Source organism: Zootoca vivipara, chromosome 7 (assembly GCF_965207765.1).
Source record: "Zootoca vivipara chromosome 7, rZooViv2.hap1.1, whole genome shotgun sequence".
NCBI lineage: Eukaryota > Metazoa > Chordata > Lepidosauria > Squamata > Lacertidae > Zootoca > Zootoca vivipara.
This window is the reverse complement of record NC_142590.1, coordinates 77360466-77432554: the sequence shown is the minus strand read 5'-3', so window position 1 is coordinate 77432554 and position 72089 is coordinate 77360466. Positions and strand designations below refer to the sequence as shown.

General features: G+C 46.1%; 1 long non-coding RNA gene across 1 annotated transcript; it reads right to left on the bottom strand.

Annotated features, from left to right (window-relative positions):
• Positions 1 to 46213: 46213 nt before the first annotated feature.
• On the bottom strand, positions 46214 to 61147 carry LOC148685147 (uncharacterized). Its single transcript, XR_015950915.1, has 4 exons — positions 61075 to 61147; positions 58345 to 58462; positions 46779 to 46850; positions 46214 to 46667 (listed from the first exon to the last, which is right to left on the bottom strand). It is a non-coding gene; the product is annotated as an uncharacterized LOC148685147 (long non-coding RNA).
• Between the last annotated feature and the right edge of the window lie 10942 nt (positions 61148 to 72089).

The following is a 72089-nucleotide window of genomic DNA, read 5'->3' as shown; positions in this document are numbered from 1 at the left end:
ATAATAGAAGAAGAAGAGGAAGAGGAAGAGGAAGAGGAAGAGGAAGAGGAAGAGGAAGAGGAAGAAGAAGAAGAAGAAGAAGAAGAAGAAGAAGAAGAAGAAGAAGAAGAAGAAGAAGAAGAAGAAGAAGACATCCCTACCGTATTTTCATCAAAGAAATGTTAAAGGGGAAGTCTTTAGCAACATCAGGAGGTGATAATGTTTTCCTCCACAGTGTAGGGCAGGCATCCCCAAACTGCGGCCCTCCAGATGTTTTGGCCTACAACTCCCATGATCCCTAGCTAACAGGACCAGTGGTCAGGGAAGATGGGAATTGTAGACCAAAACATCTGGAGGGCCGAAGTTTGGGGATGCCTGGTGTAGGGTATATTTTTCTGAAAACTGTGGGTCTGATTGCTAGTTACAGGTAGGTAGCCATGTTGGTCTGACATAGTCGAAACAAAATAGAAAAATTGCTTCCAGCAGCACCTTAGAGATCAACTAAGTTTGTCATTGGTATGAGCTTTCGTGTGCATGCACACGATTGCTGTTAAAACCACAGAAGACACATGGGCTTGTTTCTTTCTGGTCAGTTGGCAACACTGCACCTCTTCATTTTTGGGCTGGAAGCTCAAAGCAATTGGCATAACCAATCCAAACAATCTACTAGAGTCACAAGTTAAAATCTGCAAATCCGCCTCCCCTTTTAAGTAGCCAGTTTGTCAGTATAGAAAATCTCTGAAGCAGTGGCCTAGAAAAGGGGGGGGGGGTGTTGGGTGCAGACCACCTCGGGTGTCATCACTGAGGGGGGTGACAAAATGGCAAAAATATGTGTTTTTAAAATAAAATAAAAATTGGGCTCAAGACACTTTAAAAAAACCAAAAATCTCCCGCACCCACCGCACCCACCCTTTCTACGCCACTGGTAGCTAGGTGAGGCAGGGGGCACTGGGTGCCACACTATGGAGCCTGCAGTGTGCCTGAGCCACACATCTCTCCTGAGTGGGAGGCGGGTGGACTGCCTGCAAGCTCCGCTCTGCTTTTTCGAGGTGGGCTTGTGTCTGCCCACCGCCTCAGCTGCCCTACAGCTGAGAGGGAGGCTACGGAGAGGCTCCACGCAGCGTGCCCTGCCTTGGCTCGCCCCGCCCCACCCCCATGGGCAACTTGCCCCGCCCCTCGCTGCAGGACGTGCGTGCCGCGCCGGCCACCCGAGTGGCTGGCTACGTCGCTGCTCTGAGGTGCAATAAAGCGGCAAAGAACGGAGCACCAGTGCAAGAGGGGCCACGCCGATCTGTCCTGGCCCTCAGCTGATGCAAAAGAAGCAAAAAGGTGTTTGCTCCATGCCTTTACAACATGCACATTTATATAGGTTGAAGCTATTTAATCAATTTCCCCCCCAAGCCTGCTAGGTTTTACTTCAATCAGCAGGGCTGCCAGGTTCTCCCTCTACCTTTACAACCATTGCTGAATTGGCAGGTAATAGAGCTTTGTTGTCCATCCCCTCCCACCCTTGCAGTCCACCTGCTCCTCTGCCTGCAGGTAGAGAGCAGGTGTGCCTCTCAGCAGGTGGAGAAATGGACAAAGCAGGACGGGGAGGGAGCTGGAATAACACAAGAGGAAGCAGCCACAGCTGCCACAGCCCCTGCCTTGCATGCTAATTCCTCAATGGACATGAATCCAAGAGAAACGCCAGGTTGTATCTCAGGGGACGGGACTATTCCTTAGCCATCATGGTGCCCCACGCAGGGCAAGAAGAGAAAAGACTAACCCCCAGCAGGCTCTGCAGTGGTTTCCTGTGGAATACGAGATTATTGCTAATATTTAATTATTGCTTTCAAGCTTTTGCAGCTGCAGAATGCCGCTTGGAGCTGTTTCTCGTGGCCAGGTCATGTGAATGTCTTATCCATGTGATCGTCTTGTGAGCTGCAGATGGTTTCTGGAGAGCTGCCGCTCCTGTCTTCATGTGAGCGAGTTGTGCGGATGAGTCACTCGCACAAATGCTTTTGATGTGGATGCGGTCAGAAGAATCCATCGGGAGATCATCCCTTAGTTACAAGTTGCTATTTCGGAGCAGGCCCTAGGGGCCGATCCGGATGATAGCTCCACCAGCTCAGACTGAAACACAACCAACAGCATGGGATGGTTCCTATCAGCTGCTTGGCCAATGGACATTCTTGGCCGACAGCATCCTGCACTCCTGGATTGCAGGCACTGAATATGCCGAAAAGGCACATTCAAACCCGAAACTAGAACTGTGCTACGAGATACTGTTGCTTTCCTGTTATATTATCTCTAAGAGCCAATCCAGACTTTCCACAAGTATGTCCTCCAAGCAAGGCAACATTTCAGAATGCAGGCATGTTTGAATGCTGCCCCACGCCAACAGCTCACTGCATGTGGAAATCAAGCACCTCAAGGAGAAGGATGTCAACTTGTTGCTAATAACAACAAGAATAAAAACTTTTCTCCAGCATTGATTACGGCAACCCTACAGGTGCACAGTGAGCAAAAAGGTAGCAACCCTAGTCAAGACAGTTTCCACTCTCACGTTAGCTGTTCACAAACAAGAATACTATGAAGAGTTATGCTGGATCAGACCTCTCTATCTTAGCATCCTGATTCCAATAGAGCCGATCCAAACACTTCCTGGGACGACCCCCCCCCCCAGCCCCCCCGACAGACTATGAAGGTTGCAAACCTCGGCTGTTGTACTCAGGGGTCTGTTATGGTATCTGAAGACTCCAGTCTCCATTAATGCACGTTTAAAGCATTAGTGCACGTTTAAAGCATTAGTGCACGTTTAAAGCACATGACTTTCTCCAAAGGATGTTGGGAATTGGAGTTTCACTACCACAGAGCTACAGCTCCCAGCACTTAAACTACAGTTCCCAGGATTCTTTGGGGGAACTCATGTACCGTTAATGTGTTTTATATGTATGGGGTCAATCCACCCTGTGAGAGGCATAGGGAATCTGTGGCTTTCCAAAAGTCGCTGGACTCCCAGCTCACATCATTTTTGACCATTCTTCATGCTGGCAGGGATTGATGGGAGCTGGAGCCCAGAAACATCTCTAGAGGACCACAGCTTGAGCCATCCCTGGATTTAGCTGTTGCGGCTATGGAAGACCATCTCCCACAAATTTGTCAGCTCCTCTGTTTCACTTCTCCCAGGAGCATCACTGCCCACCCTAAGCTGCTTTCCTGTTATATCATCTCTAAGAGCCAATCCAATTCCCTCACAGCAAGAAGTGAGGTTACAGGGAACCAGGCAGAGGGCCTTCTTGGTAGTGGTGCCTGCCCTGTGGAACACCCTCCCATCAGATGTCAAGGAAACAAAGAACTATCTGACTTTTAGAAGACATCTGAAGGTAGCCCTGTTTATGGAAGTTTTTAATGTTTGATGTTTTATTGATATTATGATTACTAGCTGGCCCGGCCATGTGTTGCTGTGGCTCAGTCTGTTAAATGGAGCCTCAGAGTCCCCCTGTTTTACATCCCGGCCCCTCCCACCACCCCCGGCCTCATTCCTGTGATTGGCCCCACCCTGTCCCAACCCATGACCTATCTCGCCCCCTCCTCCCCCCATCCCCCACCCAGGCGAGCCCCCACCTCCACTCGGCCCCAGTCTGGAATGCCGAGCAGAGATGCTGTGGAGAGAGAAGCTTTCCTAGGTGCAGTACCAGTGTAGCCATCGCTAGAGGGCGCTGTTTTGCAACCTCTCCTGTGCTCCCAGCATGCACTTTCATTTGAGTTGTGAGTTCTGGAACACATGGTTTTTTGGGTTTTACGTGGCCCAGGTGTGACATCTGTCTACGCAAATGATATAGGGTCACACTCATATTCGCTTGGGACGTTGTGTCAAAATTTGAACGCAATCGGTCAAGCAGTTTTGGAGAAAAGTGGAGACACACCCACATGGTTCACAAATTTATATATATAGATATTATTATTATTATTATTATTATTATTATTATTATTATTATTCTGTTGGGAGCATCCCAGAGTGAATGGGGAAACCTAGCCAATTGGGTGGGGTATAAATAATAAATTATTATTATTATTATTATTATTATTATTATTATTATTATTATTATTATTATAGGCCTTGATTACAGGGTGGGCTCCCCATCCAGATACACCAGCCAGACATTTCAATAGGCAGAAGCAAAGTGCAGGTCTGCGCCACGCGAAGGAACCTGCTTCAACTCTCTTCCACTGTGCACAGACGAAATGGATTTCTGCAGTACATAAGAAGCATTGAGTGAAATGCTCTCCCCTCCTTTCCTTTCCTTTCCTTTGGCCACTCGCCTCCCCCCCCCCCCACATGAGCTTTTGATAAAGCAGCTCTGTCAAACAAGGGCTGAATAAATCATGATGTGTTACCAAGAAACATTACAGCTTTTAAAACAACCACCATGGCATTCTACCCCACAGACCGATGAGCCGGGGGATGCCAGATCCCTGACGCTCCGCAGCCACGCTGGAGCCAGCGCACATCTGGAGTGCAGTAAACGTACCCAGAAGCAAGAAAGCAGCTCTCTCAGGGTCAGGAGTACAGAGAGCGGCTGCTGACACCAGGCGCCACCCCAAAACCCACATGCATTTCCTTATGTAAACACATGTGGGCCAAGAGGCATCCACAGTCACCTTTCTCCAAAGCAAGCCCCATAAAACCGCCAGCAAAGTGAGGAACAATGTCACTATTATTGTTTTAGAGGAATTCCTCCAAAAGCAAAAGGTTGGGGGGGAGAGAGAGAGAGAGAAGGGGGGGAAGCAATTCTGGGCTGCCTGCAAGAGGGTGTCTTTTTGGGAAAGGGAAAGCAGACAGGCACACACATGGAGAGAAAGAGGGAGAGAGAGAATGAATGAATGAACGGAGTGCAAGGGAAAAGGCAGCACTTTCTCGCTCTTTTGCCATGGTCTTGAGCAGTTTTAACCTCTTCTGCTTAGTACATTTCTAAATCTGGGCAAGGAAAGTGTGGCTTTGCCTGCTCCTCACTCACACAAGGCAGTGCAGCTATCAGGGTAGCAAATTCTCATCCCCCTCCTCTTAACAGAGCACCTAATACATTCCTTCTTTTTTCCCTCATCTTATTTATTTATATAAAAATTGTATACTACTTTTTATCATAAAAGAATACATCAAAGCGGTCTAAAGCTATAGGAACATAAGGCCGTATGCCAAAACCATTAAAACGTCAAAAATATATTAAGGTAAAGGGACCCATGACCATTAGGTCCAGTCGTGACCAACTCTGGGGTTGCGGCGCTCATCTTGCTCTATTGGCCGAAGGAGCCAGCATACAGCTTCCGGGTCATGTGGCCAGCATGACAAAGCCGCTTCTGGCGAACCAGAGCAGCACACAGAAACATTGTTTACCTTCCCGCTGTAGCGGTACCTTATTTATCTATTTGCACTTTGACGTGCTTTTGAACTGCTAGGTTGGCAGGAGCTGGGACCGAGCGACGGGAGCTCACCCCGTCGCAGGGATTCGAACTGCCGACCTTCTGATCAGCAAGCCATAGGCTCTGTGGTTTAGCACGACGAAGCACCTAAAAGTTTCCTCAACATCTTCGTATAAAGCAGCACTTAAAATTACATGAGCTTGACACACTGTATTTTAGAAGAAAAGCCAGTCTCTGTCTGCGGGATCCCATGCTAATAGACAAAATGCTGTTGCAAAGGCCCTTATCTGCAAGCAGAAAGAGACTGCAGGGGGCCAGCACTTACCGTGAGTTCAGTTTCCTTGGAATGAAGTTCAGTGGAGACTACGGTTTACACACACACACACACACACACACCAAGGCGTATGTCCTACATTACAGAGAGCAGTCCTCTATTTGAATGGCTGCCTGGTCCAGGCCTGGTTTAAAGATAAAGAGCAGTTAAGGATGGAGAGCAGAGTTGCCCATCGAGACTTAGCCACTGAGCAGACACCTGGGCGGTTTCTGTCACTACGGTGAGATGTATGGTATTTCTATTCAAATTACACCAATTTTACATATATGCATTTTTGTGTAAATCTGCGGCCTCATTTGTGATCTATGCACAGCAAAGCTGCCCATCGGATTCTATACTGCAAAGATGTGTTATCCTGCTTCAGATGCCAAATCGTTGCCAGCAGGGTATAGAGCCAGTGGCGGAGAGCAGGCGGCGGCAGGACTGGCACATCCCGGGGGCAGGACGCACTGCCCGCAGGGGCGTGGTGCCCAGAGGGGGGGGCAGCCACGATGGCACCCCACCGGGATCACGCTGCTGGGGGCGGTGCGCTCCCCCCCACTCCTCTTCCTCTGCCAGTGTATAGAGCAAAGGGGAAAAGTCAGCCCCCCAACAAAAAATCTGAAAAGGTCCTACTTAACTGCAGGTATAGGCAGCTAGAGGCTTCACATCCCCTCAGCAAAGCTCCTCATTCGACAACCACCCCAACATACCCAAGAAAAGCCCTTTCCTAACACCCACACACACCAGGGGGAGGGAACCTTATGAAGACTGACCCAGTAGGCCCGCCTGTCAATCACCTGACATCACAGTGACATCGGTTGCAAGGTGCTTTGAAGTCCCAAAGTCCGGACTTCACCTTTTAAAGGAAAGCTTGAAAGCTTTTCCTTCCTATGCTTTAAGGAGTGATTCCACGAATCAGGAAGGGGTTTGCATTAGAATCCCCTGCTAAAATGGAGCAGGAAAAGCTCCTTCCTTTTAGCAGGGGATTCCTATGCAAGCCCCTTCCTGAGACTGGCACACACAAGCTCTGGCGCCCCCATGTGTTGTCCTCCCTGGTTTTTTTGCCCTTTAAGTCCTAGTGGGCAAGAGCCACCATTGTGGTGAACACATCACTTGGAAGCAGGTAAACACGGAGATAAAACTACTCAGGAATAATCCTTCAAATGATTCATTCCATCTTTATAGGATAGTTTGTGACATTCATTTCTATATTGATGGTCGTTCACCTGTTACACCTGTTGCAATAGCCCCTCTGTTTCCAACCTCCGGATTAATTATGTGTCTCGTTGTTTATTAAGGTTCCTATCTTTACCAGCACATTTGTGTTTATACATATATTTATAAGTGCTGAGATATAAAGATGTAAGGTGATGGTTTGTGCATAAGCTTAATCAATAATAATAATAATAATAATAATAATGATAATAATAATACAGTGGTGCCTCGCAAGATGATTTTAATTCATTCCACAAGTCAATTCGTTTTGTGAAAAATTTGTCTTGCGAATCGCGGTTTCCCATAGGAATGCATTGAAATTTCTCTTTTTTTGCCCATAGGAACGCATTAATTAAATCTCAATGCATTCCTATGGGAAGCCGCGATTCGCAAGACGAATTTTTCACAAAATGAATTTGTCTTGCGAGTCACCATCAGATCGCAAGACACATTCGTCTTGCGAAAAATTCATCTTGCAGGGCATTCGTCTTGCGAGGTACCACTGGAATAACAACAATAATAATGTCTTAAAATGTCAATGTGGGGGACTAGCAGCAAGGAGGGGGGAGGGGGTTTAATCCTGTGCTCCCCAACTGTGATGCTGATGAAAATCTCTCTCTCTCTCTCTCTCTCTCTCTCTCTCTCTCTCTCTCTCTCTCTCTCTCACACACACACACACACACACACACACACACACACACACTAGCTAAGACGAGGCTGAGCTATTCTAGGAGTCACTGGATCCTGAGCTGGTCTCTACACCTTAAACTGAGTCAGACTGAGCAGGTCCATCTAGCTGGATATCATATGCTGACTAGCAGAGGCTATCCAGAAAGACGTATCAGCAAGCTGGGGGAGAATATAGGCCTATGAGTGTTTGGACCACTCTCTGTGCCAGCCTGGTGCTGGTGGAGGGAAAAGTCCCAATTATCCTGTCCCACAATCTGCTGCAATGAGTTAGGGCAGTTGGATTTGTGTCCTTAGCTTTGCCATAGATGGTTTATTTACACATATATGCAATCTGATCATAGGCAAATACAGCTAAGCTCTAGCAGATGCCCCAAATTCACTGTTGCCCAGCTTTCAGACCCTTTCCGAGTGTGTCTCAGCTAACAAGGTGTGTGGCCTCTTTCTCAGGTACCTGGCTCATCCCCCTCCCCAGCAACTGAGACTCACCTTAAGACAGTAGTCTGGAAAAAACCCTCCTTTCTGCAGCTGGGGAAACTCTCCATCTGCCCCGGTGATGCAATCTGCAGAGCCCTTTTATTTCATTAAAGTGTCATCCCTCCTTCTCGCACGTGTTTCCTGTTTAAACATCTCTCATCCAATATCACTAAGGTTGGAACGTCCTGTTCAGCTGCAGTTCTGTGCAGGGTGTTAAATACATGCAGGTGATGGGCCTCAGCTAATCTCTCCCTCCCTGTCTCCTTCTCCCCCTTAACTGTGGGATAGCTCAGTCGGTAGAGCAGGAGACTCTTAACTGTCAGGGTCATGGGTTCAAGCCTCACGTTGGGCAAAAGCTTCCAGCATTGCAGGGGGTTGGACTAGATGACCCTTGGTGTCCCTTCCAACAAGAATATCCACTTAAATTTTGCTGGTGGCCTCATTGGTTGTAGATGAGAAATCAGCTAGGTCCAGAGCAAGAAGAGTAGATAAAGAGCATTAGAATCCACATCTCAAGAGTTCTCCTGATAACTCCACAAAATAAATAATTATTCCCATTGATCGGGTGGGGGATCAAAGGTTGAGACAGTGTGATTTGCCTAGGGCAGCTGAGTGAGTCCTTCCACTGATCTAAGAACCAATTCATATACATTAATCAAGAGGGCAGTAATATGGCAATTAAGCTGGCCTCTTGTGACAGGGAAGCTATGTCAGCCATTTCAAATAACTACCCAGTCACATGATAGGTATAAAAAAAATGGTTTGGTTAGTCAGCCCTGATGTTTGTGTAATTAATAATGACATTTATATCTGGCCATTCTTCCAAGGAATTCAAGGTGGAGTACAAAGGAGTGGCATCTGGGCAGTCTACCGTCTAAGCACTGGGCTTAGGCACTAGACCCATTTTGCTTTTAGAATATTTGCTGCATCATACAGTGATGAAGCACTGTGACATCCAAGGTCCCTTCCAGCACGTTGGTTCTATATGCCATCAGATGATTTGAGCACAAGTTTGCTCCAGAGCTTCCCCCGCAAAAACCTGCTCCTTAAAGCTGAGTGAGAGCAAACAGCTATTCAGGTTTTCCTCAGACTGCCATTTGCTCCAATTCTGCTTTAAAGAGCAGGTTTTAACAATCTAGAAGAAATACTTTAAGGTGTCAGATTTTTGGCCTCTGACTTGAATTCAGAAGGAAAATACTTCAGTTATCAGAAGTTCTTAGACATTGCCACTCTTACTAAACACACACACACACACACACAGAGAGAGAGAGGGGGGGGAACCTTCCTCTTCCTCTGCCCTTTCCTAACTCAGTCAAAATATTCTAAATTCTACAATACCCCAAATACTGCAATAAAAAAGAATGTGCAACATCAGCCATTTTATACAGTTGTGCTTTGTTTGAACTACAGTACGTGCTTTAAGCCTCCAGGGTCCTGAATTCAGACATGCATTTGATGCAGACTATTACAAGTGCAGGCCCTACTTGCTAGTTTCCCACAGGCATTGGGCTGGACATTGTGAGAGTAGGATGCTGGACTGCATGGGCCACTGGCCTGATCCAGGAAAGTCTATTCCTATATCCTGTGTAAGCAGGCTTATTTACACACATATCTATGGGGTTCCTACGGCGATTTACAAGCATACTATTTCAATGTAGAATATTCGAGAGTCCCTACGGAACAGGACCACGTTACAATGGAAAATAAACAGCCCTTTCCATCCCTTTGTACAACCCATTTGTGAGGACACGTTGACCTGCTCCCAGCTGCGTGCCTTTTAATGGTCCCTTGAGTTTTGCAATACGCTTAGGCAGGCCAGTAAGATTTCCCATCCAACGACTTTATCCCACGCTAGATAAGATAAAGCCGCATTAGAAGAAAGAGTTTTGGTGCCCCTGACTCACTGGAGAAGCTTTCCTAAAGTCTTGAGCAGAGAGAGCTTTGTTTAAAGTGCACTTAACCATTTGATTGGCTTGTCCACAAAACATAGTTTTCCATCTTCTCATCTGGGACTCGGACAAGGTCACTGCAATCAGGTGTGAAGGATGAAGTGGCAATTCAAATGCACCGACCTGTGTGTAATGTTTATCTTCAGCTTCCGAGGTTAAATTCAGACCCTTCTGGAATCAGTGATGATGAAACCAACACAATGGAGGTAGATTTCACACTCTGCTCCCCATGCGGTCCAGCACAACCTGGGGTGCCGGGACTCCCCACAACAACATTAAGAAGCATGTTGCAATCCGAGACTGTCTCTTAGACAATCTCAAACTGGTAACCTTTCCTCCAAAGAGCTCAGTTTGGTATATAAAGGTGTTATCTATGTTTGCTTTATTTATCATTATTATGGCTATATACCTCATACAAATTTATTCTCATAGCATGACTGTAAGCAGGGGTGTAGACAGTGGGGGCGGTCTGACCCGGGTGCCATCCCTGAGGGGGGTGACAAAAAGGCACATCGCGGGGCCCCACTGGCCCCATGCGCGGTGGCTCAAGCCAACGCCACGTGTGGCGGCTAGCACTGGTGCCGGTGCCGCAGCGTGTGGTGGCTCACCCTGCTACCTGCCGCCACAGCACGCGGCGGATTGTCCCACTGCCACTGCAGTGCGCGGCGGATTGCCCTGCCCCCCCGCAGCTCGCCTCACCCTCACCCCCATGCATGGCATAGCCGCCGCTCCAGGTGCCCATGCAGCTCACTCTGTCACTGACGCTATGTTGCCTTGACATGTGTCCTATGGGGTGCCCTTTATGCTTGGCAGGAACACCAGGGTGAATCCCAATCCAGCAGTACCCCAAGCCGTCGATGTGGGGGGCGGCCAAAAACTTTCTGCACCGGGTACCACCTGGCCGTGCTACGCCTCTGCCTGTAAGTTAAGATAGGCTGAGAATAAGTGACTACTCTTGCACACTGAGGTTGCACAGTAAGTGTCATGCCCGACCACTATTTTGTCTTCCTGGAGCAGGAGAGTGCATTGTTCTGCCTGCCACACCACACTGGCTCATTACCAGTGTGTTCCTACATGTTTACACTCGTAAGCAAGCCCCATAAAGTTCAGTTGGACTGAATCTTGGGTAAGTATGAATAAGATTGTAGCCCAACAGCATTTGGAGAGCATCGTGTTGAGGTGGTGGTGGTGGTGGGGAGGTTGCTCCATGGTAAAGCAGGTACTCAGTGCCTGAAACCCCACCCAGACCAACTCAGTTGTCATGCCGCGAGGGGAATGCAATTAACCACAAAGACAGCTTGTTCAGAATAGGTCAGACTATTTAACCACCTGGCCCAGTATTGTCCACTCTGAATGGAGGTGGCTCTTAGAGAACTTCTCCATCTGATCTTTTTAGATGGAGGTGCCAGGGACTGAGATCCGCAAGCAAAGCAGATGTTCTGCCAGTGAGCAATGGTCCCTCCTTGACAGATTTTATTGGAGGGCTCCCTGTTTGGGGAAATCTGTAGAAGAATCACATTCTGACTTCCTGCTTAAATAACTAAAGAGGAGGTGGAAAACCTGTGGCCTTCCAGATGTTATTGCACTACAACTCCCATAATCCCAGTTTTCATTGAGGAGGGAAATTTGTATGTCTTCTTTCCAAACAGGGGAAGATGCCTTAAAGAAGGTTTCTAGCACAATCTTTCCCCATCTCTGCTAGTTTACTAAGGGTTAGACATGTTTAACCATAAAGAAGGCTGATCGTCGAAGAATGGATGCTTTTGAATTATGGTGCTGGAGGAGACTCTTGAGAGTCCCATGGACTGCAAGAAGATCATACCTATCCATTCTGAAGGAAATCAGCCCTGAGTGCTCACTGGAAGGAAGCTGAAGCTGAGGCTCCAATACTTTGGCCATCTCATGAGAAGAGAAGACTCCCTGGAAAAGACCCGGATGTTGGGAAAGATTGAGGGCACTAGGAGAAGGGGACGACAGAGGACAAGATAGTTGGGCAGTGTTCTCAAAGCTACCAACATGAGTCTGACCAAACTGCAGGAGGCAGTGGAAGACAGGAGTGCCTGGCGTGCTCTGGTCCATGGGGTCATGAAGAGTCGGACACGACTAAACTACCGAACAACAACAAAGACATGTTTTTGTATGCAAAAACTCTTCCAATAACTTGAGCTTCTCCTACAGTCTAAACTTGCATAGCCTGGGCAAAAGTTTACCACCTCAGAGAGAATTAGGCCTAAGATAACTTCCTGCGTTTCATTCCTGAGAATTTGGAAATGTTCTTATCGGAGAACAAGGACAACCTACTGTAACTATTTGGTGGTGGTTTTTTAAAAAAGAAATGCAAAAAGTTTTAAGCTCTCAACGCAGACTGTTCTCTCCCTTCTTTTTTCTCATTTTTTGTGGCAGGGTGCAAATGAATAACAACAACAACAACAACAACAACAACAACAACAACAACAACAACAACAACAGATTCTAAAGTATAAAGGAAAAACCTGCAACTTTAAACATTACAGTTCAGCATACTGTTTCTCTCTACCACAAGACTGCCCTTGACTCAACTAAGCATGCTATTTCCTAAGCCCAGATCTCCTCAGGAACCTTCTTCAAGGCAAGCATATTTCGGCAAGCATCTGCAAGCATCTATGTGTGGAGGAATGCGGTTGCGTATGGTCCTTATAAACGAGCATTTAAAAGAATTCCTCCGGATCAGTGGAATGGGAAGAATCTAATCTCTGAAAATGCTTTGCTTTCTTCCTGTGCCTTTAACATGCAGCTAATGCTTGCTCACAGACCCTTAGTTCATGGCCACAGCCGATTGTGAAATTGCCCCCTTTCTTTCCACAAAGCCTTCCTCTGTTGAAAAGACGAAACGGTAGGGGAGCAAGAGATGCGAAGATCATTTGGCTGCTCCTTTCACTGTGCAGGTGTTTGTATGTAGGACACTAAAGGTGTTGTTGCTGTTTTCTTCACTCTAATTTCAGCAGCAGCCTGTGCAGTGTGGTGGCACTGTGGAGCAACTCTCCAACACCAAAGTCACAGTTGACGTGAACAAGTCTGGGCCGGACAAGGTAGAGGTGAGGTCGGAACTGTGAGGGCACATGAGTGTAAGTGCCAATTGGCTCCCTGTTTCATTGCCCTGCCCAAAGGAGCTGCATTGATACTGGTGTTGGGAGGGGATCTCTGCCTCAGTTTTTCTTCTTTGGTGATCACTCATAGATGACTAAGATTGTCTTCCATAAACATGGCTTTAACGGTGGGTCCGTAAATGAGTGTGGAGGCCTGTTCTGGATCCACACCTCCTTCCACAGTGAGGACATAGCTTTCTGGGTGGGAGTTGATCACGGTGAGGGTTTGCCTTCCTCTTAGCACCTTTTGTCCTGAGTTTGAGCATCTTCAAAGCCCACGACACCTTATTAAAGGCTGTTCTCCAATTGGAGTGCTCGCAGGCCAGCGCTTCCCAGTTGTCGGTGTTTATACTAATTTTTTTTAGATTTGCCTTGAGAGAGTCTTTAAACCTCTTTTGTTGACCACCAGCATTACACTTTCCATTTTTAAGTTCGTAATAGAGTAGTTACTTTGGAAGACGATAACCAGTCAGTACATGGGCTGCTACCGTCTAATTTCACAAGGCCTCAATCTCCAAAACAGCAGTATGTTCCTTTCCCAGCAACCCTGCAGGTGGAGAGGAAGAAGGAGAGAGAGAAAAGCTATCAGAAAGAGGGAAAGAAACAATTGTCTTGCCCTGTCCACTGCTAGCTCATGTCTGCCCCTCTGGCCTGACCTCAACCAGCCTTTGGGTATGATGGTTTAACTGTCTTTGGTCTTCCCACCCGATGCCTTAAGACTGCAGCCTGAGAACTAGGATGGAATGGGGTTGTGAATTGAGTCGTGCAAAAGTGGCAGGGATGTTCCTACTCACATGTGTAAAGACACACATCACAATCTGTGTGAAATAACCTTTAGTGCACATAGAAACCTATACCAAGTCAAACCAGGGTGGCCACATGCGAAAGACATCCCCCAAAGCTAGAAGCTGATAATTTCTCTATAGGCACTACCACCAAGAAACCCACAAGTTTATGACAAATTGTTTCATGGAGAAGGACTGGGAAATGGTATTGTCATCTACACACAGAGACTCTTTGTCTAAGTCCTAGTCTGCAGAAGGGTCTCTTAACACTTTCACCAAAGTGCTTCCCCTATACCAATCAACAAACTTCTGACTGGTTCCTTCCCCTCTCTGTGGCCACCCATTGGCCTTATTTGCAAGATATTATTTTCTAAGCAACTGATGGAACATTCATTAGTGGCGCATCATAACTTGGTGTGTGTGTCATGGGGGAGAGAGATCGACTATTGTTTTCTGTTTGGATGAATTCCTGCACACCCTTACGTTGGCCAAAAGCGGCTTTCAAAGAGTGGGAGAGAGATTGCTGTGTAAAAAGAGAGAGCCCCTCCCTCTGAATTAGTTGTATCTGGCCTGGTGATCCCCTTTTGATTGAAGAGTTAATAACAGCCAGGTGCAACCAATAAAAGGCTTCTTGCCAGAGCTCTGGAGGCAGCATGAGAACGCAGCTTGGTTGAATATTCCAAGGGGGGAGGGTGTGCCCACAGACTTCCTCTGCTCTTTAGCCCAGTAATTTTTAAGCTGTGTTCTTGGGAATCCTGGTGTTCCTCGAGGAGACAATCAGTGGACAGGTTTCCCTGAAAAGACAGCACAATGCTGGCTCTTTCATTTATGGATCGCTCCTGTTACTTTTTCACTGGGGTGGGCAGTTCTGCATATGCCTATGGTTGGTGTTCAGGAGAAGCTTCAAAGGTGCTTTCAGTGCCCTGAGAGTGAAACCCACCTAAGCCTTAAACAAATATCGCTCCCAAGCCCCCAGTTTTCTAAAAGCTGCTGCTGCAACATTCACTTGTTGGCTTGCTGTTGACAAGTATTGCTGCCAGGATAACTCTGTACGAGGCAAAAGAAGTTAGGCGGTCCCTCGTAGCCAAGAGCCTTGAAAGATGCATGTCTCATTCTCCCACTCAGTTTTTCCAGCAGTAAGAAGATGCTTGCATCATCACCTGTTTTCTGGACTCATCCATTAAAATATATTTAAAACAGGACTAGGGAAATGTAAAGTTGGAAGCAACTAGCGATGGACAAACCTCTCAATTTCACATTTTCCCAATCTTAAGTTCCGTTTTCTACATTCTCACATCAGATTGCAATTTCCTTTAAAACAAAAAGTCCTCCTGAAAATTCATCAACACCTTAGTGCAAATTTCTCCAAATTTCTTTGGGTGCAGTTTTGCTTAAATATACCCATATTTGCAAAGTATTTTCTTTACAGTGGTACCTCGGTTTATGAACACAATTGGTTCCGGAAGTCTGTTCATAAACTGAAGCGAACTTTCCCATTGAAAGTAATGGAAGGTGGATTAATCTGTTCCAGACGGGTCCGCGGAGTACTCAACCTGAAGCGTACTTAACCCGAAGCATGGGTGTAATGGGTTCCAGAAGTCTGTTCATAAACTGAAGCGTTCATAAACTGAAGCGAACTTTCCCATTGAAAGTAATGGAAAGTGAATTCGTTCCAGATGGGTCCGCGGCGTTCATAAACCGAAAATTCGTAAACCGAGGTGTTCATAAACCGAGGTTCCACTGTATTTGTAATGCTTTTCTGTGTGCTATTTTGCCTAATTTATGTGTTTTTTGCTGTGGAACTGCATTGCAAAATTCGGAAAAGTGCAAATTTTGGAAGGATGGCTGCATTTCAGTTCATGTATCTGTTTTGGACAGTGCACATTAGGCATATTTGTCTTTAAATGTGAACCAAATCAAAGGTCTTCCCCAACCCTAGAAGACTGTCCAAAGGTAGCAGTCAGTCAGTTATAGCCCACAAGGATTAAGAAAGCAAAGGGTCTGAGGGAGAAGGCTATCAAGATGATTCATGGATCCAGAGAATACATCTGGAGCATGTTTTTAAAGTTTTAAAAGATTGGTTCTCTTCAGCTTGCTCCACTCCACACTCTCTTATGACTCTTCCCACCTTCTTTGATTTGGCAATCATTGAGATAACTTCAGATATCCATCTGCAATAATCTCTGGTTTCTCCATACCTCTCCCAGTCGTTCCATTTTCTTTTACATTGGATGTATTCATTTATTAAAGTTATATGCTGTCTCTCCACCCACCATAGACCCCTTCTCCACCCAAAAAAGAAAGAGCGGAAAGAAATATTTCCCCATCTTCAAAATGATATTTGATTTGCACACATATGCAGTGCTTGGTTGTGCCGCATTTCAAACATGATCATATTTTGCTTTTGAAATTCTAATATGAAGGTTTGCTGTTGTTTTAAATGCATTCTTGCTGAGGAAACTTATAAGGTGAAGGATCCAAGATCATTATTTTTTGCATGTAAAGGGCTGCTGTGGCTTTTAAACATTAGGTACTTGGTGATAGCATTTCTCTCAATCTTTTCTCCTGCCTGCCCAACAAATTTAGTTTTCTTCCAGTGCCATTGGAGAGAGAGAGAGATGGAATCTTGTGCGTTAAGCCCTATAATGAATTCCCCAGTCCTCTGCAATAATTGCACATTCATTCCTCATCTCTAGCAAATGCCATTTGAAGGTGTTAAAGAAATTGCTCCCGTAAAATAAGAACTCTTTTTGGGATGGGATATCTTAGCCGTTGCAAATCAAGTGGCAGAGAAGCCCAAAGGAAACACCATGCGATGTCATAATCAGAAACAACACACTGTAGATCCTTCCCTTCAATAGCGTTGGATGGAAAGGAGATCACCTGCTCCTGGACTGCATTTGGCTTGGCTTGATGTAGGTTGTGCAGGCCTGTCCTGGAGAGATTCCAGGAGTAGTAGCTCTTGTTTATTAGATTGCAAACTATTTCACACTTCCTTATTAAGAGGAGGCTGGCCCATTGGGGCAAATAGGGCACTACTCCACCCTGGATGGTTAAGTCCAGTCAAAGGCGACTCTGGGGTTGCGGCGCTCATCTCGCTTTCAGGCCGAGGGAGCTGGCGTTTGTCCACAGACAGCTTTCCAGGTCATGTGGCCAGCATGACTAAACCGCTTCTGGTGAAACAGAACACTGTGACAGAAGCCAGAGTGCACAAAAATGCCTTTTACCTTCCCACCGCAGTGGTACCTATTTATCTACTTGCACTGGTGTGCTTTCGAACTGCTAGGTTGGCAGAAGCTGGGGCAGAGCAACGGGAGCTCACTCCGTTGCGGGGATTTGAACCGCCAACCTTCCGATTGGCAAGCCCAAGAGGCTCAGTGGTTTAGACCACAGCACCACCCGTGTCCCTGCTCCCCACCAACTGCAGTCTGCCCTCAGCCAGCTACCACCTGCTTCTTACATACAACTAGGACAGGGAGTGGTGTTGGCTGTCTGCTTCCTCCTCCTTAGTCTCGGTGTTGCCCTTGTATAACTCAGCAGGAAGGTGAATGGCAGTACAATTCAACATCGGCTTCCTTGTGCCAGGCTAAGGAGGGTGGATTGGGTGGCGGGTTCCCTCTGCCAGCTCTCCTGGCTAACTGATAAACTCCTGCAAGTCCTGCTCCTGCTTTGGGGTGTTAAAAAATAAATCTGTGTTTGACTGATCTACATATGGAAGTCATCCCTTGACAATTACATAGCTGCCAAGTTTTCCCTTTTCTCGCGAGGAAGCCTATTCAGCATGAGGGAAAATCCCTTAAAAAAAGGGATAACTTGGCAGCTATGCAATTATGATAACTGAGGGTTGCACCTACTGAGAAGACGCCCATGGAGATTAATGGCACTAAGTTACTCATTTCAATGGTCCCGTTCTGCGTAGGACAAGCACAGCAAATGACCCTAAGAGAGGAACATAGCAATATCCCATAATATCTATGGATATCAGTGGATTCTAATCACCCGTTATTAACTTTCTCTGGGTTTTACTTAGAAATATCAGGACACTTTATTCTGGTCTGTTTATTGAGCATTCATTCTGATTTGTTTGCAGGGACGTTATATGGTGTCTCAGCAAGTAATTGTTATCCAACATTTTCCAATGCATTTCCCATCACATCCTTACTGCAAAAAGTTCATTTTTTTTGGCTTGGGGGTGGGATGAAACATGAGTTTGTTGTGTGGGAGCACCAAATCCATTTTCACTGCACAACCACAGATCGATGGTATGTGTAATTTGAGATTGTGCCTTCTTGCTACATTTTAGCCTTGCAACTTTCAGTTGTAATAACTGGCTTACAGGTGTTCTCTTGCAAAGGCTATCTAACTGACCTGATGTCTAACAGATTTGCATGTTTTTTCTGGCAAATGCCCCTCATCCTTGGCTTAATTTAGCATGCCAGCTCTCTTACAATCTCATCTTACAATCCCATTATCGAGAAAGGAAAATTGTGGGGTGGAGTGGGGAGAGGGAATTAAAACAAGTAGGAGGACAGATCTACCACTATGTTAGCAACTGATTGCCCAGTGGGGTAGACTGGAATTTTGTTCCGGCTCTATTTATGGATTTTGGCTGTAAAAAAAAAGGTGTCTCCCTCCTCCTTTAGGCCCCAAATGTAAATGTCAGCAAACTCACAATTACTTATCTGAGAACTTTACATAAACAAACAGAACCAATTAGCATTTGCCTCTGCAGATATTTGATTTGCACACATATGCAGCCCTGGTAATCAAGCCGGCCAATTAGATCTGCAATTAGTCTTCCAATTGCATTAAAAGTTTATGTGCAGAAGCATAAATCCAATGGACAGAGTCCTCCTTCCCCCTCATTTTATTGCTCTTGCACTTGCAGAACTATTGATGGGATAACAGGCCAGGAAATACTTCCTCCATGCAGACCACTGGCTAAATGGTCTCTCTCCTGGGAGCAGCTGGCAAACCCTTCCAGGCAGTCGGGCTTGTGGTCTTGTGTGTTTCGACAGAGCAGAGCCCCTTCCAGCCTCCTTATATGGGTCTCTTTTTGCTTGCAAGGTCTTTTTATTGGTCACAAGGGGGGGGGGCTCTTTTCCATTCATCTACACAAAATAAATGGGGCTCAAAAGGCTAAATTGCAACACTGTGAGCAATTTCTACAAATTATGCAGGAAAGACAGATACATTTCCCCCGAGATTGTGTAATTAGAAAAGCTGAGGGCAGAGGGGTAGAGAAGATTGCATTCCACCAAAGGCATGTTTGGGCTTTTCGGTCCTGAGTTTTGCCCTAAAGTGCACACACAACATTCAGATGCTTTTAAGAGACCATTGGGGGGGGGGTTGATTACATAACTCTTATTCTAGTGATTATATAATTCATGGTGCCAAACTTTTCACTTGCAGGCTACTAAGCAATGCTTAATGCAGTGGCAATGAGTCTGAATTTACAGAGGCCAGGCCATTATTTGAAGGACCGTCCACCGTGTCAAGGTATCCTCTAGATCAGGCATCCCCAAACTGCGGCCCTCCAGATGTTTTGGCCTACAACTCCCATAATCCCATAGCTAACATGACCAGTGGTTGGGGAAGATGGGAATTGTAGTCCAAAACATCTGGAGGGCCCAAGTTTGGGGATGCCTGCTCTAGATGAAGGGCTGTCTGGGCCAGGTGCTATTTAAAGATCAAGAAGCATAACAAGCGAGAGCAAGAGGGTTGAAATTTCCCATCCCTAGTGAGCACCTGGACAACAGATTGAACATGTACATAGCCCACCTGGTTGTGGTCTTTCCCATTATGATGAGATGCACAGCATTTCTATGTAAGCTACAGCCATCATTTCTAAATCTGCATCAATACATATACATTAGCATAAGCAAATTTTATGCAAACCAATACCCTCTTTTTTGGGGGTGTGTGTGATGCAGTTCATCTTTTTTGGTGATATAGAATTGGTCACTCAACCGTTTGCACAAACTTTTACAGCTCTCCGCGTATAGCTCTGTGACAATGTTGATAATACTTTCTTGGCTCCTTCAAGGAAATAGTGTAGGTTTCTGTGCAGAAAAGGGTTTCCATATTTGATGGAAAGGTTTTTATAAGTGCTTTGCTCCATTAGAACGCGACTTGTGCAGTCTGAACCTACTTCACTGTCCTGCTTCAATTTGCAGTTGGCCCAGGTTTTTTTGAACTAATTATTATTAGGTCTTAAATGGTGCCAGCCTTGGGCACAGTCCATCACAAATCAAGGCTCATTCTGTACATTCGTTTGCCCCGCCACTTTCCCCCGGGGAAACTCACAGCTTCGTGCCGAATTGGAGCAAGCGGCAATTGGATTCTCCACGGATTGCTGGTTGTTCCGATTTAGTACTAAAGAGCCTCTAGCACCAGCCTGCCCTTAATCAGCCCCCCCATTTGCCTATCCCCTTACAACCTGTTCAGGGGGTACTCTTGCCTGCCAGCTTCCTCCTCTTGAGATTGAGTGTTGCAATGTAGAAGCCAGCAGGGATGATGATTATGATGATGATTTTTTTATAAGCCACCCATCTGACAGGGTTGCCCCAGCCAATCTGGCATGGCTAGGGAGAAGGATGGAGGAGGGGGCCCAGACTCAGTTGGCTCTGCATGACATTCTCTCTGGCTCCCCCTAGTTATGGTCTCCCTGTCTTCCATCCTACCAGTTCCAATGAGCACCAGCCACCACTGGCTGTACAGTATTTGTATTCTGCCTAATGATGCTTACTTTTTGAAGAAGGCAAGTCACCCTCTGAGATGTTAAAGAGCAAGTGGTTTATTGTCAGATCAGCTCTCATGGGCAAGAGGCTGATGAAGAGCATGGTAGTTCATTCATGAGTGTGTCCTTTAGGGCGGTGACTTCAGACGTGACAAATTTCCTACGCAGAAAACATTTCCATGTAGGAAGTAACTATGACCTGGACATAGAGCATAATAGGCAATGATCATGCATCCATGTAATATAAGATATGCTATGTTCAGGATCTTTACTTGGCTGCCGAGTTCTACCATGTGTATACAGTCATACCTCGGAAGCCGAACGCCTTGCAAGAAGAACGTTTTGGCTCCCGAACGCCGTAAACCTGGAAGTGATTGTTCCGGTTTGCGAACATTATTTGGAACCCAAACGTCTGAAAGGGCTTCCACAGCTTCCGATTGGCTGCAGGAGCTTCCTGCAGGCAATTGGAAGCTGCGCCTTGGTCCCCAAATGTTTTGGAAGTCGAACAGACTTCCGGAACGGATTCCGTTTGACTTCTAAGGTACCACTGTACTAAGTCTACTTCCCATGTCGAAATGTTGCCTTAACCGAAGCAGACAAAGTCCCCCCTTCACATGCATGCAGAGCAGCCACAATATGCTCCCATGAACACAACTGCATGGTTGGCAAACAAGCCTTTACATCACAAGGGAATTTTCCACTCCCTAAAACTAAGAGCCTGCCATTAAGGAAGCAGGTGATTCATTGCATTGTTTTTCCGGGGGGGGGGGCTTCAGTGAGCTTCATTCTCCTTACCACCAAACCAGACCCATTGTTCATTGTGAGATTGCTATTAAACACGCCTCACTTTGAAATTGCAAATATCCGCTGCGGTGAAAGGGGTGTGTGTGTGTGTGTGTGTGTGTGTGTGTGTGTGTGTGTCAGGCTCGAGACCACAGTGTTTGGGAAGAGGGTGGAATTCAGTGCTTTCTTCCCACACCACAATCACCAAACATGCAGACCACTGCTATGGGCAACTTCCACTGGTGAGAGTGGACAATTCCCCAGGTGAAAATGACCCCCTGTCTATAAAGCAAGATAACACAGGGTAGTCCAGAGCATAAAGGTGTGCGCCTGTATTTCACATCCAGCCTGGATTTGCCCCAGCAACTGTAATTGCTTTCTCCAACCCCTTTCCATTTTTTTTCCAGGGTGAAAAAAAAACCGCTTTCAGGGGGAATGGATGGAAAAAGGAGATAGTGTGAGGCTGCCATGGCCTGTTCTCCACCTGTTGTTATTTTGGTCTGGCCCAATCAACCTGCTAGCCAGGCTGGAGCCAGTGACCATCTGGAAAAACTGCAGTGTTTATAAAACTGACATGGAGCGTCACCCCAGGGCCCTGACCTCCCACTCAAATCTGGAAATGATTAAAATGGCCCTGGCTGTCTTCGCTGCTGAGAGCTCCATGCTGAGAACAGCCCACCACGGACATTTGGAGTTCTCATTAGCAAAAAGGGGGGGAAAGAAAAGAAAAGGGAAAAAAAGCTGGAAATGTAACCAGTTCCCATGTATATGCCTTCCCTCCCGCTGCTGCTGCCGCCGCCGCCACTACCTCCTCCACCCTGCCCACCGCGGTCTGTCGTCCCAAAGCGGAACATGAGCCCCTAACAAACTGGGGCACAAGGAGACAGATCCTGAGCCCACAGCTGCCCTGTTGGAAATCTAATCAGGCGGCTGTGCGAAAAGCAGCTTGCCCATACATCGGCAGCCGCCAGATAAATGAGAAATATAAGGGGGGGGGGGTTGCCTTGCACCAGGGAGCTGCTTTCAAGTCACATAAAACTGTTGCGAGAGCTAAATTACTGTTTTAGGAAGTCAAGCTGCGCACGGGATGCGGGGCGCGTAGAAAACACTTGTTGCAATGTGCCCTTACATTTACAGCTTGTGTGTGTGTGTGTGTGTGTGTGTGTGAGAGAGAGAGAGAGAGAGAGAGAGAGAGAGAGAGAGAGAGAGAGAGAGAGAGAGAGAGAGAGAGAGAGAGAGAAATAGGTATGTATTTCAGTCTGGAGTGGGGAATCTGTGCCCACCCCCCAAAAAGATGCATCACTCTTGAACATTGGCTGTACTGGCTGCAGTTGATGATGAGAGTCGGAGGGCCACAGAATCCAGAGGGCCACTCCAGAATCCCCACTCCAGACTGAAATATAAATATCTATAATCACATTTCCATCTGTGGTCCTCCAGATATTGTTGGTGTCCAACTCCCATCATCAGCCCCGGTCAGTATGGCCGTGGGGATGCATATTGACTGGTCTCTCTATGTGGAGAAGGGTTTATTATTTATACCCTGCGCTTGTCAACTAAGGCCCTTCTCTTTGCCCCCGCTCCCGGAGAGGTTCGGAGGGTGGCAACACGAGAAGGGGCCTTTTCTGTGGTGGCTCCCCATCTGTGGAATGCTCTCCCAAGAGAAGCTCGCCTGGCACCATCATTACACATCTTTAGACACCAGGCAAAAACATTCCTCTTTACCCAGGCCTATGGCTATTATAATCTATGGCCTATAAAAGTGTAAGGGAGAGGACTGTGACTATTATGATTATTTTACTATTAGGCTGTCTGTCAATGTGCTTTTTACTATATTTTTATTCTGGGTTTTTTTTATCACTGTTGTTTTGTAATGTGTTTCTAATGCTGTACACCGCCCTGAGATCTTTTGATAAATGGCAGTATATAAATTTAAATAGTAGTAGCAGTAATAATAATAAGTATTATTATTATTATTATTATTATTAATAATAATAATATCCCACCCTTCCTCCAAAACAACATACACTGTTCTCCCACCCCCATTTTTCCTCAGAACAACCCTGTGAGGTAGGTTAAGTTGAGAGATACTGACTGACTCAAGGTCGCTGAGTAAGCTTTGAGGCTGAGCACAGATTTGAATCTGGGCCTCCTCACAAGCAGCCCGACAGTCTGCACACTGCACCACGTTGACACCAGCTGGTGGTAGGATGGTCAGTGGCCCCTCTCTGTAGTGCTTAATTGGAACCACACTTCACCAGGGTTTAGTCCCTAAGCCTCTTTCCCTTACAGGACCCAGCTGTGCAATGCACGGAACAGTAAACAAGAACTAGGGAGGGCCTCTGCCCCCCTGGCAGAAGAGATGCTTTGCGTGCAAAAGGTCCCCAGGATCAAACCCTGGCAACTCCAGGTACAGATGTGTATACAGTGCACATTGAAATACTACTGCTTTTGTTTTGTCATAGGAGCATGGGAAGCTGCCCTATGCAGAGTGAAACCCTCGGTCCATCTTGCTCAGTACTGTCTACCTTGAGTAGTAACAGCTCTCCAGGATTTCTGGCGGGGAGTCTCCCCCCCAGCCCTATCTGGAAATGCTGGGGATTGAACCTGGGACCTTCTGCATGCAATGCAGGTGTTCTGTCACTAAGCTGTGGCCCTGAATGCATCGCTCCTGAATCTTCCAACATTCAACTTCATTGGAAGCTCTTGGGTTCTAGTATTATGAGAATGGAAATAAAACTTCTCTCTACCTTCTGCTCACCATACGTAATTTTATAAATTTCCATCTCACCTTTTTTTTCTAAACCAAAAGATGCCAAATGTGGAGCCAGTGTGGTGTAGTGGTTAAGAGCGGTAGACTCGTAATCTGGGGAACCGGGTTCGCGTCTCCACTCCTCCGCATGCAGCTGCTGGGTGACTTTGGGCTAGTCACACTTCTTTGAAGTCTCTCAGCCCCACCCACCTCACAGAGTGTTTGTTGTGGGGGAGGAAGGGAAAGGAGAATGTGAGCCGCTTTGAGACTCCTTCGGGTAGTGATAAAGTGGGGTATCAAATCCAAACTACTCCTCCTCCTCTTCTTCTTCTTCTTCTTCTTCTTCTTCTTCTTCTTCTTCTTCTTCTTCTTCTTCTTCTTCTTCTTCTTCTTCTTCAAATCTTGAATCCTTTCTTTATAAGGGAACTGCTTCACCCTCTTAATCCTTTGGCTCCTCTACTCTTAATCCTTTTCTATGTCCTATTTGAGGTGAGGCAACCAGAATGGCACAGATTATTCCAAGCGTCGCCATGTCATAGATTTCTATAATGGCCTTATGATATTGGCAGTTTTATTTTCAGGCCTTTCCCTAGTGATCCCTAGCATAACATTCACCTTTTTAAATAGTTGCCACACTGGCTTAACATTTCCACTGAGCTATCCACTGACTTCAATGTCCTGTTCCTGGTCAGTCACTACCATTTCAGATCTCATGAACACATTTGTGAAATTATATATATTCCCCCCCTAGTGTGCATCACTTTTCACTTACAGTCGTACCTTGGATCCCGCATGCCCTGGAACTCGGACGTTTTGGCTCCCGAACACCACAAACCCAGAAATGAGTGTTCCGGTTTGCAAACATTCTTTTGGAACCCAAATGTCTGACAGGGCTTCCGCGGTTTCTGATTGGCTGCAGGAGCTTTGACTCTGGAAGTTGAACGGACTTCCAGAACCGAAATTCTGTTCGACTTCCAAGGTACGACTGTTTACATTCAGTTGCACTTGCCATTTAAAAGCCCATTCACCCAGTTTGGAGAGAGTCTTTCAGAGCTCCCCAGCTTTTACTGCTCTGAACAATTCAATGTTATCAGCAAACCTGAACATTTCATTGCTCATTCCCAACTCCAAGTAATTTATGAGCAAGTTTAAAAGCACAGGTCCCAGTACTGATCTTGGGGGACCCTGTTTGTCTCCATTGTTAGACCTGGCCACCGATTCCCACTCTTTGCTCCTGTTCTTTAACCAGCTACTAATCCATAAGAAAACTTGTCCTCTTATTCCACAACTGCTAAGTTTACTCAGGAGTCTTTGATGAGGAACTTTATCAGAAGCTTCTCGGAAGTCTAAGTACATTATATTGACTGGTTCACCCCATCCAAATACTAATATTACAGCTTGCTTTTTTCTGAACTCTTTCTGGCATAGCTGCCAAGTTATCCCTTTTTTTAAGGGATTTTCCCTTATGCTGAATAGGCTTCCTCGTGAGAAAAGGGAAAACTTGGCAGCTATGCTTTCTGGTTCTACAATACCTTTTTCGAGATGTTGTGATCAGAAATTTGCACAGCATTCCAAGTTCAGTCCCACCACAGATTTCTAAGACAGCATTATGATATGGCAATTCTACCTTGAATAATACTTTCCACTAGTTTTCCAAAAACAGATATTAACTTAACCAGTCTGTAATTTCCCAAATCATCCCCTGGACCTCTTTCTTAAAAACTAGCGCAGCAGTGGCCCCTTTCCAGTCCTCAGGTATGGAGACGGATCTTAGAAGGCAAGCTATATATTTTTGTTAGGAGGTCAGCAGTTTCACATTTCAGTTCTTTAAGAAAACTTGGGTGAAAGTCATTTGGGACAGGGCAGGATACCATCCCATCTCTTTTCAAGTGGACCTAAAAGCATCCTGCTTTGATGTAGCTAAGAAAGGGGTGCCCCTGACCATCAGGTCCAGTCGTGTCTGACTCTGGGGTTGCGGCACTCATCTCACTAACTGTGGCCTAATCGGAAATGAAATTATCGCCTGGTTAGAGGTAGTGACTGTTGCAAAATCACCTAGCAAGCTGGGTGTCTAAATAGCAAATTTGAACCCGGGTTTCCTGGTTCAAGGTTGACACTTTCTGTACTCCACCACACTGGCTCTCTTCATACCATTGGTCCCAACCAACCACAGCTTCTTCTCAATGACTTTCCTATTCCTTTGTTTAGCGTACAGAGTCCTGCCGCATCCTGAAGGATCTCACTGGGAGACACACACATACACACACACACACACAAGCAGCATCCCGGCCTGCAGAAGGAAAATGCTGCCAGAACACAAATGCAAGCCACATTGGTGTTTGGCCTGACCAAGCCAGGGGTGAACATTTGGCCATTTGGCCAATTTCTAGGCCTGTTTAGCCTGCTGGGCAGCATTTTAATTAAGGATGTGTAGCTAATGAATTATCCGTGACTCGAAGCTGCCTGAGGAAAACATGAAATCAACCTGCTTTGAGTTTACAAGCTGTCTGACTCAAGACCTGCCAGAAAACAGATCCTTAGTGCATAGTCCTCGGTGGAGGGAAATAACATTTCCTTTGAGAGGACTTGGGTAGGCAGGCCTACTGAAGCTTACGGCACAATGGCAACAAGGCTTGAGAGTCTTATCTTGGGGGGGTCCTGACAGAGGACAGTTCCAAGTGCGCCCTAGAACGTAAGACGGTAAGAAGAGCCTGCTGGATCAGGCCAGTGACCCATCAAGTCCTGCATCGTGGGGTTGGACTTAAGCACAAGAGCACTCTCCCCTGCTGGGGTTTCCATCAACTGGTATTCAGCCATGGAGGCAGAATATAGCCATAATGGCTAGTAGCCGTTGACAGCCTTCTCCTTCATGATTTGGTCCTAGCCATCCAAGGTTGTGGCGGCTATCACTGCCTCATGAGGAAGGAAGTTCCATAGTTTAATGACAATAGTGTCTTATACGACCTAAAGACTATATGTGCTTCCCCTTGTTTATTTGTTTGTTTTGTAACACAATACATTTTTTAAAATAAAAACTAATAAAAACAAGAACAATGTGCGGCACAAACCTATAGCAGAGCTGCAATTCCCAGAGTGGTTTCACAATCATCACTCTTCCCAGGGAATTCCGAGAACTGTAGTTCTCCGAGGAGGATAGGGACCTCCTAACAACTCTCGGCACCTGCAACAAACCACGGTTCCCAGGATGCTTTGGGGGAAACCATGCTTGTTTAAAGTGGTATGGCAATGCTTTCATTGTACAGTGCAGATGGGGCCCATGTTATTTCTCTTCTTAATGACTTGGCTGTGATTTGGTTATAAAATATTTGCTGCTTTCAGAGGCCCTGGGAACTAGAAAGTGAAATAAGAGTCTTCTAAAACTATCGATAAACATTCAGCCTGGTCTATGCAGACAGCAGAATGCAATGATAGAATACCAAGGTGGCGGAACGGACTTGCGTCACTGAAAGCTGCCAGCCAGTGGAGAATAACATTTTTGCATGCTCCCCCACTTAAAAACCCACAGATAATCACCAGTAGAGACTAGGCAATTGACGATGCTAGAATATTTCATTCTGGAATGTAAGTCCCCGCCCCCATTTAGGGACTCAGAAAGTACATTTCTAAGCACAATCCAAAGTGTTGGTGCTGACCTTTAAAGCCCTTAACGGCCTCGGTCCAGTATACTTGAAGAAGCATCTCCACCCCCATCATTCTGCCCGGACACTGAGGTCCAGCGCCGAGGGCCTTCTGGCGGTTCCCTCACTGCGAGAAGCAAAGGTACAGGGAACCAGGCAGAGGGCCTTCTCGGTAGTGGCACCCGCCCTGTGGAACACCCTCCCATTAGAGGTCAGAGAGATAAACAACTACCTGACATTTAGAAAATACCTAAAGGCAGGTTTTTAATCTGTGATAGTTGATGTATTTTAATGTTTGTTGGAAGCCGCCCAGAGTGGCAGGGGAAGCCCAGCCAGATGGGCGGGGGTATAAATAAATAAATAAATAAATAAATAAATAAATATTATTATTCCTTATACAAGTGGGGAGAGTGTTGTTACAATCATATCCCGCTTGGGGGGCTCCCAGTGGCCATTGTATGAGCCGAATGCAAGACTAGAGGAGTCTTTGTTCTGATCCAGCCGAGTTATCCTTTACCCTGCCCTTCGACACCTGAGACCTGTGTTTTGTGGACCCGCCCAATCTCTGTGACTGCAATCAGTTTTCTCTGTTTTTCATTCTGTATTTTAAATCATTGCAACCTGACCTAGCACCTGCTGGTAATCACCACTGCCATTGTCATCATCTGCCATTCTTTAAAATTTACATACAGTATAAGAATCGCATGTCTCTTTGCAGAAATGTGCCAATACTAGAACGCACTTAACATTTGTTCAAATGTTGTAAGTTGCCTCTGTGCAACAAATGACTGGCAAGTCTAATAAATAATGATAATAGCTCAGTATTGATGATGAAGAGGAGGCAGTGGCTCTCCAAGGTTCCAGGCAGGGGACATCCCTAGTCCGACTTGGAGATGCCAGGGTCTGAAGCTGGGACTTCTTGGATGCCAAGCTTGTGCTCTGCCATGGAGCCACAGACATTCCCCCAAATCCGCTGTTTGCTGATAACTGGCTTTTCTGCAGCCTTGGTTCGGAAACAACCGATTTAGCTTGCAAAGCAAGGATTGCAGCCCTGGAGCCAAGAAAGAATTGGCAGCGAACAGAAGTGAGACTTTCAGATCCGCTCTTTGCACCGTTATCCCCTCTTGCCTGCATCTGCACACCACTGCGCAGGAAAGGCTCCAGCTCGGGCTGGAAATTGGCAGGTATCGTTTGGCTCGTGGGGAGCAGCCGAGTGATTTCCAGACAGCTTTTGGCCCAGCATAATTTGCTTCATCAGTTCCATGTCCCAACAAGGACTCGCTTACGCAGATGAAGCACCTGTACTGGCTCTCAGGCCCTGCGCAAGGAGTGCACGTACCTTAGAAGCCAAGAAGAGGAACCTGGGGACTTGCAAAAGAGCTGAGCATGTACATTTTCTCCAATCCCAGCTCTGCCCCAAATGCACTGCATCCCAGAGAAAAGATAGAAAATCAATTACCATTTGGGCTTGCTGACACCTATGAACCACTTTAGGAAATGGAGAAGAAATAGAAGTGCTCAGGGTGGATGGGAATGCTTTCGTTTTGCTATTTGTTTTCCTTATTAAAACCTTTTATTCACTTTGTTTTCAGTGCGTCAGAATGGCACATGTGCTCCAATGGAATTCCAACCGGTTTTGTTGTCTTCATTTATTCTCATTCCCAATTAATTTCAGTGGGAGACCCAACAGTTATTCTCCTGCTTTTAGAGTGGCTTCAAACACAGCAAGGGGTGTCCCAAGCTGCATTTGCACAGTGTTGTTTGTGTCAGAGAGGAGGCAGGCCCAATGCTCATGACCCTTTTGATTTCCTTGCCCCTACAACCCCCGATAAAAAACCAACTGCTCACGAAGTTGTCATCTGCACATGTGCAATGGCTCTCCGAAATGCACGCACCATCTTAAAGTACAAAGTGAATGTGGCTAAAGTTTCTTAGTTAGATTGAAGCTGGTTTGAGGGGAAACACAACAAACAGAATTATTTCTCAAGAAACTCTACAGGATAGATATGGATTTTGGCTCATGGCATGTGCACTTGGCTGCAGACACCACTGGTGGGAGTGAACAGGGGCTGAAGCAAATGGGGGTGTGTACACAGCCCAAGTTTTGATTCTTTCTCCCCACACAACCGGCATCCATCCAAATTGAGAAAAAGCATGCCCTAGCTGTGTTTCACACAGTAATGTGAGCACAGCCTTGGTTTTAATATAGGCACCATAACATGCTGTGCATGCTCCATTCGGGGATGATTTGGTGAAGGGCAATTGATGCCTAAATAAATGACATAAATACAGTGGTACCTCGACTTACGAATTTAATCCGTTCCGAAGGCACCTTCATAAGTTGAAAAATTCGTAAGTCGAAAAACGCCATTGGAAACGGGATTTCCCATAGGAATGCACTGAAAATGGAAAAATTCGTAAGTTGAAACAACACTATCTAAAAATTCATAAGTCGAAAAATCCCTATCTAAAACCACCGCAGGTTTTTTCCGGATGTCGAGACATTCGTAAGCACGCGGCCATTACCCCCATTCATAAGTCGAAAAATTCGGTTGTCGAGTCGTTCGTAAGTCGAGGTACCACTGTAGACTGTGGAAAGCAGCTGAAAGACGACTTCTGTTTTTTAATTAGAGAATATACATCTACATAGTGCATCCTATAGCCTTGTTGGAATAGAGGTCCAATCCTGTGTGACACTTCGTGTCCTTGACTTCCACAGAAGCCACCAGCTGGCAGTAGAGATTCAGCAGCTCACTGAGTTCTTCCCCCCTTTCTGCGGGAATGCAACAGATGAGATGTTTTCTCCCTCCAGCTAAAGATTGCACAAAGTTGATAGCTTGCTTTTATAAGCAGGCTGGGTTCCTTTAAGCATTCAGAAAAGAACTACGGCCATCCAGCTTTGTGGACCCCTGGAGAATATTGGTGTGTGTTGGGCAAGGAGCAGGGAGAGAAATGTCCTCCTTCTTCGAAGCCACTGATGACGTCAAGTGTGGTTTGTTTCACAACCGTCAGCCCTTTGGACGTGCATTCATGGTAACACAACCTCACGCATGTAAAGCATTTGCAAGTATTTCCTTGTATTTCCTATGAGCTGTGCTTCTCTGCATTTTCTCAGCATGGGAACATCTGGGCAAAAAGCAAGCGCTCAGTAAATAAGAAGGTGAACCACAGCTGCGCCTTCTTATTTCCGTCATGTCTGTTCCAATTTGCGTTGAGTGAAATAAGTCTGCAAGAGCCTACGCGCGGATCCCTGCGGTGTATACTGCACTGAGTATAACTGATCGACATGCAGATATTAGTTAGGCTGAGCCGCTGAGGGTTGTCCAGCTTGTGAGTCAGAGGTGCATTTTACTCAGGCACTGGCAAGACCTGCAGAACTTACACAATCACGAAATTGTAGAGTTGGAGGATCACCTCATACAGCCCCCTGCAATGTATATGAACTAGAAGCTGCCTTATCTTAGGGTGCCTACTGTCTTGCGCACTGCCTAGGGAAGCCAGGCAATGAACCTGGGATTTTTTGCATGCAGAAGCTCTGCCACTGAACTTTGGTCCACCAAAATCAATACATTGGTACCTTGGTCCTCAAACTTAATCCGTTCTGGAAGTCCATTCCAAAACCAAAGCGTTCCAAAACTAAGGCACACTATCCCATAGAAAGTAATGCAAAATGGATTAATCCGTTCCAGACTTTTAAAAACAACCTCTAAAACAGCAATTTAACATGAATTTTACTATCTAATGAGACCATTGATCCATAAAATGAAAGCAATCATCAATGTTCTGTACTATAAAATAAATAAGACAGTTTTGTAGATGATAAGAATTAAAATTAATTTTTTTTCTTACCTACCATTGTTTGGATGGGGGGCTTTTATCCATTTCAGCAGTCACACAATCAATCAATCAATCATAAAACGAAAAACAAGCCACAGTCACAAAAATGAAAAAGTCACACACACAAAAAAACCCTCAAAAAACCCCAGCAGAAACAAAAGCCCCAAATATCACCTCAGAGCACTGCAATCAGAAACAGAAGGCTTTAATTATTGGGGGGGGGGCCTTAAATTTGCGGCTCAAGATTACAAACGGGAGGGGGAAAGCCTTAATTACGATGGGGAGGAATCAAATTTACTGTGCAACAGTGAAAACGGAAGCTCAAGAGCATGTTTGGCTTCTGGAGCAAAGTTCGAAAACCAGAACACGTACTTCCAGCTTTGTAGTGTTTGGGTTCCGAGTTGTTCGGGAACTAAGATGTTCAAAAACTGAGGTACCACTGTATGGCAATTCACCAGCCATGAATTCCGCCACTGAATGGACAGTCACAGTGCCAAGCAGACAATGAAAGAGGCAAAATGCATCACTGTTAGGCCACAATGCATGGCTAGAGGCTATGTTTGGTCTTTTGAGTTGTGAGTTTTGCAAGATCTGTGCTGTATCGTGAGCAGATACCCAGCTGCCAGATCTGTGCTGCTGTCGCTGCTTCCAGTGGCTCTAGTACAGCAATGGATCTACTGTAATATGAAACAAATGAAGCGTAAGTTTCAGGACCCCTAATCCTAGAGGGGGCCCAGAAGCAACTTTAGCCCACCTTGCTTTTAAAAAGTGGGTCTAGCAGACGCAATTGGGAGTTGCACGACTCGAAATTGATTATTATTTTGTTGTATGTATTTCAGCAATCCCAACGTTTGAGTGATCTGCAGAAAAGAACTCTGTGAACTGAAAGCAGAAACGCTGTAGGGACTCTTGTAACCCAAGAAAATCATTAATAAAAACAATTATGACAGAATGATCTCGATACGAATCCAAGGCAGACCTTTTAACATCACAGTAATCCAAGTTTATGCACCAACTACCGGAGCTGAAGAAAGTGAAATTGACCAATTCTATGAAGACCTACAACACCTTCTAGAAATGACACCAAAGAAGGATGTTCTTCTCATTACAGGGGATTGGAATGCTAAAGTAGGGAATCAAGAGATAAAAGGAACAACTGGCAAGTTTGGCCTTGGAGTTCAAAATGAAGCAGGGCAAAGGCTAATAGAGTTCTGTCAAGAGAACAAGCTGGTCATCACAAACACTCTCTTCCAACAACACAAGAGACGACTCTACACATGGATATCACCAAATGGGCAGCATCGAAATCAGATTGATTATATTCTCTGCAGCCAAAGATGGAGAAGCTCTATACAATCAGCAAAAACAAGACCTGGAGCTGACTGTAACTCAGATCATCAGCTTCTTATAGCAAAATTCCAGCTTAAACTGAAGAAAGTAGGAAAAACCACTGGGCCAGTAAGATACAATCTGAATCAAATCCCTTATGAATACACAGTGGAAGTGAGGAACAGGTTTAAGGATTTAGATTTGGTGGACAGAGTGCCTGAAGAACTATGGATGGAGGCTCGTAACATTATACAGGAGGCAGCAACAAAAACCATCCCAAGGAAAAGGAAATGCAAGAAAGCAAAATGGCTGTCCAACGAGGCCTTACAAATAGCGGAGGAGAGGAGGCAAGCAAAATGCAAGGGAGATAGGGAAAGATACAGGAAACTGAATGCAGATTTCCAAAAAACAGCAAGGAGAGACAAGAGGGTCTTCTTAAATGAGCAATGCAAAGAAATAGAGGAAAACAATAGAATGGGGAAAACCAGAGATCTGTTCAAGAAAATTGGAGATATGAAAGGAACATTTCATACAAAGATTACCATAATCAAGGACAAAAGTGGTAAGGACCTAACAGAAGCAGAAGACATCAAGAAGAGGTGGCAAGAATACACAGAGGAATTATACCAGAAAGACATGGAGGTTTCGTACACCCCAGGTAGTGTGGTTGCTGACCTTGAGCCAGACATCTTGGAGAGTGAAGTCAAATGGGCCTTAGAAAGCACTGCTAATAACAAGGCCAGTGGAAGTGATGATATTCCAGCTGAACTATTTAAAATTTTAAAAGATGATGCTGTTAAGGTGCTACACCCAATATGCCAGCAAGTTTGGAAAACTCAGCAATGGCCAGAGGATTGGAGAAGATCAGTCTACATCCCAATTCCAAAGAAGGGCAGTGCCAAAGAATGCTCCAACTACCGCACAATTGCGCTCATTTCACACGCTAGCAAGGTTATGCTTAAAATTCTACAAGGCAGGCTTAGGCAGTATGTGGACCGAGAACTCCCAGAAGTGCAAGCTGGATTTCGAAAGGGCAGAGGAACCAGAGACCAAATAGCAAACATGCGCTGGATTATGGAGAAAGCTAGAGAGTTCCAGAAAAATGTCTACTTCTGCTTCATTGACTATGCAAAAGCCTTTGACTGTGTCGACCACAGCAAACTATGGCAAGTTCTTAAAGAAATGGGAGTGCCTGATCACCTCATCTGTCTCCTGAGAAATCTCTATGTGGGACAAGAAGCTACAGTTAGAACTGGATATGGAACAACTGAGTGGTTCAAAATTGGGAAAGGAGTACGACAAGGTTGTATATTGTCTCCCTGCTTATTTAACTTGTATGCAGAATTCATCATGCGAAAGGCTGGACTAGATGAATCCCAAGCCGGAATTAAGATTGCCGGAAGAAATATCAACAACCTCAGATATGCAGATGACACAACCTTGATGGCAGAAAGCGAGGAGGAATTAAAGAACCTTTTAATGAGGGTGAAAGAGGAGAGCGCAAAATATGGTCTGAAGCTCAACATCAAAAAAACCAAGATCATGGCCACTGGTCCCATCACCTCCTGGCAAATAGAAGGGGAAGAAATGGAGGCAGTGAGAGATTTTACCTTCTTGGGCTCCTTGATCACTGCAGATGGTGACAGCAGTCACGAAATTAAAAGACGCCTGCTTCTTGGGAGGAAAGCAATGACAAACCTAGACAGCATCTTAAAAAGCAGAGACATCACCTTGCCGACAAAGGTCCGTATAGTTAAAGCTATGGTTTTCCCAGTAGTGATGTATGGAAGTGAGAGCTGGACCATAAAGAAGGCTGATCGCCGAAGAATTGATGCTTTTGAATTATGGTGCTGGAGGAGACTGTTGAGAGTCCCATGGACTGCAAGAAGATCAAACCTATCCATTCTTAAGGAAATCAGCCCTGAGTGCTCCCTGGAAGGACAGATCGTGAAGCTGAGGCTCCAATACTTTGGCCACCTCATGAGAAGAGAAGAATCCTTGGAAAAGACCCTGATGTTGGGAAAGATTGAGGGCACTAGGAGAAGGGGACGTCAGAGGACAAGATGGTTGGACAGTGTTCTCGAAGCTACGAACATGAGTTTGACCAAACTGCGGGAGGCAGTGCAAGACAGGAGTGCCTGGCGTGCTATGGTCCATGGGGTCACGAAGAGTCGGACACGACTAAACGACTAAACAACAACAAAAACAATTAACAAAAAGCAATCGCAAAGTTTGAGAGTCAGCAGCACGGGTGTAGGTAAAGGCTACCCCATTGAAGAAGAGAACAGTGCTTACCCAGACCTTGTTGCTGGTTGCTGTAATAGGAATTTATACTCCCCAAAGAGGGGTCTCAACCTCTTAAGGAGGACTGCAGCCCGTGCAGAAGCACTTTGGTTTTAGGCTCCTTTGGTCGGGAGGAAAAATAACAAAGACCACACCAGGATTGGAAAAAGCAAAGGTCTCAACGTTTATTTAAAATAAATGACAGTGGACTGCTGCAGCAGGGTCCCCCTCGTGTTACTATAAATTCCTATTACATTGCGAAGCGCCCCCACCCCCGTAACAGTTCAAGCTTCATGGTCCCCAAAATGTAGGTCCGCCACTGCTCCAGTGTAACATCATCATCATCATCACTCTGAATCTCACGGTCGTGGGTTTGAGCCCCACGTTGTGCAAAAAGGTTCTTGCATTGCAGGGAGTTGGACTAGTTGTGGTCCCTTCCAACTTTGCAGTCATACAATTCTATGATCCTATCATCATTTGCATTTCTTACCTGCCACTCACCAGAAGGTCCCATTAAAAAGCCAAATTAAAACAGGGAGGGAAATCAGTAACCTGTGCAAAAACTAATTCTTCAGCATATACTTCCTTGCTTTTAGATTTTGCTGGTCATTGGATGAGCTGCACCATATGTGTACCAGCATCCCACTTTCTGTGTTATTTTTTTGGAGGAACTGGGATGATCTCAATGGCCCTGCAAGGCATGCCATTGCAGCTGCCCGATCCCAAGTTCCCTTGGCTTGTTTAGAATGACCTGCTTTTCTGTCCCGTCCTGTAAATGAAGCCTGCAGAGATTTGTTTATCCTTGGCCAACACAGTGATAACTAAGTAAACATATGACTCAAATGACCACAAGCTGGCCTAATCCCTGAAAGAGATCTGGCCTTGGAAGGGAGCAATGCCTGCTTCGGGTGTGTTTATCTTCTTTACCTTGCCTCTCAACAGCCTTAAGCTCTGTCCCTGCCATGGCTTCTCAGCCGATGAAACGCCCACTTCTATACTCCAGTGAGTCTGCTGTGCTTGGGAGGATAGAAAGGTACTCAAGTCCAGTGCAAGTGACTGATGAGCTACCCCCCCCCAAAATGGGAACTGTAGTTTGTCCCATGAAGGTAAAGGGACCCCTGACCATTAGGTCCAGTTGTGACCGACTCTGGGGTTGCGCGCTCATCTCGCATTATTGGCCGAGGGAGCCGGCATACAAGGTCATGTGGCCAGCATGACAAAGCCGCTTCTGGAGAACCAGAGCAGCACACGGAAACGCCGTTTACCTTCCCGCTGTAGAGGTCCCTATTTATCCACTTGCACTTTGACGTCCTTTTGAACTGCTAGGTTGGCAGGAGCTGGGACTGAGCAACGGTAGCTCACCCCGTCGCAGGGATTCGAACCGCTGACCTTCTGATCAGCAAGCCCTAGGCTCTGTGGTTTAACCCACAGCGCCACCTGCGTCAGTGGCTATTCCCAGCACCCTTAACCAAACTACAGTTCCCAGGATTCTTTGCGAGGAAGCCACGACTGTTTAAAGCGGTATGATATTGCTTCAAATCTATACTGCAGAAAGGGTCTTATTCTGACTCCACTGTCCCTTTTTTTTCCATTTTCCATTTCTGGAAACCAGGTTCCTTATGTAAGGTTCAGCCCTAAGATTTTTATGTGAGGAAAGTAGGTGTATGAACATAAATTCTCCTTTCTGTTAACATAAAAAAGGGTGAAGGAGAGTATTTACAGAGGCAGCCCTCCTAAGGCAACCTGTAGAAGCCAAATCAAGCACCAGAATTTGGTCAGCACAGAAGGGAAATTATCTTTTAAATGTTTTTGAAACCACTGTTGAATGGACTAGGTGGGAAGAGGTATGGCAAGACTGCTATGAAAACTATGTAAGCATCATGTGAATTGTAGCGTTGGAAAGGACCCAAAGGTCCAATCCCCCTGCAGTGCAGGAATCTCAACTAAAGCATCCATTGCAGGTAGCCATCCAACCTCTGCTTAAAAACCTCCAAGGAAGGAGGTTTTCTTAGGGTGGGTATCTCTCTTAGGACCAAACTGCATGTGATGTTTGTCATGTAGTCCCTCCTTGCATAGGCTTCTGCTCTGAATGCACAAGGTCCCTGGCATCTCTAGGTAGGGCTGGGAAAGACTCCTGTCTGATGCCCTAGAGCGTCACTGCTAGTCAATGTGGACAATACTTAGCTAGATTATTATCATAGGTGGATCTACACACAGGGTGCGCGGGGGGACCACTGTAAATAATAAGTCAGAAATTGTTATAGCAAAAGGGGAAAAAACCACTATGTAAAATCACATAGAATTTTCTTTGCTCTCTATCACCATCTGGTGTTGCGTGTTTATAACGCATTCAAAATGCTGGGTTTTTTGTTTTGTTTTTTACTAATGTAGCTGAGTCTCATGATTAAATATACTAGTCGCTTCTTTGCCACAAGCAGCTCAATGCAACTTATACACATGTACACAAAAAGAAAGCACATATGTATATTAAAACCAGGGGGTTGTGGGGGGGAGATAGACCAATGGTCTGACTTAGTAAAAGGAAGCTTCCTCTTTGTATGTTTTTTTATCCAGCGCAAGGGGCAGGGAGTGAGCCAGATCAGGCATATGGCAACCATTAGCACATTATTTATTTGTGAAGGACCAGGTTTTCTTTTTACGTTGCTTGTAGCCCATTTCAGGTAGTCAGGATTCTGGCGTTAAACATCTTGTTCCACTAAAACCAACTGGGAATCCGTCCACATAAATAACATGCTGTGGAGCGCCCGGGGCTATAACCTGCCCACTTTGGCTCAAGTGGTTTGTGGAGCAGGTACATGATTGATCTTCTGTGCTGCAAACCATCTTCAAGCAACCGCCCTTCGAAAGACACTAAGCCAAAGCGTCCCCTCGAAGGAAGAGTCTTCAGGCCAAAGCGGGGTGTTTGCTCAACCTGACGTGATGAGCACAGTTTGGTTACAATACGTTGCCAATAGAACCAGCCTTGTTAACCCAAGGGAACCGTGATATGTGAGGGGGAGGAGAGAGGAAAAGGGTAGCCTGTTTGGCAGAGAGGAGCAGAGAGAAAAATAAACAGTTACTGAATGAAGGCAAAGCCCATCTGACAACGGGGCACATTGGAAAACAGAAGATACCTCAGTTCATTGTTGGGCTGTGTCTAGACAGGGATCGCGAGCACAGAACACAAAGTGCTATACAGTAGCTCACGGAAAGAGCTTGGGGATGGGCTGAGGGGAGGGAGAAGGGGGAAGCTTCTAGAACAAAGGTTTAGCTTTGCTTCTCAAGGCCAGTCCAAGACAGTTTGCTGCCTGAGGTGAAGGGCAAGATATGCCCTCCCATTCTGGATTTCCCTTACTTGAATATTAGGGTTAACAATATGTTGTTGTTTAGTTTAGTCGTTTAGTCGTGTCCGACTCTTCGTGACCCCATGGATCAGAGCACGCCAGGCACTCCTGTCTTGCACTGCCTCCCGCAGTTTGGTCAAACTCATGTTGGTAGCTTCGAGAACACTGTCCAACCATCTTGTCCTCTGTCGTCCCCTTCTCCTAGTGCCCTCAATCTTTCCCAAAATCAGGGTCTTTTCCAAGGATTCTTCTCTTCTCATGAGGTGGCCAAAGTATTGGAGCCTCAGCTTCACGATCTGTCCTTCCAGTGAGCACTCGGGGCTGATTTCCTTCAGAATCGATAGGTTTGATCTTCTTGCAGTCCATGGGACTCTCAATAGTCTCCTCCAGCACCATAACAATATAATGCAGTCTTATACATGTCTCCTCAGAAGGAAGACCCACTGAATGTGCAATGAAGCTTACTGTCATGTAACTGGGGTAGGAGGACGGCAGCCTAGATGATTCCTTGCCAAATTTGGCCCTGCCATTTGCTCCAGGGAAACTTTGGCTGAGGGGAAAATATAAGATGGCCTTGCTATAACATGCTTCTGTTGAAAAGCAAGGGAGAGAGGTCCAACTTTAGTGTCTTTATTAATTCCAGATTCAATGTGATCTGCATGCTTATATTAGGCTTCCAGTCCTGCAAAGAGAAAATGGCACAGCGTGTTTCGTTTCTTTGTGCATTGCCACCAGTTAGCAGCATTTTTGTCCAAAAAAATCTGGTCTCAGTTATGCTTCTGCAAACACAGAGCTTTTTTCCTTTCCAGTCTTCGTTCTACGTAGCCCAAAGTAGTGATCTCAAAGCAAATGTCTTATTTTGGATTTGTTGTACGCACAAAATGTTTTGCCAGAACCTCTGTGCTACTCCCCACATCTACCTGTTATTACCCTGAGAGACACTCCACTAGCAACCAACCACCACCATAATAAGAATAGAAATTGTTTTATTCTTCCCTAGCACAGGATCTTTGCAAAGAACTACATAATACCCACAATCCAGGAACAGCAGCGGCAAACCCGAAGGCACCCCACCAGGGGGCGAGGTGTCTGTTGTGCACATGTGGCGCACGTCGTGCACATGCGTCGCACATCATGATGCACGATGCACACGTCACGATGCATGACGCATGCATGCACAGGAGGGATACACCGCAGTGCCACAGCAGGCAGCGGCGGGCGACGTCCGGCAGGCCTCCCCCTCTCCCTCTGGCCCTCCCTCCGCCCATCCTTACCACGCTGGAGGTGGTTCTCTTCACAGCCAGTTTGCGTTGGCTCCACAGGGGCTGTTCCTGCTCGCCCGCCGCCTGGCTTTCTTCAGGGCCATTGTGGAGGTGGGCAAGGGCTGCGCTGATGGCGGAGGGCGGCTTCTCCAGCAGGGAGGAGACGCCGTGGAGGAGCCAGGCTCAGAAGCCGCCTGAGCTCTTTCTGCAGCGCACCCTGGCCTTGCCTCCACGTGGGCGGTGAGGGGTGCTTACAGAGGCGGCGGCAGCAGTCGGAGGTGGTCACACATGCCCAGCCTGCCGCCCGGGGAGGTACGCCCCCACCCCCCCCATTACTACGCCACTGTATAGGGCTGCCTTCAGACGTCTTCTAAAGGTTGTATGGTTACTTATCTCCTTGGCTCGGGGGTTGCATAACTCCATACCCTCCAACATTTCTCCAAAGAAAATAGGGACGTTCTAAAGAAAAGCGGGACATTCTGGGATCAAATCAGAAACTGGGATGGCTTCTATAAATCTGGGAATGTCTCTGCATCCAGATACCAGGTCCTGGCTTACATCGCCACACCTGACTCTGGTGCCTCAGAGAAATACGACTTGATGGGCTCAGACAGCTCTTAATGAATCTTGGGCTGTTTTGTTCATCCCTGAGAACTCAACCCTTAAGTAGCAACAGAAATGAAGAGGGGTCGAGTTGACCTTCATCTCACACGGCTCTGCGAGGACAGAGACAGCAGTCAAAATGTACAGGCAATATGGCCGGTCTGGATTCCTTCTTAGCAAACATGTCTTAGTTCCCACACACATTTTGACTACAAAATGTGCACAGTTTTAAGTGTCTTATCTCACAGGGCACTTGCTAAGGGAAGCAGTGCTTTTTTTCTTTTAAAAAAATGTTTCGGGGTACCAGTAGTCTGATTTTGACTCAAGAAAACCACCATTTTATAGTTCAAATCGGGAAAAATAAATTCAGTAAATGGACAAAAGTACAAAGATTCACAAAATGTTTAGGGGTATGCGTCTCCCTGCGTCCCCCCCAGAAAAAAGCACTGAAGATAAGAGAGGCAGAAGGTTGTTTGAAATGCTTCCATTCCTTCTGAAAAGTGCCTGAATTTATTTTTTTCTGTCTTCCTTTTGCATCCTTTTTGCTTTTGTGCCATGCCTTTTAGACTGTAAACATGGGGGGCAGGAACTCTCTTATTAATGATCTTGCTGCTGAACTCCAATTCCCATCCTCACCCCTGACCATTAGGCACGATATCTGGGCTGGTGGGAATCCAATAGCATCTGCAAGGCTGCAAGTTAAATAGAAAAATAAATGCCATATTCAGAGGAAATGAATTGCAGCAGATGACCAGGAGTCGGGATGACCTTGGCCATTTATACTAATTTTCTGATTGAGAAGCCCCTGGTGATGAGGTTCAAAGGAACCCCAGTGTTCCCTGGCACATACTGTAGTTTGAGATCAAGCACCTTCATACCTAGACTCTCCATTTCCATCCCTCTGTCCCCAACTGCACTAACGCAAATAAATCTTGGTCACTTTTCCAGATTAATTGCCTTCAGAATTTCCTGTAAACTTGTGTTCCGCAGATATCTTGAAAGGCACTTCCCTTCACATAGTTGTGGGGAAACTGTTGTGTTCAGAGCTTCCTAGCATGTGAAGCGACGCTCCGTGTTGTTTGGCCCTGAAGACTGTTGTTATGTCTGTAAAAACTGAGGATGAAAATAAAAGAATCTGCTGAATCAGAGGGTGTCCTGACAGACACTTTCTTCCAGAAGAAGCTTGTTAAGAAGCAAAGCCAAACAATATTTGTCTACAGTTACCTTTTGCTCATAACAATGGGCCCAACCAGATATTTTTTGTAGGTCTGTCTGTATGTGACCCGAAAGTGGGTGAAAGGTTTCTAACCCAGAGATTAGAAATCCTTTTTGAGTTCATGGCCCCCTTGATCAACTACATTCTTTCTGCCGCACCCCTGTGGGGCTCAGGAGCCCAGTCATGTCACCCCTTTCCTGCATAGCTGGCAGCCTCCCACCCCTTTTCGAACTCCCTCCCTTCTGGAGTGTTCCCTCCTTTCTCCTCTCCTTGGGAGTCCTCTGGGCAGTTGCAGCCCCGGTCTCTGAGCTGCCCCCCTTGCCTCAAAGAGAGGTGCCTCTCCACACTGCCCCAAAGGGGACTGGGAAGCACCCCCTGGCCAGCCCCAGAGGCACCATTCGCCTGGGGAGATTGTAGCCAGGGCCGCTGCAACAAACAGCTGTGCAAGCCTTTGGGAGGCAGAGACGTGAGAGGGCATCAGAGGAGGGAGGGAAGGAAAGAGGGACAGAGGCCAGTGTTGCCCATGGCACCTCTGACCATCATTCAAGGCACCCCAGGGTGCCACGGGTCGGCACACTGGTCAAAAACCACTTTCTTTGGCCAAATATGAGGCCGATGAGGTTTCAGCCTCATACAGGTGAGTGGCAAAAGGGAAAATGGGGCAGAGGAGAGCAGCAAGGAGGGGGAAAGGGTGGCATACAAAGAGAGAGAGAGAGAGAGAGATGTGGCAAAATGCCACTTTTGTTTCTGGTGTACCCAAGTTTGACTCAAGGTCTGTGGTTCTTGGTAGGTTACATCTAAAGGAATGGACGCACAGCAGAGAAAAGGTTCCCCAGCACTGTTGGCTTAGGCAGATGGGAATTGTAGTCCAGAAAAGCTGGAGGGTGCCAGGTTGGCAAAAGCTGGCTTGAAGCATCTTTAAGGGTGCCTGCTGTTAAAAAGAACAAAAAACCGCCGCGAGTGAGCAGCAGCCTTGACCAGCTACGGTAAACGCGAACTGTTTTGAAAAGTGTTTGTTGGCTCATTCATATCAAAGGGGAAAGGCGGCTGCATCGGAGGAAAGTGGCTCCATTTATATCAACATTTGACTTTATTTTACAAAGGAAGTTGAGAAGCTATTCACATCCTGGCCCACCAAGAAGCCCGGGCAATGCCCTGCTCGCTTCATCCTCACCATGAGTGCTTCCTGCATGAATTATCTCTGCTTTCCTGTTGGCAGGAACTGACTTCCAACCGGTACAAAGGCTCGGGGACAGGATATAAACAGGAAACGTCATCCAGATGACGCCATGGGCCTCCGAGTTCTGTGTGAGCATGTTCCTGTGCTTTGCAGAGGTGGGCTTTTTATGCGGGGTGAACTCAGCTCACAAAGTGAATGCCTGGAAGCAGCAGGTTTTTAATGACTAAGGCCAACAAGGCTGGCAAAATGATTCTCTCCCCTCCCCCCCCCAAAAATAGGAATACAATATTCTATGATCTTCCACATTTGCCATTGTAGTGGGGTAGCTGTCTTACACCGAGTCAGCTCACTGGCCCAAAGCTCAGTACTGTCTACACTGGCTGGCAGAAGCTGTCCAGGGATCCAGAGAGGGGATAGTTTCATCGCTACCTGGAGATGCCGGGGATTGAACCTAAGACCTTTTACATGCAAAGCAGTTGCACTGCTACTGAATTATGGCTCTTCCCCCAATAGGTAGAATTTCAAGTGGTAATGGGTTACCAGGGTATACTGAATTGGTACATAACTGCTGGTTGTGCCTTTCTGATTGGCGTATTTGCTAATACAGTGGTTCCTCGCAAGACAAATTTAATTCGTTTTGCGAAAAATTCATCTTGCGAATCGCAGTTTCCCATAGGAATGCATTGAAATTTCTTTTTTTCTTTTTTTGCCCATAGGAATGCATTAATTAAATGTCAATGCATTCCTATGGGAAACCGCGATTCGCAAGATGAATTTTTTGCAAAACGAATTCGTCTTGCGAGTCACCATCAGAAAAATTCGTCTTGCAGGGCATTCGTCTTGCGGGGTACCACTGTACTGTATTCACTAATGACTGCGGGCATTATTCAGGGCAGATCTTAAGCCCTATGGGAGTCACTTGATTATCTGAGATACTCATTACCACCCTAGAGAAGGATTCCTTGCCAAATTGTAAATGTTATTTCATTTCATCCCATCGCATCCCATTCCATGCTGTTCTTGGTGTTGCTCCCCTTCCTGAAACACCTTTCAGGGTGGGTAGAGCCCACTTTGCGCTATCCCCATGCGTTGTGGAAAATGCTGATGCAACAGTAGCCATGACCAACGTGATTGCTGAACAAACTGTAAAACACTTCTAAGAAAAACAGGTGATTGGGTCATGGGTCTGGACAGCGGGAGATTCAGGTTTCTCTACTCAGCTATTTGGGCCGTTTTGGGCAAGCCACTTTGCGTTCAGCCCGATCTCCCCGCTGGGAAGATCAAACAAAGCGCCAATTACGAAGCAGAATGAAAAGTGCGACAGGGAGGGTAGCCGGAGTCACAACTCACAACAGCTCTAACCCTTGAGAAAGTTCAAGTTTCACAATACGACACATGCCAGTTTTAGCTGAGGCAGCATATATACCAACAAGAGGAAGGATGGTATCTGAGTCACATACGCTCAGCCCCGTGGTTTTCTAAAAAAACTTTCCACTGGGACTCTTGGTCACTGCTGATGATGAGGTAAGAAAGACAAGGAACCACAGGCTCACGGGTCAACCGGGGCTCCCTCAACTTTTCACTCTGGTTCCTAAGAACATCGGAGACTTCCTTGTACCAAACAAGCCAGACCACTCGTCCATCCAGCTTAGTACTGCCTGCAAGCCGCCTCTCCCGCCGCAGTGGGTGGCGGGGGGCAGGCTAGCCAGCGCCCCCTCCATTTCGGCGCCCTAGGCGACTGCCTAGTTCGCCTAAATGGACGCACCGGCCATGGGCATAGGCAGTTTTTTTGCCAGGTGGGGAGGGGAAGGATTAAAACTCCTTAGAAAGAATTCCAATATGGATGCAGACTGGGGAAGCATAAAAGGCTTGTTAGAAGAGGAAAGCCTTCAGGAGCCCCTGAACAGACAGCAAATCATTAAGACAGCTAATAATAAACAGGAGGGTATTGCAGAGGGTAGGTGGCACAATACTAAAGGCCCAATTCCTATCAGAGGCGCTGCTTTGCGCATGTGATGTCACACCTGCGTCACTCGTGTGACGTCACACCTGTGTTGCGTGTGTGACGTCGCGTGTGTGTCATATGCGTGTTGTTGGAAGGAGGAACGTCATTTGGAGGAGGTCCTGCCCAGCATGGTGTAGCATCAAAGACAGACTTCTCCTGAGCGCAAGGAGGAGCCACGGCCACTGAAGCTGTGTGATTCTAGGCAAGGCCTCCTCCCAAAGATACAGGCACAAGGATACGGGTGTGAAGCTCAGACAGGGCCCTTCTGTTACCCAAAGCCTAGTTAGCGCTTTCCCAGATTTGCGAAGGAGATGGAAGGGCTCTAGTACCCTGACAGAGCCCTCATGCCTCCTTCCCAAAGCTGGGCATCTCCTTACCTGCCTTACCAGTGTAAGGACATGTGTGTGTGTGTGTGTGTGTGTTTAGGGGTACTATCATTTTCCTACTCATATTGAAATACTGCCCCTCAACTAGGCCCAACTTAGATTCACAAAATATGTATGTGTACCCCCACGTCCGCCCAGAAAAAAAGCACTGCTCAGGTCTACCACTGCTGCTTACAAGGAAATACCAGAGATTGAACTTAACATCTTTTGCAGGAGCCCTAATGGAGCTATAGCCTTTTCCAATGGTATTATTGCCATTCCTTCCCTTCAGTGCTCATTGCCTACAAATTTGGGGCCCCATTAACTACAAACCCCAAATATGGGTGCTGCAAAACACCAGGGTTTGGGTTCTGGCAAAACAACTCGAAAACTTTGGCACAGGTTTGGAGAGGACCCCAAATTTGGGGGTTCGTAGTTAACTTTCCTCCAATTTGGTCCTGATCAAGTTGATGCTGTTTTAGAAGACCCCCTTCCTCTTGTCAATCTCTGCAGCAAACCTTTGGAGAGAGTTGGCCTGAAATTCGGGCGCACAGACTTCCCTGAAACACCACAAAGTATGAACTGTGCTTATGTCACAACACTGCACCAGAGAATTACAGCCCTGAACACTGTTTTCAAGAGCAGAAAAGCAAAGGGTGAATGTGACTACAGTCAAACCACCTCAGCACTCTTGTGTGTTTTGAGCAGCTTTCTGACCCTTGCTAATATATTTGCCTCTTATCTAACCTGGAGATCTCTGTAGGCTGTAACACATCCATGCGTGCCTCTAATAAAGCAATTAAGCTGCTCTTTGCTGACATAATTGCTTCAGGGAATGGGGGGGGAAACTAAGCCTCTCTGTGGTATTAGAGGGATGCAATTAATGATCTTGTAATTAACCTTAATGCACCGCTCATGAGAGGCAGCATGAAAGCTCACACACCGCATGCCACAAGGGCAGGCCAGACAGCTTTATTTATTAGTAAAAATGCATATGCAGGAACTAGGATTGTAAACAAGTCTGAACAGCACTAGGGTAGCTGGGGGTAGAAAACCTGGAAGACAGTAGCATTTTAAAGGCATACTAATCACAGGCTATATGAATTGTGGTCTGAAAACTGGTCGATTGAATTCATTTTTCATGCAGCTATTGATAACTTAATTGATTGATTTGCAAGGTTATATACAGCTTCTTGGAAGGGCTACTGATACAGGTCTGCAGCAAGGTTTCTTCCAGTCCTAAAGGAAGGAGTGCAGGTGTTTCGCTCATGTTTGGCTTCAGAAGCTGGCATCATATAACAACTGCACAGATGCTGGCCGTGGAGTTCCCCATGCCAGCCCACTCCGTCTGCAAGCTGCTATTTTAATTTCCCACAATCCTCTGGAGTGACCCTATGTATACAAAAATATGCATCTTAGAAAGTGTGCATAAAAAAATCATATAATAGTGAAAATAATATGCAACAGTGCTATTTTTCTAGAAAAAGAGGTGCCTGAACTCACCTTGTTCTTTTAGAATGGCAATGGCGCCCACCTGAGAGGTGCCAGAGCTGAGTTCCGTCTGAAGAAAAAGCCCTGATGTACAAAAGCACATTTTAACAGAGAATTTGATACAAAAACGCATATATTAGGAGAAAGCATGAATGGTCAGGAGGATGTCCCCCCCCCCTAAAAATAGTAATAATTGGAAACTGATACAGAAATGTGGCAAACTTAAGATTGGAAAAATGAGAAACTGAAGTGGGCAGATTCAACCCAAAAAAGGGACTGACTGCTCAAATTGGACATCGGATTGCACTCTCAATTGTGTGGGAAATATTTTACCTCTGCAGTTTTCTTTCCAGCCCCCCCCCCCAAACAGTGAGTCAAATCCTTCCTGCTGGTTTAACCTAGAACATCTCACTCAGGGCTTCTCTCTCTCTCTCTCTCTCTCTCTCTCTCTCTCTCTCTCTCTCTCTCTCTCTCTCCAATTGGCATGCTGCTAATTTGAACATGGTTGTTTTATTGGCAAAATTTACTGGACAATGGGGGCAGTTCAGGAAGGAAGAGCAATTCCTCTCAGAGAGAGAGAGAGAGAAATCCCCACAGTATGTCTCTCCTACAGACTGATTTACTAGGAGGTGCTTGCAGGTGTTCACCATTACCTAAAAAACAATTTGCCATTCTTAATTGTGGTTCGTTTGCAGATGTGGCCGTGAGCTGGACATCCCCTCAGGGTATTACAAAGAAGGGTTGATGAGCTGTACTTATGAATCACGAAGTGTGCAGTTGGGGAGGGAGGGAGATTAAGAGGGGTTTTGGAGGAACTTATAATAGAAAAACATTGTGGGAAGTGTTCAGAAATGTTCGTACACAGAACACACTTAATCCCATCTGAAGGAAGATGTAGCAAACCAGCCAATATTTTAAAAAAATTTAAAACAACAACAACAACAACACACACACACACAAGTCTAGTAAACACCAACCTCAGTATAAATAATCACAATTATTATTTATATAGGAACATCAGATTGTTCGTTGTGCTTTATGGAGCAGCAGAAGCAGAAAAGAGCAATTCTCTATTGTGTACTCCCTGCCCATAGGAGAATACAGTCATACCTTGGAAGTTGAACGCTTTGCCAATTGAATGTTTTGGGTCCTGAATGCCGCAAACCCAAAGGGAGTGTTCCAGTTTGCAAACGTTCTTTGGAACCCGAACGTCTGATGTGACTTCTGCGGCTTCCGATTGGCTACAGGAGCTTCCTGCAGCCAATCGAAAGCCGCACCTTGGTTTCCAAACGTTTTGGAAGTTGAACAGACTTCTGGAACGGATTCTGTTCGACTTCCAAGGTACCACTGTACAGATTTAAGGCTGCCGTTCTATGTATGATTACTTGACAGTAAGTCCTGTTGAACAGAATGGGACTTACTTCCACGTAAATAGGTCTGTGAATTTAGGCCAGTGGGTGGGAACAACTAAGAGAAACGATTGGAGAGATGGATGTGAACAAAAGCTGTTAGGCTATGATACACATTAGCAGCTCGAAATGCTGTGAGGTCCTTTGCCCCTGCTGCATTCCGAGTTGCATTTACACACCAGCGAGGGGGCAAGCATGTCTTCATCTGGTGTGCATGGCCTGATCTATTTCCCCACACCTGGAACACCCCCCTGAACTTGATGAAACTGTCATCTGTTCATAGGCTGTTTATCTATGCATGTGCAACGGCTGTCTTAACTCAGCTTGACCGTGGCTTGCATTTTCAAATTGGACAGAAGCTGATTTGAAGGAAAACACAGCAAACAGGAATATTTATCAAGAAGCTGGAGGTTACATACGGATTGCGGCTAGAGTTATGTGTACTCAGCTTCAAACACCAGTGGTGGGAGCGCACTGGAGCCAGAGTAAACATAGCCTTAGTCTTCAGGAACATTGGAAGCTGCCTTATACCCAGCCAAACCATTACTCCACCTATTTCAGAATTATCTACTGTGATTGGCAGTGGCTCTCCCAAGTTTCAAGCAAGAGTATCCCCCACCCATATCCAAAGATGACAGGGGTCCAAAGGTATGGGCTGCTGCAGGCACATGAGGTCATCACCTTGCTGAAGCTAAGCAGGTCTGAGTCTTGTCAGTGTCTGGAAGGGAGATGCCTAGCAAACAGATCAGTTGGGTTTCCCTGAGCTGTTTTTTGGACTACAACTCCCATCATCCCTAGCTGGCAGGACCAGTAGTCAGGGATGATGGGAACTGTAGTCCCAAACCAGCTGGAGACCCAAGTTTGGGAAACCCTGAACTAGATGTACGCCACCTCGAATTCCATGATGGAAGAAAAGTGGACTAGAAAGGCAAAGGCTTGTCCACACATCCTCTTGCCCTGCTGCTTCCACTCAGGGGAAGCAACTCTTTAGCGCTGTTGTGGAAATTAATGGAGCTGTGGGAGGTTCACAGTGCTCAGTCGGAACAAACAGCAATTTGGGTTGATGTTTGCTCCGACTGAGCGCTAAAGAGTGGGAACGGAGTGGGGCAAGGGGACTTGTGCCGAGAAAGTGCAGGCCAAGTGGGAAATCACTCGGACCCGAGCTTTCTAGGCATGGGACAAACGCGGACGAACCCTAAGGAAAGGAAGGGGCTGAATCAGGGATCTTCTATATACATACAAGGATGTGCTCTGCCACTGAGCTATTCCACTTCTTCAGTTTTATTTCTGAGGCTGGGCAGAGGCTGCAAACCTGCACACTGAAGGTTCAATATTCAGTCCCCAGCATCTCCTGGCACCATTAAATGTGTCACATGGGTAGAAGGGTGAGGAAATACATCTTCCTTGAGCCACAGTGAGAACAGATAGTATTAGACCAGGTCGAGTTAATGGTCTGATGAGTAGGGTTGCCAGACTCAATAGAGGACAGGACCTCTGTGCCTTTAATTGCCCTGCTCTCTTTTGAGTCTGGAAACCTTAAAGAGAAACCAGCAGACCCTTTGTTTAATTTCCAAGCAAAGGGTCTGCCGGTTTCTCTTTAAGGTTTCCAGACTCAAAAGGGAGCAGGGCAATTAAAGGCACAGAAGTCCCGTCCTCTATTGAGTCTGGCAACCCTACTGATGAAGACGCCACCAACACCAAAGCTACGAAGCACCGTGAGCACGCATTTAAAGCACACGACTCCTCCTAAAGGATCTTGGGAATCTTAGTTTCCCCATCACAGATCTACCGTTCCCTGTACCCTTAACAAACTACAGTTCCCAGGATTTGGGGGAGGAATTTGTGTGCTTGAAATGTCAACATGAGGAAGCATTGGGATGTTCATAAGGAGACTTAATAACACTTGGCTTTGATAGAATGCTTTCACATTTCTTGGGTGCTTCGCTTACACTGAATGGAGTTCAAGGCAGTGTAAGGATTTCTGCTTCTCCCATGGAATGCCACCGCTAAATCTGTGGTAGCGGTCCCCCCCCCACCTCATAGTGCTGTCTTTATGTGCATAGTTTTTATTGCGACAAACAGCAAAGGGGGGGGGGTTGATCTGGATCAAGACCCTTAACATGGTGGTAGTACAGACAATACTGAGCTAAATGGACTTGAAATTGGACCAAGTATCCGATTTCAAGTGCAAAAGATTTCTCCTTGCGCAATGGAACATTCTCCCCATCTCTTCCCCCCCGTGACTCACACCACATCTGTTCCAGGGGTTCCCCCATCCCTCTGGAGCAGATTGGGGGAGGGCACAGGGTGTGGACACAGGGAGAAGAGGAAAGAAAGTCCCATTGCACAAGCAAACATCCTTGCTCTGATGGCACATGGTTGTTGACTACCGCCCTATATCACTAACAAAATCTGGAAGGCCGCAAGTTCCCTGTCCCTGAGCTATCCTTGCCCTTCACACTGCCTGCTATTCTCATGAGGTAGCCCTCTTTCTTATTTGAAGAAAAATGACGAGATAGAAGGAACGGCTTCCCAATAGCCGGAAAGCCCAGCCTGTGTCTCTCTGGCTTCTCTGCTGCTTCCTCTCTTGACACAGCAGGGACCCTGGGGCTGCAGTTTGTTCCAGGCAGGAAACAGGTGGAATAAATAATGTTTTAAAGTGAAGTTTCCCCTTGAAGAATGGCCTGTGCGTTTCCCTCACACTTGTTATTAACTTCTTAGGTAATGGCTAAAACCCCAGCAGGTGCTTTGAGAGAGGATATTTAATTTGCATCCTCAGGAGAATGAACCTGCTTCTTCTTCTTTTTTTTCCTTTCAGTGCTCTGAAAATAGATGCAAACAATGTGGCAGGGGTGGTGGTAGTCTCTTCAAGGGAACCCATAGAAGCACGGAGCATAAAAATACGTAAACAAATTTGGATATTTATCTTCTGAGGATGCTTCTAGAACCAGGGGCTTCAGCTTCATGTGGGTCGTGAAAACCTTGTGTTTCCCTTAATTTCCCCTTGTCCATGCGACGTTCTCTCCCCCCCCCCCAAATATGATGGTCCCACACATTCTCCTCTCTAAATCCAGAGGCTCCCTGTGCAATTGACGCAGCTCTTCTATTTGGATTTCCAAAGCATAGGGAATCTCTGGATTTAGGGTGAAGAAAGTGTGGGGCTGCTATAGTTGGAGCAAGGTGCCACATGGACAAAGGGGAATTAGAGATGGAGCAAGGGGTTCACAATCCACATTAAGCTGTTTATGGACAGGCTCTGGATCCTACGATTGGGGGTTGAAATACCTGGCTAGGTTTAGCCTTTAAAAAGAGAAGCTTAAGGGGATATATGGGACTGCAGCCTTAGGCCACATTGACACCATACATTGAAAGCGCTGTGGTGCCACTGTAAACCGTCATGGCTTCCCCCAAAGGATTCTGGGAGCTGTGGTTTGTTAATAGTGCTGAGAGTTGTTAGGAGACTCCTATTCCCCTCACAGAGGTGCCACAGAATTATTCCCCTCACTGTGGTATAATTCTCAGAGTGGTTCAACAATCAACCCCTTTTTCCAGGGACTTCTGAGAATTATATCTTTGGAAGGGGAATATGGGTCTCCTAGCAACTCCCAACAGCCTTAACAAACTACAGCTCCCAGGATTCTTTGGGGGGAAACCGTGGCAGTTTAAAGTGGTATCATAGTGCTTTCAATGTGTGGTGTGGACGTGGCACAAATGTACCAGCTCCCCAAAAGCTCCTGGTGTGTTCGCTCCCAAAAGGCGTGTACAGGTGTGCAACATTAGACGCCACGCAAATATGCAAGATCCTCCTTTCTGCTAAAGACAGAGGAACAGGCAAAAAGAAAAGGAATGCGGAAAGCCAGCAACTTATCTCTCAGCACCGCTCCATATTGGCTCTCAGGGTGAAGTAAGTAATCAATTTCTTAAGCTGGTGAAGAAAAATAGCCAAATTCTCCTCCACGTTTACCTTGGTGGAAAAGAGGCCTTTAAAAGAAAGGAGCGGGGGCGGGGGGGGGGGGTGCAGAGAATGTCAGTGGGTGTATTTTGGATTGAAGCCAGCATGAGTGAATGAGAGCTGAATGTTGTCCTTCATTTCTTTTATTTTGCTGCATTGAAACGTGTGTATAATGTAATGTCTCGGGCAATTTACTGCAAGGACAGTATATGCACACATCTTGCTTCGGATGTGAATAGAGGGTCAGAAGTGCACACGAAAACAAGAATGCATTGTTAACAGACAAATGTTTGTTTCTCTCCATTGACAAAAACCCATGTTACTCTGGGCTGCATTGAACGGCATCGCACAGCATAATGTCAGCTCCTATATAGGAGGGGCCTGGTTAGCAGCACACTTTGTGTGAGGAAGCAGGTGCTGTGAATTCCGGGACAGATGTTACCTATTTCCTGCCTCAGCACATTTCCATACGAATGTTAACACTGGTACTTCTGTGTGTTCGGGGTAGGGGGGCAAGGCAGCTGCCTGGGACAGGGGGCACAGCCCTGCTACCAAGGTGATGCAGAGAAAAGAGTGTTAGGAAGTTCCAGGTCCAAGCAGAAAGGAGTTATGAAACAACAGCAGCAGCAGAGCCACTGTACAATGCGCCCTGGGATGGAGACATCCGTCACTTTCTGGTGTGTGTCAATTTCATGTGTGTTTATTCATAAGTCCGTTGCACCCTATTTCCGCTCTAATCTGCATTGGTCTGTTTGCTTTTAATCACATGACAATTCATACTCGAAATGGTATTTAAATACATATTTTATCCAAAAACACATATTTAAATGCATATTTCATGTCACTGTAATTCATCTCCAAATTGTTATTTTGGTACCTTTTTTTTTGGAGCCGAGAACCATATCGGAAAATGTAGGGGAGTGTGAAAACACGAACAATATTAATGTTCCAACCTTAGGCTGTGTACACATCACTGGCTTAAAATGCAGTATGGCCATTCTTTTTCTCAGTCTGGACTGAAGTTCTAGTTACAGGTAGGTAGCCGTGTTGGTCTGCCGTAGTTGAAACAAAATGAAATTCCTTCCAGTAGCACCTTAGAGACCAACTAAGTTTGTCATTGGTATGAGCTTTCATGTGCATGCTCACTTCTTGAAGTTGTTTTTGAGGCGGGGAAATGCATCCGAACACCGCATTTCATAACAATGACGGAATAGATATGGATGGTGGTCAGTGTTGTGTGTACACCACTTTCCAAACCAGTCATGGGAGTTCATTGGACGAAGTGTAGCTGGGAGTGTGTACGCACCCTCAGTCTGAGAGGTGCAGTTCAGATCAATTCCCATTGGAACTGTTAGAAATCAACTTCTTCATGCGCCGTCCTGGGCTTGCACACGTGATAAAAGTTATCCATTAAATACATAATAATCTAATAGCTACACAGATCATTGCACTAATGTCAAGAGAGCATGTGGACTGTGGAACATTATCCACTGGAAACTGAAATGAGGAAGGCAACTCACAGATGCATTCGCTGGAAGCACATAGGAAACACCTATGAGGACTTTTACACAGAAGCCCTTCTAATGATACCTGGCTAATAGTGATGGTGCTCCCTTTCAACTCCTTATCCAAGATGACCACAGGTTTTGCTCAGAAATAGTGCCGGCCCTACCATTAGGCAGAATGAGGCAACTGCCCTTCCTCTGACTCTTCCTCCTGAACCATCTCTCTCTATTGTCGCATTGCCTGCACTGGCCCCCCTAATCCAGCCTGCTGCTTCAGGTACAGTGGAAGACACCAGTGCACCTCCCACGCTGTAGTAAGACTCAACCTCTGTATGTGGAATGGGAGGGGCGCCATCTTGCCCTTCTTCCCAGACAGCAAAAACGTCACCATGAGCTGGCCTTGCCCAGAAACAACAGAAAAGCAATGGCAACAGGAACACATGGATTCCCTGCCTCTGACGAAGTTTATGGTGCAAGCATGTTGAAATTGAAATTGAAATACTTTATTGTCACTTGTACAACTTGTATACAGTGAGATTACATGAGCACCCCCCACTCAGCTCTCTTAGTCTTAATTCCCCTCATTGGATAGAAGCTGTTCTTTACCCTGTTGGTGCGACTAATCATGCCTCTATATCTCCTGCCCGAGGAGGGCAGGAGATCAAGAAAGTGCCAGCCAGCGTGTGAATCATCCCTGAGAATTTTCCTAGGTAATCCTAATAGGACACAATGTTCACAGTGCTGTAGCCAAGAAGCAACAAAGACATTGGAATAGGAAGTCACAAAGATTCACAGCATCCCAACGCTGTGGACGTGTCCAGTTTTGAACAGCAAGCCTTGGGTGATTGTGGCTTCAAAATCCATCCATTTTTGATTTGGAAATGGCGTCTTTTCTTCACTTGATGTACTCTAACCTCTGTGTAAGCTTTATGCAAGCAAACCAGCCTGTTCATCTTAGACTTAGAGCATTGGAGCTAGGTTTGCACGGTCAAAGTGGATCAAAGCACTCTGTTGTCGTGCAACAAATCCAGTTTTTAAAGAGCAATTTATTTATTTTTTAAGCCAGAATTTTTGTGGTTAGGACACTGATGGAGAAATGCACTGAAAAGTGTGAAATGAACAAATGAGCAGGAAGAAAGACAACCTGCCCCCCCCCCGCAAGCGAATCAGGGTGATGACTCATTAACATATAACTGCCCTGTGAATGAATGCTCAATAAAGAGCAGAAATAGACTAACCTCCACTTCTTAAGCTCTGTGCAAACAAATAAAGACGAATGCTCAATAAACAGGTCATTTGGAGGAACCCTGACATGTTTCTAAGCAAATCTCAACTGTATTAAAGATAAGCAATATAGAGACTGTTCATACAATATTGGTGGCAACATACTGACCACCAATTAAATATCTACAGCAGGGGGGACGACACACCACCCCAAACTCTTGAGCAGTGTGATATTCCAGTGTGATATTCCAGGGTTCATATTTCCTATGGAACTAATCATAGTGATATATGGTTTGTTTACACATCCATACAACTGAGCATACGATGGAGGAGCTTCCAACATTACACTCCAAGGCACTCCAAGTGTCTCCCATTTCTGCCAGCCACCTTTGATACAAACTGTCAGCCCATATTGTGTTCTGATCCTCCTTCTTGCTGCCTTTAACCAACTGCAACTATATCTCCTCCATTCCAAATCATTTCCTAAAACTACTGTTCTCATTCCAACTCTGAAATGCTACTTCAGTGGCTTTTTCTGAGTTGAGAGAGGGGCCCCTCCCAGTTGCTCTCTGGCACAGGGCCACTCCCTTTGTCCCAGCTAAGGACCCATCTTTAGTGGACCATCATCAGGCTGACTCCAAGCTTGCATTTTAACATGCTAAATTCACTGTCCGACACCCTGGAATTAGAATGTGGGTCCAGGAATTAGAGGGGGAGTCCAGGCACCCCACAAATTTATAACATTATGTATATCCTGGCCCCCTCCCAGTTGAATCTCAAACAAATCTCAAACATATTCATTATAATATTGCAATATTTCGTGCTCCCCACTCATCTGAGTATCGAGAAGCTCAATGACCTGTTCAACTGGCTTGAGTTTGATACATCAGCGATTAAACCAGAGTCTTCTCACCGTTGAGCAGCGTATGGGCATATTTCTGTAGTAAGGAGGTTATACTGGTTGACTTCATGTTGTTTTAATGCTTTTTATTGGAATTGTTTTATTGCTAGTCTGATTTTATATTTGATGTACTCTGCCCTGAGATCACTTGTTTGACGAAGGGGATGGTTAAATGTAAAATAAAGGAAAATAAATGGACTCTCCCTGCGTATGTTCTATAGTTAAGACTGTTTTTATTTCAGCCAGTCACCCTAATTTTTCAGTTTATAGCTGTGCTATGCCTGTACTAATGCACAGATGTTTAAGGCATGGGCCTTTTGTGGATAGGGTCTGACTTAAGCCTTCCTGCAACCTATCCGTGCTCTGTCATGGGGTAATAATCGGAACCAAGAGGTTCCCCCCCTCCCCACTTGGGCAAATAAGACCTATATATAATCCATCTATTTTCCCCTGCCCCAATTTTCCACCTCGGCACCCCCTCTCTGCACCCCCCCCCCTTGACACCAAGCTTTGTGGAGGAAACAGACCTCTGAAAATAAACTCCTTCCCCTTTGATCTTTTAACGAGCCTGCGCGGTTTATAGTTCCGTGTGTATGACTTGACACCTTCCCACCTGTGAACCTGGAAACTGCTTCTTATCACAGGCACTTTGGATATTAGCAGGCTAGTGGGGAGGGCAATTCCGAGCTGCGCTGGACTCCCTGTCTGCTGCATGTTCTCTTGGCATAGTGCAAACTCTCTCACTGGATCATGGGAAGAGGAGGAGGAGGAGGAGGAGGAGGAGGAGGAGGAGGAGGAGGAGGAGGAGGAGGAGGAGGAGGAGGAGAGATGATTGATGCCCCCTCTCCCAGCATGGGCCATTGACCTATGCTCCCTGGAAAATTTACTTGGGACCCAGCTACATCACAAGAGAAGCACACAAATGCATTCCATATATCTGTCTTTAAAAACAAACACGCAAATAGCAGTGGGAAGGGAGTCAGATCAAGACAATGGTGCGGAGGTGGGTGTTAGTTGTTGCCCCCACTTGAAGGCTGCGCACACACTCGTTTATTCCGCATCCAGCACAGTCCCACCTGGGAAGCAGTGTACACGTGACGCTAGTCACCAATCGATGTCTAACCTGTTGTTCCTTATGAAATACCAAGTTCTCCACCCCGCCAAACCAGCTTCAATTTGAGAAAAGCAACGATCGACCTAGTCACATTTTCAGCTGGTAACATTGGAAACCTCCACCCTGCAGGTGCTGCTGTTTGCTCCAGGAAGGAAGCTGTTAATATAAGGAGGACCCTGGCCCATCTTGTCCAGCATCGTGTTCTCCCAGCGGCCAGCCGCATGCCCATGGGAAGCCTGTCCGCATACTCTGAACACAACAGCACTCTCTGCCCTCCTATGGTTTCCAGCAAGTGGTACCCAGAAGCATACTGCCTTCGATAGTCAAGGTAGAACATAGTATTCAGAGTTAGTAGCCACTGGTAACCATGGGTGGATCTACACACAGGGGGGGAAACACTATAAATAAGCCAGAAATTAAATTGCTATAGCAATTTTTTTTAAAAAAAAATGCTATGGAAAATCATGTAGAATTTTTTTATACTCTCTGGTGTTGCATGTTTATAACACATTCAAAACACTGTTTTTTGACTAATGTAGCTGAGTCCCATGTCCATTTGTCTAATCCTCCTTTAAAGCCATCCAGGTTGGTGGCCATCCCTGACTCCCGTGGGAGCAAATTCTAGGCCGAGTGGGGAACTTTATTTTGTCAGCAATCATTAATTCTACTTATGATTATCAGGCGTCATAATGTAACCAAAATGGTCATTCGTAACCAAAAGGGTGCCACCAGCCAAGAGATAGCAGCACAAGCTTGGTGAACTCCTGAGGTTTGCAAAGCAAATGAAAGGGGAGGGAGATTTAGAGGGGGAGACAAGAGGAGGAAACCTCCCTAAACAGAATGCTCAGTCGCCACGGAAGTCTGGCTGACTATTGCAGTTTGGGGAGAAGAGGGATAGGAAATAAGGGGTGTGAAGGGAATTAAGTGGCTGGAATCTGGAACAAGGAGCACTTCACGCTGCAACAATTTATTGTAGGTCTCTGATATTAAATATAGCATGTGGGCCTTGGGCCTTAGACACACCCTCTGTCTGAAATAGAAACTGCTCTCCTCACTATCTCCATGATAGGAAAAGCTTCAGCTGATAGGCTTCTGCATGTAATCATGTAATAATAAAACAAGTAAATTTTTTTTGCAGGTTCCACTAGTTCTAGAATAGCCTGGAGATGAGCCCATACTATTAGTGAGGACTTGCAAAAACCTATGGATATACATTTAAGATGTCAAAACTTTCTATTCCAGGAAATTTGGGGCAGAATGTTTTAAAAGCGGGGGAGGAGTTGGGTGGGAAGTCATGTCAGAATTAAATTTAGAGCTGCAGTCCTTCTTCACAGCACAGCCAATGTTTGAAAGGGGCTTAGCTAGCTTGTTGCAATGAAAAGGTTGGGGAAATTTTTATGTGTCCTCTGATGTGGGATGCACATCTGTGGCGCTGAGGGACTAGGAACAGGTGGAGCTGAGGAAGTTTCTCACCAGTGCAGCCCAGATTTCTTTTCTGTTGAGAGTATTCCCAGATCCCGGGAGTGGGAGTGGAGAGGGAGACCACAGCATCCCTTCCAAAACAGAAATTGCATTCCAATTATTTTTGATTCTACGAAACAAAACGAAAAAAAGGCAAATGAACAGTTGACTTGTTTCTCTTCCTACCCAAACCCTCCTGTGGCTGGGGCCTCTTGCATCCCACTCCTACTCACATTTACTCAGAAGTAAATCCCACAGAATTCAATGGGGCTTCAGTCCAAGGAAGTAATGCTTAGGAGTATACGAGCAGCACTTTCCTATGCAGTCCTTGTATCTTGCACCCAATCCCCACTTAATAAACACCCATTGTTCACTCCCTATTCCCAGGGGGCTAAACTGATGTGACTCCCACCTGCCTTTCAAATCCCTATTCTCGGGAATTTGAGCCACACACCTTTACCCCACTGGCTGTAATAGCAGCTGGGAGGAACTAGCTAACTGTATAAATGCAGAGCAACCTAATGAGGAACTCCCAAATGATCCCCAATGGACAAAGTATCAAGGTGTGTTTGATTTGCTGAATTGCTAAACTGGCACCAGTGGGAACTCTTTTCCTAAGCCAAACCGCTTGGAAAAGGGGGATTTTCATTGATATCAAGGCAGGTGAGGGAAGGTTTAAACTCCCCCTTCCTGTGCATCGCAGTTCCAACAAAAACCAGCCGCCTCCCCCCCCCCTTGCTTGCAATGAAATAAAATTAAAATGTTGACATGATTGCAACTGACCCAATTAGCTTCACATGTAGTTAGGCGCTCAGGCAGCTGTCAAACACACAGGGGCGGTCTCAGTTAAATAGGAAATCCTAATCATAAATATTTCTCTAGTTTGGTTATTAAAAACCAATGCATAAGAAGGTGCATGCTCTCTTGGAGGTTGTGTGAAATGGAGCAGTTAACTCGGTGCCGCAAGCAATACATGAAGTGTGGCAACTGCTCTTATTTATATGGACAGCCTTTGGGTTTTATGAGCTCAGCAGCTACAGCTCTGTGCTGGAGCACCATTGTGGAAGCATGTTGGATTCTGCATCCTAGGTGGCTGCTTGCATGGACCAAGAAAATGCTGGGATGTCCGATGCCGTCATGGCTCCTTAATCAGCCCACCCTTATCTGCTGACTTCAATGAAGGCCGCAGACGGTTGTCACACATATTTCTCTGAGCTCGCCTCTGGCTGGGGCGAGAGGAGACGTAACTCGTTCTTGACATGAGGCGGCAGGCCTGCTCTGATTTGCATATAGTAGAAGCAGGTGCAAGAACTGGTGGAACAAACCGTATGTGCCATTGAGTTTTGTTTTTCCTCTCTTCTTCTTTCCCTGGAGCAAAGTTGAGCAATTGGCAAAACCTGCAGAGATGCTCATAAAACACCTGCTATCTACTTCGTCCCGAGTCAGACTTGGTGTTTATTTACTACGCTGTTTACAGACTGAGATTCCAGCTGCAATCCTAGATGCACACCTACCAGGAATCGGGCTCCTTGAACTCTGATTTAGTTCCAGGTAACAGTGCTTAGGATCACACTTTCAAGTTTATCTTCTCCATGTATCTTCCAATGTTTCACAGAAGAGAGGAGTGCAACAACAAGCCTCTTATGAATGATTTTTGGCTGTCTCTCCTAATCCTTCCATTGCACATGCTAAAAACTCTGCTTGCTTGCTGCTATACTGATTTACTCTGCAACAGCCTGGCCCAGCCCATTTTAAAAACTCAGGTGTTTTTCTAACGTAACGTAAACCAAAGAACAATCTTAGAATTCTAAAAGCAGCAGGAGCAGCAACAGCAGCACCGCAACAAAAGTTATTGATGACACAGATGATTTAGGAAATACTTATTAAGATGTGTAAAAGCAGAATTGCAGAATGCAACCTAAGAATAGTCAGGTAAGCAGTTTAATGGTTTGACTGCAAGATCAGAAAGGAAGCACGTCTGTTTATAATAATTATAAAATCGTAATACTTTATAATGATATGGGTTAGCTTTCCAGAGTCAAAAACCGGGCTCAGGGCGGCTGACACCAACAGAATTACAATAAAACATAAAAACAATTAAAATACTGTATTAAAATTTAAAGTGCAGCCTCAATTCAAGTATTCCATAAATCCAAGCCATGAGGGAGGAAAAACACAGGGGTCAAGCTGAGTCTATCCCAAAGGCCAGGCGGAACAGCTCTGTCTTGCAGGCCCTGCGGAAAGATGACAAATCCCGCAGGGCCCTGGTCTCCTGGGAAAGAGCGTTCCACCAAGTTGGGGCCAGTACTGAAAAGGGTTGCCAACTGATCAGGAAGCCCATCTGGCTTCCATGTATTTTATAGCTTCCCGGTGTGCTGAAATTGGTACATGAAGCTTTTAAAGGCATGCCCAGAGAGGTGAGGTTAAAAAAGGGGGGGGGAGGACAGAGGTTGGAGCCTGACCTAAGAAGAAAATGCAGCACAGGAACACCAGGTGGACTCTCTACCTAGAATGGAAGTCAGTTATGCTCCTGCCTGAAAAAGTAGGTGGGAAATCTTCCTGGGGTGTGTCTCTGTGCCCCACAACCTGCTGCAAAGGAAAGCCTCAGCCTTGACCCAAAACTAATTAAGTGCAATTAAAGACAATGCTACTTAAAAGCCCAGTTAGCGAAGCACTAAGCAACTTGCAGGTGCAATGCTTTTGACAGCTGCAGCCCAACCCACATAGCTTAAAAAAACAAACCTGCTTAAAGCACACGACTGGCATGTTGCCTGCTGTAAAAAGAAAGTCACATTCTTGCTTTCGGTGTGGGCTGAGTGTAGCCTGCAGGCACCATCTTCACAATGCACTCTGGCTCCTTCTCATGCCCACCAGCAGCACACCCTTTCATGATCGTGCCCTCGAGCTACCAATTCCAGGCATTGTGCAGGTCTGGGCTTGAGTACAATTAAGTGTCATCGTCCGCAACCTACTTCAGGGAAATATTTCGCTGTCTCCAACAGGCAGGTGAGCATTCCAAGTATTCCTGCCTCTTCCTGGTTCCGCTGCTGTGCTGTTCAGTTTGATAATGCTTTGCCAGATACAAGCAACAATAACAGCCATGGCAATATGGTCTGTCATGGCCGCTTGTTCCTTGCATCTGGTAAAAGCTGGTGTAGAATAACTTTGCAACGCGTTGAAGCAGTAGCGTAGGCCAGGTGGGTGAGTGAATTTCGTCCATTCCCCCTAAAAAAAGCTCAACAACTCTGGGCAATCACCCCCCCCCATTTTCTTAATTTGGAGTCCCCCCAAATAGGGGGAGTATTATACACGGTGTGTGTGTGTGTTATACACGAAAAAATACGGTATTTGAGAGTTAGGGTTGTACTTTTTTATTCTTCTCCTGCCATCTTAAGGGCTGCCTCTCCCAATATGAACCTATCTGGACCCTGAGATCATCATATGATGTCCTCCTTTGTGTGCCTCCTCCACAAGAGCTCCGGAGGGTGGAAACACAAGAACAGACCTTTTCTGTGGTGGCTGCCCATATGTGAAATGCTCAGCTGAGATGTCTTCATTTTTCACCTTCAGGTGCCAGGTGGAAGCCTTTGGTTGACTGCCACCCGATGCCCTTTTAAATGTGTTGTAGGAGGGGGGAATTATTGGTTTGTTGTTCTTAATATTATTGTGTATTTTGTGGCTTTTATATTGTAGTTTTACGCTGTAAACCACCCTGAGATTTACAGATGAAAGGCAGTATACAAATTTAATAACTAATAATTATTATTGATAGTAATATTTTACAAATGATTATTCTTCCATCTTTGCTGTCCTTCCAGTGGGATGTTGTAGCCATATTGTAAGCTCCTTGGGACGGGGACCTGTCCTCTTACAGTTTGCAAAACAATATGCATTTTCATCATGATATACAGCCGCATCTTGGTTCGCGAACACCTTGCAAGTGGAACGTTTTGGCTCTCGTACGCTACAAACCCGAAAGTAAGTGTTCCGGTTTGCTAACGTTCTTTGGAACCCAAATGTCCAACGGGGCTTCTGATTGGCTGCATGAGCTTCCTGCAGCCAATCAGAAGCCACGCCTTGGTTTCCGAACATATTGGAAGTCGAACAGAATCTGTTCCGGAGTTACCGCTGGATACACATGGACACACAGGGTAGAGAAGCAAGCTTTTGAGGAAGAGTTGAAGAATTTGAAGAAGAATTCTGTGAAATACAAGCTTGCTACCCAATGAACTTTATTTGTCCTCTAAAGGTTTATATCTGAGATTCCTTCTCTCTTAGCATTGCAGTCAACTAAGTTTATTCATAGTAATTAATGGACCAAAGTTAACCATGGCCATTAATTTCAGTGGGTCTACTCTGATAAAAACCTATGTCAATAGCACCCAAGTTGGCCTCATCTGCCAACCTTCTGCATGCCAGACTGCTGTTATAAGCACAGTGGGTAAGATTTTAAAAAAGAAAAGAGGGGAAAAAGAAAGAACACAGCCCTATGTTGCAATCCAAAACCATCCTTTTGCCTCTGTGCCAGGAAAAATTTCACCTGCTAAATTTCTTCAAGTGGAGTTTTAGAGGCACAGGAGTGGGGCTAATGAACAGTTGGAACCACTAACTCTTGGGTAAGTGTCTAGTGCACACAACCCGTCCTTCAGGTGGTCCTAAGTGAACACAGTGTCCCACCTTGCCATCAATTTGGCCATTGAATAGAAGTTACAGAATCTCACCTTCTGACCTGGAGCTTGTGCACATTGGGAGCTCTGTTTGCAGCATCAATACCGTTCTGTAGGGCAACAGACGTCTTCTCTCTCCGCCGCTGAACACACCTTTTCATAGGCACTTGCAACGCTTGAGATTTTAAGAGCAAAATCCAAAGCAAATGGGAGAGAGGGTTTCCCCCCCCCTCACCTTCTCGCTTGCTTTTCAAAATAGCCTTGTGTTGCTTAGGAAACATCATTTCTATGCTGGGAAACGGGTGGCTCTGTCATGGAATAATTCCCATGCTCCTGCAAGCATGATTCATTTGGATTAGTAACTGCGGAAAACATAGGAAGCTTGCCTGGTGGGAGTCAGACCACTGAGCTCTGCATTGTCTACAGGGGCTGGCAGTAGCTCTCTAGGGTGCAAAGCAGGGATATTTCCCAGTCCGACCTGGAAATGCAGGGAATTGATCCTAGGGACCTTTCATATATGCTTCATTATTATCTGTTTCGTTTTAGATAATAATGGCATTGACAGATCTGGAGGTGCCTTTATCCCAAGCAAAAGTGTCCACGACTTGGCTAGACACCAGTTAAGAATGGCTTACGGGCTCCAATCTTTAATCTCCTTTGAAACACAATTCTTCCCACAAGAGAATTCTGGGCACTGTAGTTCACCCATCAGAGTTAAAATTCCCAGCATCCCTTCACAAATTACAGCACCCAGAATTTTTTGAGAGGAAAGAAGGTGCTTTAAAGCTATACTGCAGGGATGGCAAACCAAGGCCCAGGGGCCGGATCCGGCCCAATCGCCTTTTAAATCGGGCTGCGGACAGTCCGGGAATCAGCGTGTTTTTACATGAGTAGAACGTATGCTTTTATTTAAAATGCATCTCTGGGTTATTTGTGGGGCATAGGAATTTGTTCATATATATTTTTCAAAATATAGTCTGCCCCGCCCCCACACATGTGGTCTGAGGGACGGTGGACCGGCCCACGCTGCAAAAGGTTGCTGTGTATATACAGGTGGTGAGGGTGATATCTGAATCTCTCAACATTTACTCTTTTCTGCTTGAAGGCAGCCATGAGGGGCTCCACATTTTTATTGGAGCTGTGGCACTAAGGAAAGGAGCCGGCTTGACTCTTCCCCACCCCATCTGTGCTGTTTTAGGGAACTAAATTTCACCTTCCCAAAACTGCTATAAGGTCTCTAACAGAAGAAAGAAAATGCAGGCACAACACAGATGGACACTTACCATTTCTGAGGGGCTCGTAGCAACTGAGGAACAATTTAGATCTAAAAAAATGGAAGCGGGGAAAAGGGTTACACAGACACCACATCCTCCCAGTAGTATTACTATTCTGATAAAAAATAGCATTCCCAACTCCTGCTTTTAACTAAGAATAAAAATATTTGGAGATCTGACCATGGGTCTACCACTTCACAACTGTTTCAACTCTTGAGTACAATCCTAATGCTATTGTTGATGGCAAACTATTCCCTGCAACTGTTCTGCCCGGACACTGAGGTCCAGCACCGAGGGCCTTCCGGCGGTTCCCTCGTTGCGAGAAGCCAAGTTGCAGGGAACTAGGCAGAGGGCCTTCTCGGTGGTGGCGCCTGCCCTGTGGAACGCCCTCCCAACAGATGTCAAAGAGGAAAACAACTACCAGACTTTTAGAAGGCAGCCCTGTTCAGGGAGGCTTTTAATGTTTAATAGATTACTGTGTTTTATTTTTCTGTTGGAAGCCATCCAGAGTGGCTGGGGAAACCATTATTATTATTATTATTATTATTATTATTATTATTATTATTTGTATTTTTCCTGAAGTGTAGTTTTTTTTAAAAAATCAACAACTCGTAGAGCCAGTGTGGTGTAGTGGTTGGAGCGCTGGACTACAAACTGGGAGACCAGGGTTCAAATCCTCACTCAGCCATGAAGCTTGCTTATTGACCTTGGGCCAGTCACAATGTCTCAGCCAAACCTACCTCACAGGATTGTGGTGAGGCTAAAATGGAGAGAGAGGAGAATCATGTATGCCAACTTGAACTCCTTGGAGGAAAGATGAGCTATAAATGTGATAATAATATTAATTTGGTGGATGAGGTTACATATGACACAGAGCGGCACTGTATGTGGGCCATCATATGCGCTCAACCTTGCAGTCCAATTTCTCCCAGCATTGCAGCTTAAACCTTTCAGTAGTCTTGAAGGAGCTGTCTTGTGACAATGAAATACAAAAATCCCTCCCCTCCCTTTGCTTCCCCTTCCTTCTCCCCACAAATCCTTGTGCGTTATCTACTGTTAAAACATATTACAAATCCGCTACTCCAGTATGCTCACAAAACCATGCTAAAATCAATAGGTCACCATCAAACCACCATATGACAATAAAATACATGCTTAAAGGATCTGCTTGTTTTAGGCTACAGGTGAAAACCGTTTTGTTTAAGTCAACCTTTTGACAGCTACAGCGTGAGTAGAAACACTGCTGTTTTTACAATGTGTTTCATTATTATACACACAGAAAGCTCGATTTCAATACTTTTAATCCCGTACACCTCCTTGTGTATACAAAGTAGAAAGGTGGTGAATATATTTTAATAATAGTAAGCCAATATTTCGAAAATTATTCATCATTGCGTGCTGCTAGAGATCACAGTTTCCTTATCTTGCTACGAACCCCTATCTTCACCTCCTTTGAAGCAACTTCCCCTGTTTTCCTCTGTCAGATTCTGGAGGACCTGCTGTCCCTGATTTAAATCTATCAAGGGCCTTGGAGGAAGTGGACAGTAAAGCCTGATGGTGATGTTATGACACAGAGGGCAAGATTTCCTTAATTCTAACCTTTGACCCTGCTGGACTCAAAGGCGCAGGCCTGCAGGGTGAGGCCTGTACCTGAACACCTGTCTGGCATGAGCTTTAGGAGACAGGAGGCATGCAAGGATTACTTAATCACTAGGCAGGTAGATGCAAGCAATGTCTTGCAGAAGTGTCTCTTCTGGACATATTTTGGGACTTAGTGATAACTGCTTTGCTAATAACATATCTTGGTTGTTTTGCCATACTTGTTCTCAGTCTCACAAAGGTCCTGCAAGACTCAAATGGCCCTAAAGATGATACTACAGTATATCTTTTCACTGGATCCACCCCCCCACTTTGTTCCAGAGGTTTATGTAACCTAGTTCCACCAGCGAGACCAGACTATTTGTCATCTAACTTGGATGGGTTCCTACCACAACTCAGGGGTGGGGAACCTTTGATGCTCCAGATGTTATTGGACTACAGTTTCCATTAGCCTTGACTATTGGCCGTGCTGGCTGGGGGGAGGGGGGGCAATGGCAGTTGTAGTTCAGCCAAAGTTTCCCTCTTCCTGGTTTGCTTGTTTTCTGCTATGCTTTAGGGTGGCCAGTTACAAAAGGGGACAAGGATCCTTTCCTAGTGGTGCAGAAGAGAGAATTTCAGCAGCTGTAGCTTACCTGTGGAATGCCCTCCCACCAGAGGTCAAAGAGAACAACAATGACCAGACCTTTAGAAGGCATCTCAAGGCAGCCCTGTTTAGGGAAGCTTTTAATGTTTGATGGATTTCTGTATTTTAATATTTTGTTGGAAGCCACCCAGAGTGGCTGGGGGAACCCGGCCAGATGGGCGGGTTATAAATAATAAATTATATTATTATTATTATTATTATTATTATTATTATTATTATTATTATTACCTACATTCTTCTCTTTCAAGGTATGGCTTCAGCTAGCATGTCACCTCCTAGTTTAAGCCTGGACTTCAATGATGTGCTGAAATACAAACATTCCGTATTTCATCCAACCAGACAGAACAATCATTCCTGCTGCATGCTGTTATGAAGGGTGTGTGTGTGTGTTCTCCCAACCCTCTAGGCCTTTTGTGGGGGGGGGGGGCTGGGAAGCCCCACTGCACAAGCTGAAGTCCAAGCATAAGTCTTCTGCTGATGGTGTTCATTAGGTGAATACCACTCTAAACCTTTAATGACACTCAGCCTGTGGACCTGATCCTTTACAACCCCATTCATTCGAGTGAACAAACCATTCACCTCCAGTCATTTCATCCTCTCCAGATTGAGTCTTGGTTTGCTCACTGTCATCCGGCCTGCTACCATCTCAAAGCATTGATTCTGGGCACCTACAACCTCGCCTGCATCTGACGAAAAAGAGAAAGAAAGTTGGGTGCCAGCCATGTACTAGTGGTGCACCTGACCAAATCTGTGGATGACTTCTCTCAAAGGCTTAAATAGATCACGTGTGAATGTGGAGTTGCCCGTATGTGAAATAAGCTTTGCCACGGTGAACTGAAATGCGTTCAGTGTACTCAGAGGGACATTTTTGAGCCTAATACATCCCCAGCCAGGGGCGTAGCCAGGATGAAAATCAGGGGGGGCAAGGGGTGGGGGCAAGGGACGGGGGGAGGGGCCACAGCGGGGCAAGGAAAGCTCCCTTCTCCCTTGCCAGCTTTCCCTCCTCCTGCCCCGGCGATAGCGGAGGGGGAGGAGGGGATCGGAGCAGCCCGATTTCGGGCTGCTCCGACTCCCTCCTCCCCCTCCGCGATCGGCTGGGGCGAGGGGGCGCCAGGATCAGCCTGAAAACGGGCTGCTCCGACTCCATCCTCCCCCTCCGCGATCGGCAGGGGCCAGGGGGAGCCAGGATCAGCCCGAAATCGGGCTGCTCCAACTCCCTCCTCCCCCTCCGCGATTGGCAGGGGCCAGGGGGCGCCAGGATCAGCCCGAAATCGGGCTGCTCCGACTCCCTTCTCTGCCTCCGCGATCGGCAGAGGCGAGGGGGAGCCAGGATCAGCCCGAAATCGGGCTGCTCCGATCCCCTCCTCCCCCTCTGCAATCGCTGGGGCAGGTGGAGGGAAAGCCCCACACTCCACCCGCCCCACAGCCAGCCAGGGAGAAGGGAGACTGCACCGGGCGGGCAGCGGGGCAGGCTGGCCAGCGGCCCTGCTTCTAGAGGGGACAATTGCCCCCTCATGCCCCCCCTGCCTACGCCCATGTCCCCAGCCATAATCCTTAAGGAAAGGACTGTGTTATCAAAGTAACTTACTTATCTGCCTAAAATGGGCATGTGCGGACAGGATCCATGATACCAAAGAAACAGCATGTATTCTGGGTTTATATCCAGCCATGGGCTATCTGTGGGCAACAAGGTGTAGAAGTTACGGACTGAACCACTGGTTCAGAATGACCTCTTGACTCTGATGATAATGATCAGGTGTCCACAAAAGGGTATTTAATAGAGTTAGGCAAACAGCTCCCTGACAACATGTTTGGACATGATTTAATTTCTAGAGAAAATAAACTTCTGTCCTGCAGCCATCATGAAAAAGACAGGCTTGCCTTTATTGCAATATCTGAAGTAAGCTTTGTCATGATAAAGCTGAAAAGTGTTCAATGTGCTCAGAGGAAAGAACTTTTTCGAGGTATTCAGCCCTGAAAAATGCTTCCTTTTTTTAATAGCAACCAATCCATCTAGATTCAAGATAAAGTGGCAATGCCTTGGGAAGTGGCTTTTGATGTGCCCAGCCTGCATGTTAAATCAGGTCCATTCCTTGCCACAACCCTCCATCCCACTTCCTTTAAAATAAAAATAAAAAAATTAAATCCCGCATTCAGCTCCTTCATAAAGGTTGTCTCTGGTTAGATGGAGCAGAAAAAGCTAAGATAGCACATCATAATACTTGCATGTGAAAATACATACAGAGGATTCTGTATAGAACTGAGGTGGTAATTACACAAAATGAATGTGTTGTACTAGGTCTTGTTGAATACTGCTGATCATGATGTCTGTGCTGAGGGAGGAAAGATCTTGCAATCAGTTCACACCCCCAATCCCTGAGGTAAAAAGGTAAAGAACCCCTTGATGGTTAAGTCCAGTCAAAGGCGACTATGGGCTTGCAGCACTCATCTTGCTTTCAGGCCAAGGGAGCTGGTGTTTGTCCACAGACAGCTTTCCAGGTCATGTGGCCAGCATGACTAAACTGCTTCTGGAGCAACAGGACACCATGACAGAAGCCAGAGTGCACAGAAACACTGTTTACCTTCCCGCCACAGCAATACCTATTTATCTGCTTGCACTGGTATGTTTCCGAACTGCTAGGTTGGCAGGAGCTGGGACAGAGCAACAGGAGCTCACCCCATCGTGCGGATTCAAACCGCCAACCTTCTGATCGGCAAGCCCAAGAGGCTCAGTGGTTTAGACTACAGCGCCACCCGCTCCCTGCCAATCCTTGCACAGACGTTTGGTGTTACTGAACGCAGTCTGACCATCCCTGGCTTGCGCTACATTGGAAAGGCCACAGAAGAAGAGTTTGGATTTTATATCCCGTTTTATCACTACCCGAAGGAGTCTCAAAGTGGCTAACATTCTCCTTTCCCCTCCTCCCCCACAACAGACACCCTGTGAGGTGGGTGGGGCTGAGAGACCTCAGAGAAGTGTGACTAGCCCAAGGTCACCCAGCAGCTGCATGTGGAGGAGCGGAGACGCGAACCCGGTTCCCCAGATTACGAGTCTACCGCTCTTAACCACTACACCACACTGGCTCAATCCCCAGCATTACCAGGTAGGGTGGTTGTTGTTGTTAAATATATTACCTGCCCTTCATTGCTGGCCCCATAGTTGAAGAAAGGAGATTCCAACTAAACATTAAGAAGGACTTTCTGACTGTAAAGAGCTGTTCAACAGTGGAATGGACTCCCTCAGAAGGTGGTGGACTCTCCTTCATTGGAGTTTTTATATGTATAACCATCTGTCAGGGATTCTTGAGCTGTGATTCCTGCATTGCAGGATGATATAGCAGCAGGTGACCCTTGGGGTTCTATGTAAGAGGCATTATCAGAGCTGAAGGACAAGGCAAAGATATTCGCAGTGTGAAACAGTAAGCGGTGTGGCCTGGAGGAAGAGTATTGAGGCATATAAAATACTGAGGTATATAAAGAGTCCTGGCGGGCCACATCTGGCCCAGGGCCTGAGGTTCCTAACCCCTGTTTTAAACTGACTGTGGCAGGAACCTGCCTTCTAGTTAAAGCAGAGGTGGGGAACCTGTTGCCAATCATATGTTATTGAACTACAGCTCCTGTCATCCCTGACCACTGGCCAAGTTGACTGGGGCAGATGGGAGCTGGAGTCCAACAGGTTGCCTGCAAGCTCCCCCCCCTGCCGCTGCCGCCACCACTACACACTAACTGGTGGCTGGTATCCACTCCTCTGCAATGCAATCCAGGGATATATGGCCAAAGGGGGGGGGGGAGGTTACTGGGGTACAATTCCATACTATGAAAAGAAAAAAAAGGGCAGATCTCTGGAAAAAAGAACAGTTTAAAAACTGTTAATTAGGCGTGCCGTGTTGTCTCTTCTCAAATATTTCTGGCACATGGTTCCTCTGTCTGCCACTCATGGCAATTGCCATGCCCTACTTGTGAGCTTCCCAGAGGCACTTGGCAGGGAGACAGGGAACGCTAGACTGGATGAAACATTGGTCTGATCCAGCAAGGTACCGGTAATTATGTACGTTGGAGGGCAGCCTGTTTTAAAGCAGTTTCTTTCAACTAGAAAAAGGAAAAAGAAAGAAAACCACTATCCAGCTATATTTTATTTTTTATTTTTTAAATGGAGGTTTTGCACAATCAAAACACACTGCAAACACAGAATTTCCCTTCTGGCCCTGAGCATCACTCCTTCCACTACTTCATTTCAGAACTGTGGGGCCAAGCCTGATAGCAGCTTTAAAGCAGGGGCGGCAAACCTTTTTTTTCCTTTTCATCCGGAGGGCCACATTCCAAAGTGTGCAACCTTCTGGGGCCATGTGTCAGAAGTGGGCAGGATCAGAGGGGGGAAAGGAGGCGGAGCAATAGAAGTGACCGGGCCTGGCCCACCCATGAGGCAAGATGAAGCAAAAACTCCTGGGTCTCCTGGGCTCTATACCTGCCTAGTGTGATTCAGAGTGGACCAATTCTCCCCATCCCTGTGATGGCCTTTGATTCCCACTTGAACCATTGGGTAAGGTTGATTTGGTTCCCCCTCTTGTTCCCAATGTAGATATTTATTTCCCCTTTGTTCCTGATGTAGATCTACATCACCCCTTTTTCTCTTTTTTTGTGTGGTTTGCCTCAGGTGCCTAAATGTCTTGCGCCAGCCCTCTTACCTTTGTACAGCAGGCCACATGCCATCCATTTGAACTTTCTACACACACACACACACACACACACACCAGACATTATCACAAGTTCCACTGCCTTAAATAAAACCCCACAGAAAGGAATAGAGCAGTCAGGAGGATGCTGCCTCTCTTTCAGCCTTGCAGACTTTTATCAGGCTATTATGAAGGCAAAAGAAGATAAGGCACCCTGAGTGTTTTGGATGAAAGATCAGAGCGGCCACTTATGCAACACTAAAGAAAGAGGGAACAGACTTGCACACTGTTTGCATATGCGAAGTCCTATGTATAGATGCAAATTTATAAATAATCGGTTCTATCTAGTATCAGTCCTACTCAGAGTAGGCCCATTGAAATTAGTAGGTATGATTAACTTAGGTCCATTCATAGCAGTGGATCTACTCTGAGTAAACCTTAGTTGGGGAAAAAAAGCCCAGTGGCTAGAATTAAAACGGAAATGCAAGACATCTCACCATATAGCAGGAAAGACTGTGACCAAGAGACAGCTTGGTCTGCCACCCAGGTGAGAACTGTTGAGGGGCAACTTGAAGGCACCCTCCTGCTCTCCCTCCTTGGGGTCCTCTATCTGTGGACCAGGCAGCTCTTCAAACAGCACACCTTCCTGTGTGAAGTAGGGCACTTGGCCACCCTAGGAAAGATACAATGCAAAAGTGATAATAAACTTGGGGGGGGGGACAGAAGAATGAATATTTCACAGTGGCGATTTAAATTCCTTCTTTATACTTTTCTCACGTCGCTGCCATTTTCCCAAACGCGCTATCACTTTATGGCAGGTGGAGATAAATTTCTCACCCCTATTTCTTCTGCTACATCTCCTTTATTTAGTATATTTATATGCTTTCTCCTCCTGTCGTGG